This window comes from Homo sapiens, chromosome 14, assembly GCF_000001405.40.
Source record: "Homo sapiens chromosome 14, GRCh38.p14 Primary Assembly".
In the NCBI taxonomy this organism is placed as follows: domain Eukaryota; kingdom Metazoa; phylum Chordata; class Mammalia; order Primates; family Hominidae; genus Homo; species Homo sapiens.
This window is the reverse complement of record NC_000014.9, coordinates 98778033-98850121: the sequence shown is the minus strand read 5'-3', so window position 1 is coordinate 98850121 and position 72089 is coordinate 98778033. Positions and strand designations below refer to the sequence as shown.

At 44.2% G+C, this 72089-nt stretch overlaps 2 long non-coding RNA genes across 2 annotated transcripts, besides 1 other annotated feature; both read left to right on the top strand.

Moving 5' to 3' along the window:
* Positions 1 to 26299: 26299 nt before the first annotated feature.
* On the top strand, positions 26300 to 29935 carry LOC105370658 (uncharacterized). Its single transcript, XR_944197.3, has 4 exons — positions 26300 to 26611; positions 27492 to 27565; positions 28329 to 28403; positions 29529 to 29935. It is a non-coding gene; the product is annotated as an uncharacterized LOC105370658 (long non-coding RNA).
* Positions 29997 to 30594: an enhancer, noted in NCBI's record as "OCT4-NANOG-H3K27ac-H3K4me1 hESC enhancer chr14:99285865-99286462 (GRCh37/hg19 assembly coordinates)". NCBI's record gives its function as "activates a minimal SCP1, AML or CMV promoter by ChIP-STARR-seq in naive H9 embryonic stem cells {active_cell/tissue: H9 hESC(naive)}" and the evidence as "EXISTENCE:reporter gene assay evidence [ECO:0000049][PMID:30033119]".
* On the top strand, positions 51860 to 57836 carry LOC124903403 (uncharacterized). The gene is made up of 3 exons (XR_007064379.1): positions 51860 to 52027; positions 52245 to 52336; positions 56507 to 57836. It is a non-coding gene; the product is annotated as an uncharacterized LOC124903403 (long non-coding RNA).
* Positions 57837 to 72089: the final 14253 nt, after the last annotated feature.

Genomic DNA, 72089 nt, shown 5'->3' with positions numbered 1-72089 from the left:
ATAATTTTAATTTTTTATGAAACTGCCAAACAGTTTTCCAATGTGGTTGTGCCATTTTATATTCCTACTAGCAAGAAATATGGGTTCTGGTTACTCAGTATCCTTGACAACATTTGATGTTATCAGTCTTTTTAATTTCAGCCATTTTGATGAGTGCATAGTTGTATCTCATCATAGTTTTAATTTTTGTGTCTTTTTTTAAGGAATAATAAAAGCTACCGGCTGGGTGCAGTGGCTCACACCTGTAATCCCAGCACTTTGGAATGCTGAGGTGGGAGGATCACGAGGTTAGGAGTTTGAGACCAGCCTGGCCAACATGGTGAAACCCCGTCTCTACTAAAAATACAAAAAAAAAAAAAAAATTAGCTGGGCATGGTGGCAGGCACCTATAATCCCAGCTACTCAGGAGGCTGAGTCAGGAGAATCTCTTGAACCTGGGAAGGTGGAGGTTGCAGTGAGCCAAGATTACGCCACTGCACTCCAGCCTGGGCAACAAGAGCAAGACTCTGTCTAAAAAAAAAAAAAAGAAGAAGAAAAAAGAAAAAACAAAGCTACAGTAATCAAAATGGTATGGTATTGGCAGGATGGTGTAGAAATGAAACAGAATAGAGAGGCCAGAAACAGATGCACACTTACATGGCCAACTGATTTTTAACAGAGGTAGCAAAGCAGCTCGGCAGAGAAAATTCTTTTTAAAAAATGGTACTGGAACAACCAAATATTCATATGAAAAATAACATACCTGTATCCTCATCTTATGTCATATATGAAAAATAATTGAAGAATGATTATATCTCTAAATATAAAAGGTAAAACAATTTTTAAAAAAGCAGAATATTTTTATGACCTTGGGACAGAAAAAAAAGTATAGCTTTAACAGAACACAGAAAATGCTAACTATAGAAGAAAACACTGATAAATTGCATTTCATCAAAATGAAATACTTCTGCTCATCAAGAAAATAAAAAGGCAAGCTATGCACTGGGAGAAAATATTTGCAATACGTATGATAGCTACAAAAGACTGATTACTAGGATATATAAAAATATCCCACAAATCAATAGTAAAAAGACACACAACCCAATGAAAATGCACAAAATATCAAACAGATACTTCACAAAAGAAGACTACTGAATGGCCAATAAGCACATGAAAACATGCTTAGCAGGAACATGCTTGACTTGGAATTTTTTTTTTTTTAAACCTAGAGTTTTTTTTCTTTTTTTTTTTTAACCTAGAGTTTTCTTGGCTTCTTTGACCATGTGGAACTGGTGATGTGCAGTGGTGAAAGTTCAGATACTCGGTTCTGACCACAGGAGTTGAATATCAGCTTTCTTACTGACTAGCTCTATGAGCTTTGGCAGCAACTTCATACTTCATGCCTCCATTTCCCTGGGTCTAAAATAAGGATCATACTAGCTGGTGGGATCAGACAGATTAATATCATAATGTGCTTAGTGCGTGGCATGCAGTGAATGTTACATGGATAACATTGACTATTATTGAACTCCTTTTTGCAGGTCTGACTTTTCTTTATACCCCATAGAAACAGGGGTTCCAGAGAACCCACTTTGGAAAACATCCCTAGTAGGAAAGACAGTTTTGAAGGAACAGAGACTGTGTAAGCCCGGAAGGCAATAGTTCCACCTCTTCCCGTCTCTCCTGCCCCTGGAGACTCTAACATCTTTGACTTCTGGGGGGGTCTCACAGGCAAGAAAAGGTGGAATTAGCACACGCCTGTCTTGTTCAATGCTGTAGCCTCAGAGCCCAGAACAGCACTGGGCATTCAGTATGTATTCAGCAAATGTTAACTGAATAAACAAATACGCAATTTCCCAGTGTGCAGCTCAATCAGTCTCAAAGGCAGGGTCCAGGGGTCCGCCTTTAGACCAACAACTCATAGGGGAAGGGCCAGCATTCCTCAAACTTGTCCTGACTCCACCATCTATCTATGGACTTAAGTGCAGAAGTAATTGCAGGTCTGAAATGGCCAAAGAGTGCCGTCCTAGTAGCTGGGATTAGTGAGGCTTAGCAGTTTCTTCTGTAAATGGCCTCCATGTGGAGAAGGTCACATGTTCCAGAAACCTGGAGTCTGGACACTTGGCTGATCCAATGGAAAGAGAGCCAGAGTCAATATGCAAAGCTCTGGAGACCCAGTTAGCAGAAATGAGGGTCAGAAAAGACTGCACTTGCAAAACTCAGCTCTTGAAAACAGAGTACTTTATCATCTCCCCCCGACAAATCTGCCGTCCTTCTCCGGCACCCTCTCATCCCTTCCTTCTTCCCCTTTTTTCCTCCTTTCTTTTCTTCTCTGCATCTCTCTTTCCTTGACTGCGTACATCTGACTCACCACTGATTCTGCCAAGGGCCACCCCCTGGTCAGATTGCTGTCATTGCAATGGTCTCCAAGGTAACCCATGGAGTGTAGTCTCCAACCCCTCTTCCCACACTAGGCCATCCTCCAAACTGCTTCTGGATTAGGCATACAGAAAATAAATGTTTTATGTCACTCTTCTACTGCGCGACCTCTTGTGGGGAACTGTTTGATGCAGAAGTGATCCACAACTCCTATTTCATGGACTGGCTGCATCAGACTCACCTGGGACATTTATCAGAACTACAACTATCTCTGCCTCATTCCACACACCCTGAAGAAGAATTGCTGTGGGTGGCACCATAGATTTTGATTGACACAGGTTTCCTAGGTGAATTGGAGATGAGGCCATGTTAAAGAAAAACTGGCTTTGAGATTAGTGCCTTTTGACTCCTCTTTGAGTTGCTCTCTTATCTTCCACTTGCCACTCTTCTTGTTGCTCTAGGAATGCCTGAATCAATACCATTCTTGAAATAAACGATATATGTTCTTGCTACTTTGCCTTTGCATATGCATTCCCTTTGCCTGAAATTTTCTCCTCTTCCTATAATCAGCAAATTCCATCTCTTTCACCAATATCCTTGCATTCGTTTTCTATTGCTTCATAAAAAACAACTACAAATTTAGTAGCTTAACACAATTTACTGTGTACAGATAATTTCACAGTTTCAGTGAGTCAGGAGACTAGGCACAGCTTGACTAGGTCCTCTGCCTCGGGTTTCACGAGGCTTCAGTCAAGGAGCTGGGCAAGTTTGGTGCCTCATCTGGAGGCTCAACCCGGGAAGGATCTGCTTCCTATTCACGTGATTGTGCTCTGCTTCCCACTTGTTGCCAACATTTAGTTCCCTACAGCTATGGAACTCAGAGCTTCAGTGTTTTGCTGACTATCAGCTGGGGACTGCCTGTATTAGTCTGTTCTCATGCCTCTATGAAGAAATACCCAACACTGGGTAATTTTTAAAGCAGAAAAGTTTAATTGACTCAATGTTCTGCAGGGCCGGGGAGGCCTCAGGAAGTTTACAATCATGGTGGAAGGTGAAGGGGAAGCAAACACGTCCTTATTTATGTGATGGCAGCAAGGAGAAGTGCAGAGTGAAGGAGGGGAAAAGCCCCTCATAAAACCATCAGGTCTCGTGAGAACTCACTCACTATCACGAAAACAGCATGGAAGTAACCTCCCCCATAATTCCATTACCTCCCACTGGGTCCCTTCGATGACAGGTGGGGATTATGGGAACTACAATTCAAGATGAGATTTGTGTGAGGACACAGCCAAACCATATCACTGTCTTTAGGTTCTAGAGGCTTCCCATAGTTCTTCGTACATGGGGTTTCCCAATATGGCTGTTTGTTTCCTCACAGCCAACAAAAGTGAGAGAGAGACCCCTGCAACAGAGGAGTTACAGTTGTATGTAGCCCAATCCCATAGTCATGTGCACACAGTCACATACGTCCTGTCAGCTTCGCTGTGTTCTATGGCAAGGGAAAGTCACAGGTCCCTGTGACTCTCAAGGGGAAAGGATCAAGCAAGGGTGTGAATGCCATGGGGTGGAGATCCCAAGGACTGCTGCTGTAAGGGTCTGTCAAAGTCCTTCTGGAAACATCCCCATTCTCTCTGAAACCTTCCCAGATGACCTCCAGGACAGAGTTTCCCATCCTTCAGGGCTTCCATGGCAATGTGTTGCTCATCAATGTGAACTGGTTGCTCACAGTTCACATCTGAGAAAGACAGTGGAAGCAGCTTCCGCCCTTTGGATGGTTTCTTCTGTTTCTTTTCTTTTTTGTTTTGTTTTCAATTCTCATATCACAAATTTTTTTGCGTAATTTTAAAGTAAGCCCTTTTGCCAATGAGTGTTCATGGTCATGTTCTGTTACTAATAGTGCATCACCAAAGAGAAATATTTGAAAACAAGAGGTCCTGTCACCATCACACCCCTCTGCTGTCCTTTCCTAGACGTTGGATCCCTGGTGAATCCTAATGCATGAGTTATCTTTGACTCGGGCTCTGTCAGGGGCTGAGATGTCTTGGACAATAGAATAGCAAAGGAAGCACAGACTGAGATGCTTCTGAGTATGAAAGACAAGGTGAAAGTCAAAGAGCCTTACCTTCTCTCCCCCCTTTGTCTTGCTCTGCCTCTCTCACATGTGCCTGAAGCCTGTCTCCCTCTCTTCAAACATTTCTTAATAATCTATAATTTCATGGAAGGGATAAAGGATAAGAAGAACCTAGAAGGTAACTGGATTTACATATGAATGTTGGGTTTTCATTTTAATTTTGACAAAGTGTAAAGGTTGCTAATAAAAGCATCATTACTGCCTCACCGTTTCTTTGATGAACTACAGAACAGATTGCTAAGATATGGAGACAAATCCCAGGGTCACCAGTTTTACCAGGAGCCATCGTTCATCCTTTAACAAGAAACAAAACACCATGACAATTTAGAAAAAAAGGATAAAAGAGAAATGACATAATGACATTATTTTCAAGGCAGTTCTGACCATTGTGAGCACTTCATAGAGGGATTGAACCCACTGTCCGCTTCAGCACAGGTTCTGAGTTTACTGAGAGTCAGGGATGCTGATGTGGCTGGGTCTGCCAGAGACCTCTGAGAACCGGGCTCCTTCTAACCAAGAAGCCTTGGGTCAGTCCTGGAGCTGGGACCAAAGAGCAGGGAAGCTGAGCTGTCCTGACGTTCAAGCTTATATCTTGGTTTTACCCCAGAACTAATACTGAATCAAAAGGACAAGGTGACTGATTAGTTGTGGGTGGAAGGGATCCAGTGCTGTCTCTAGCAGGGGTGAGAAGTGAGAGGGCTGGGTGACATTGATGAGCAAGTGGGTGAGACCCTAGAGCTGGCTTCTGGTGTGTTCATCCCCCCTTGGGTCTGGAGGCAGCATGATGTCATAGGAAGAGCTTGGTCAGTCCTCAATCTGCTGTGTGACCTCAAGCAAGTCACATTTCCTCTTTGAACCCTGGTTTCTAAACTGGATGAGACCAGTGGCTTTGAACATGTGCTCTGTGGCACACCAGAGATGCTGTAGAGGGACTTGGTGGCATCCCCAGTGGGTACCACCCAGCAGGAGTCTCTGTGCACCTTTCTTCAATCAGAGCAGGTCTGCTTTCAACTGTGTGCTATGTGGGATTTTATTTGAAGGAAGGGTTTTATGAATTGAAAGAAATACTGAAAAGCAGTTGTTGGGTGATCTCTGAAGACCTTTCTGGTGCTATGATTTTCTACTATTATTTAATAAGTGGATGTGTGTATCAAGAGGGGAAGCCTTCTGTGCTGTATTTGAGTGAGGTGTTTGTGCATGTGTGTGTGTGTGGTTTTTACAGCTGGAAGTCTATTTTCTCCTGGCTCTTATTAACATTTCAGAGCTGTTTTGTCTTTGTTCTTATCTGATCTTCTAGGGGCAATGGCTCTTAGTTCTTGCTATTGTGCTTACCAGTTTCTGTTTATGTGTATTAATTTAGTTTAATTTTTAAGTTTCTGCTTGGTCTGAGTCTTTTGGTTGTCATAGATGGAGATTCTTAGGGGCGGGAGGTCCAGTTATTGATCAGTAACTTCCATTCTTTCAGTGTTTGGATGCAATTATCTTTTAATTTTTTTTTGTCCTTATCACACTCCTAAAGAGCTGGTAAGTCCTTTAGAAATCATATAGTCTACATTCTTCTCTTTATAAATAGGGAAACTGAGGCACTGAGAGATTAAGGTGACCAGCCACCAAAACCACATACTTTAATACTCTTCTGGTCTAATTGAGGCCTTGGTCTCTCCTTTTATTGGTCTGTGACTCACTGTATGTGTGCAAGCTTAATGTACCCCTGGCAATTTCTTATATAAAGTAAAGAATCTCTTTTTCCTGTAAGGGTCACCCTTTAATTATATATGTTGAAGTTCACCTGCTAATTATCTTGTGAGTCATCCCGGCAGAATAGGAGTAGCTCACAAATGTGTCTGTGAAAATTATTCCTTTTATTAATAAGAGTATGGGGCCAGTAATCAAGATACCTGGGTTTTAGAAAGGCATTTATCTGTTTGATGTCAGAAATGGCTTCTTTTGATTAATGCTAATGTTTTTCCTGATTATGAAAGTAAACAGATATTTATGAGGAGACACTGGAAATATGGCAAAGATCAGAAAGCTTACAATCATACTGCATCCTGCCATTCATTGATTAAAAACTTACCATTTTAGTATATCATGGGAGTCTTTGCTGTGTATATGTGCTATCCTTACACAAAGATTATCAAATTTAGTATGCAATTTTTATTTGCTTACTGTCTCAAGCATTTGCTCCCACCTTTTCCAACTAAATGCCAGCTTTCTAACGGCCATCTGGCCAAGTATGAAGTGGACTTACTGAGAAACAGTGAGCCTCCATCAATACAGTGTGCAAACGGGGGTCACTTTACTCCTAGATAAGGTATTAAGAAAATTCATACAGCAGAGAGAGGGGTGGAGCAGGTCTCAGTGTGTGCCCTGCCGGCCATGACCTTCCCCAAGACTCACACAGCCATCTCCTCTTCAAGAAACTCACACTGGCCGGGTGCGGTGGCTCGCACATGTAATCCCAGCACTTTGGGAGGCCAAGGCAGGTGGATAAAGAGGTCAAGAGTTCGAGACCAGCCTGGCCAGCATGGTGAAACCCCATCTCTACTAAAAATACAAAATATTAGCCAGGCATGGTGGCACGCTCCTGGAGTCCCAGCTACTCGGGAGGCTGAGGCAGGAGAATTGCTTGAACCCAGCAGGCGGAAGTTGCAGTGAGCTAAGATCGCGCCACCACTGCACTCCAGCCTGGGTGACAGAGCGAGACTCCATCTCAAAAAGAAAGAAAGAAAGAAAGTAAGAAAGAAAGAAAGACTGACTCACGCTAAGTCCCCATATCTTCCCAGGGTCTCTCCCATCCAGTACAGGAAGGAATGCTCAATTTCCCATTTCCCAAAGGCAAGAGAGAGGCTGATGGGATCCTGTAGGTATGGACTGAGAAGTGTCCAAAGTTCCTCAAAAGTCATTTATAGACATCCAGCCTTCTTAGAATGGGTTGTGTTGAACGTAACTCTCCAAACCTTAAGGCATTTATTTCATGTTGTGTCCATTGCCACCAAGGTGATGTTCCTGTCTAGGGGATGTTGAGTGCCTCCAAGACTGAGTACACAGTCTCGCAAGAGAAGGAAACCGGCCTTTGTGCAGTGTGCTGGGCATTTTATGCCTGCTTTTCCCTTCCCCAGGGCACCTTTGCAAGATGAATGACAACCTTATGACAGATGAAGTGGCAGAAGCTGAAAGGTTAAGGAATAAACACAGGGGCACCCGGAAGGATCTTGGTGGAGCTGAGATTTGAACCTGCATCTGGGTAACTCCAAAGCCAGGTCTTCGGTCTTTGACAGCCCTGTCACACGGTCTCTGTGCTGGTAGGACCTGAGAAGGTGAATCCCTTGCTTCAGTCTCTCTACGTGTGTCCCACATGGGCTCACATTGAGATGATGGGCCACAGCCTTCAACCTTATTCACAGGTTACTGCTCAGGTCGGTAGCCTTCAGGGACTAGCCTCTTACTGAGTCGGGGGGTGAGGGACAGGAGGTATATTTTCGTGCCTGTCGAGACTTTGCAGGGCAGGGGAAGACAGCTGTAACATCTTAGCCTGCAACTGAATTTGAATTGTATCTGCTGGCCTGGTAACACCATGGCTTGGCAGTTTGGTGTAATAAATTTGGGACACAAATGTCTCAGGTCTGTGGAGTAAGGCATGGTCGCTAGGAAGTTTAGACAAGAAATGTGCAGTTGATGATGTAAGACCCAGTGTCTCGCTCCCATCTTCCTATGCTGGCCGCTGAATACCAGGAGGTGCTTTCATGAGGTGAGCAGCTCCTAGAAGCTGAGTTCTGCATCTCGCTGTTATCATTGGGATCCTGATGGGACTCGCCAGTGACAAAGAGGCTGCCAGCCTCAGCCACCGGCTTCTTGGAGAGGCTCTGGAAACACCTCTCCACTCTCTATGGAACTTGAGCTGTTGGGGTGGGGAGAGCTCTTGGTATGGACTCAGGAAGCTGGAGCTCATGTTTCTGTTCAGTGACTCTCCATCTCTGGGGCTCTGGGCATTTTATTTTACCTCCCTGCACATCAGGTTCCTTGATCTACAGTGGGGCAGATACCCACCATGTAGAGCTGCTGTGAGACTCCCCCCGATAATGGTATGGAGTCCTTTGTAAATCCCAGAGCTTACCACACAAATGTGGTTAATATTACCCCTCCCAATTCTTTTTGCTCTTGCCAGAGGGAAAACATACACACATTCACACACATACATGCATACAAGTATACATATATGTACACACATACATGCATGCACCTGCCCATATATTCACATACACACATGCACACATATACATACATGTACACACATACATACATGCACGTGCCCATATATACACATACACACACGCATACACATACACACACCTCTCACTCTTTCATCTTTATGTCTCCATCTTTCCTGCTTTCAAATCTTAGCTCCTACTGACACTTCTGCTAGAATAATCATCCCCCTTTAAAATGCTGCTAAATTTTCGTTGCTGCTTCCTCCACAAAGCCTGGCTTGGGTTGCTGGCTGCACACAGAAGTGGCTGTGGAGGTGTGGACTGAGATTTGAACTGGGCACCAGGAACCTCTGGCTGTCAGTTCTGCTTCTGCTCACTCTGTGGTCCTGGATGAGCTACATAAGCAGCCAGTGCTTTATTCACACTCAACTCATGTGTTCACACACCCATTTATTCATCCACTTGTCCATTCACTCTGTTCCTCATGGTCTGAACAAGAGGCCTGGGATCAGAGCTTCTTCCAGAGCTGATGGGCACATGGGGGCAGGAAAGCCCCAACACCCATTGCCCTTTAGGGAAGACTGAACACTCTCCTGGGGAACGCTGGAGCCCCGGAGCTCACTCAGTTACCCCAGAACTCCTGTCTCCTCTGTGGTGTGTCTCTACCGCGGGGCCAGGCGCAAAAATCCCCAAATTCCTGGATTTGATCATAATAATCAACTTGGAAATATTTGGCCACCAGGGCTGCTCGGTGTGCTGGGTCTGGAGCAATTGGAGGATGAGATCTTCACATTTACTTGGAGGGGTGTGTGCCTGTGTGTGTTTACTCTTTTCACTGCAAGTAACAAGTTCAATATTAATCTTCACTTCCTGGGAAATAATTAGTGTTAAGTGAACTGTGATTTCTATCTCTAGTTATTTCTCATGTGTTAATTTTAGCAGCAAGGAAAGTGCTCTGTGTTGGCTGGATCCAAGGCTGCAAAGACATATTCCAACTTAGGAAGAAAGGCAGGGAGGGTGGGGGAGAGGCAGACCACCCATTCAACAGGGGATTGAATTCCAGCACGCCAAGAGTCTCCAGCTGTGGGGAAAATTGTCCTTCCTGTCACAGGCCCCTCTAAGAGGGACCAGCCCACCCATGCACTTGCGTGCTGGAGCTCAGAAAAGGAAAAGCTCAGCCTTGGGCATGACCTCTTGTCTCTGGAATCTGCAAACTCCTCTCTGCTCATGCTCCCTGGCTCTGACTTGCTCTCCTGGTTCTCCAGCCCCGTTCCACCCTAAACCTTGGAATTGGACTCTTGTCTCCGGCATCCCAGGCTGGAAACCCATCAGGGGCCCACTCTCCTGTCTCGATGTTAGCACTCTCCTTTCCAACGCACATCTTTGCTTGTCATTCCTCCTTGATCAGTCTCGTGAGAATGGCCAGCCAGGCCAGCTCTTCCTGCCTGAACCCCCAAAGATCCCCGATCCCGTTCCCACTTATGGTTAGCATGATTATTCACTGCTAATTTTCCATGTGCCAAGGGCTTCAGGAGTGCGGTGTCTTAATCCTCGTGATCCCTGTTTTACAGATGGGGAAACCGAGTATCTGAGAGGCTGATTTGCCCAAGTGAGTGGGGAGAACCGGGTTGTAATTTAGATCTCTGTGACTCAAAATCTCATGCTCTTGATCATCATTTCGAATGGGATAAAAATAAAGGCAATTTGGAAGCCCAGCGTAGGCACCTGAAGAACTTGGGGCAGGAGTGGTGATTTGGTGATGTCTCTAAATCTCAAAGTGCAAGCTGGAAAATAAACCAGAACCAATTCCTGGGCAGTCATGTACCTTTCAATCCATTCAAAATGTGCTAAGCTGGGGTGACCTTGGACAAGTTACTTAACTTCCCTAAGTCTCACCATTCTTGTCTGCAAACTGACAATCAAGACAGGTCTCCTCTAATTGAGCTGCTGTGGACATTAAACGACAATAGTCCTGCTCAGAGGAAGCAGCCCTCCAATGACTATTGCTGTTACTAAAAGGCCCTCATTCATTCACCCTCATTCATTCACCCACAAACTGTTGGTGAATATCTACTTTGTGCCAGGGAACATGCAGGTGCTGATTTTACTGCATAAATATTATGGGGTCCCTGACCTCAGGGAACTCTTGCTTTAGTGGGAGATCCTGAAGAAAACATGGGTATGCATAGTTGGGTGTGGCGAGTAATCAGATGGCAATGAGAATGGGGTAAGAGGGGAAGAAGGGGGTAGGTTCAGCTGACTTGGGAGGTCCATCCAGGGAAGTCTTCCTGGAAGAGGTGACACTAGGCCAGTGTCTAGGAGAAATCGCTCAGTTGAAGAAGAGATGGGATAGTGTTCCTGCAAGAAGAAATCGGCCCTGTGAGTGTGTGGAGGTGGGAGACAATATGGCCCCTTGAGTTATGGTGCCCGCTGATGTTAGATGGAAGGAAAGCTCCCGTGAGGGAGAGGAGCAAGAATGCAGCTCTGAGCTCGTGTGCTTCCTCACCACTGCTGAGAAGAGCCTGATGCATGATGCCGGGTGGAGGTTGAGGGGCCCACCCTTGCTCTTGGGTCTCAGCCCTGCAGGAGGGCACATTTGCTACGGTGATTGCACCTTCCTGCTGCCCCTCACTACACCCCCTAGCTTGTGGAAGAAAATCATCCCTCTGACTCATCCCTGACTTACTAATTGGCAGGGCCACTCTGTGTTAATGGCCATTGCTTCCTTTATTTAAAGAAATTATCATGGTGAACTATACAAAACAAAATTTGCCACTGTCACCATTTTTGTTGTACTGTTCAGTAGCATTAAGCACATATACAAAGTTGTGAAGTTATCACCATGACTATCTCCAGAACTGTTTCATCATCTCAGACAGAAGCAGGGCACTCATTAACCACTCGCTCCCCATCCTCCCTCCACCAGACCCTGGTCCCGCCATTCCAGTTTCTGTCTCTATGAATTAACTACTCTGGGAACCTCATATGTGTGGGATCACACAGGATTTGTCCTGGATGACTGTCTTATTTCACTAGCACAATGTTTTCAAGGCTCATCTGCGGTGCCGCATGTGTCAGAATTTTCTTCCTTTATCAGGCTTAATAGTGTTCCATTGTATGGATATACCACATTTTGTTTATCCATTAATCAGTCTATGGACACTTGGGTTATTTCTGCCTTTTGGTGAATAATGCTGCTATAAACACGGAAATACAAATATCTGTTCTTGTTCCTGCTTTGTGTTCTTTTGGGCTTATACCGAGAAGTGGAATTGCAGGGTCATGTGAAGATTCTATGTTTCACTTTGAGACAGCCTGGAGAGGCCGTGTCTTCAAAGGTGTGCTCACCACATTGGGATGGTGCCTGCAAAAGTCATGGCTGGAAATGGCACCGCCAGCTGTCTGACTCTCTCCACTCTCTCTTCTGGCTTCTCAGCACCCGCCATGGGTGGTCAGTCAGGCCACACTCAGATGTGTGGACTCAGACATCCTGTATGTGGGAGAGTAAGAGGTGCATTTAATTGAAGTACATTAAATTCATGATACTCGCATGAATCAGGTGTACTATGAGAAAACTGGTGCTCAGAGAGGTGAAGGAACTTACCTCACATCACACAGCTGGCATGTGACTTCAGAGATTTCAGTCCAGGCTTGCCAGACTCCCAAGTTCCCACTGCTGTCCCCTTACTCCACTGGTTCTACTTCACTTCTCTGGAAAGGCTGCCGCCTCTGTCCAGCACTGGTCCCTTATGTCTCACAATAGGACTGTGAGGCTGCAGAAGGGGATGCCACTGCTATGCCCCATCCATCTCCAAGACCTCAGTGCCCACCCCAGGTCTGCCACAGAGCATGCCCTGAGCCCATGCATGCACAGATGAGGCCGTGGAGACACAGATTCTATTACCAGCCTAGGGAACGAAGTGATGGATTGACTTCCAGCAAGCTTAGACTGTGGAGAAAGAGTGTGAGCCTGGAGTATGATACAGAGATGAAGACCTTAGTCAAGGTGCCAAGAACGGCGAGCTCTAGCTGTGCCTCTGTCACCAGCTGTGTGGACTCCAGCAAGTTTCTTTTCTCTCCATGCCTTAATTTTCTCATCTGCATAATGGGATGAGCTTTGACAACAGCCCCTTGGTCCTAATAAACTGTGTCATGAGCACAGTCCCGGGCCCCACTGCCTACCTCTGCCTGCAGAGACCATTGACATCGCCATCCCTGCCCAGAAAGGTCAGAGGCCCTCAAATCTGGGCTTTGGAATCTGTGTCTGCACAGGGCGGAGCTGTGCATGGCTAGAGGGTCCTCGGACGCTGAGATGTCCATCTTTTTGACCTGATCGGGTTACATATGCTTCCTCCAAAGTCCTCTGTCCTGCGTCCCCCAAGCATTAAGTACAGCCCCTTGCTGTCTCAGAGCCTGGCTTCTCGACACTACTAGAGAGATTGGGTTCTTCCAGAGTCCTTTTTTGGCTGGCTCTGACACGCTCTGGCTCAGCCTTCCAAAGCCAGACCTGAGGGACCGACCAGAGAGTGCAGGCGACAACAGCTTGCTTTTCTGATTGTTGTTGTTGTTTGTATTTTTGTAAAAAAAGAGAGAACGGATTGAGGATGGAGTGTGTGGCTGTGCGGGATGCGACAGAAGTGGCCACTTACTGTCGAATGCTTTGGGCTCGGAAAAACCCAAAGTAGAATCATCCAAGTCTTTGCTTTTAATTTTTCAAAAAGGTGTATGTGAGTGAGTGCAGTGTGTGTGTGAAGTGAGTGCGGTGTGTGTGTGTGTGTGTGTGTGATTGGCAGAGTGATGGCCTCTCAAAGACATCCACGTCCCAATCCCTAGAACCGAGGGCTCTGTCACACGCTGCAAGGCAAAGGGGAATGAAGACTGCGGGTGGGATGAAGGTTTCCCAAGGGCTGACCTTAAAATGGAGACTATCCTGGGTGATCCTGGTGGGCCCAATGTCATCACAAGGGTCCTTAAGACTGAGAGCAGGAGGTGGGGGAGGAGGCCACAGTGCTGCCCCCGGAGGCAGGCCTGCCCTACCTCTGCTGGCTGCGAAGATGGAGGAAGGGGCCCAGAGTTGAGGGACGTGGGCCACCTCCAGAAGCCTGGAAAGGTGAGAAAGGGCTTCTCTACTGGATCCCCCAGAGGGAGGGCGGCTTTGCTAGCACTTGATGTTAGCCCAGAGGGACACATGTTGGATTTGAATGCCCAGAAGAGAAAGGCAATATATTTGTATTAAGTCACTAAATCTGTGGTAATTTGTTATAGCAGGGATAGGAAATTCATATAGTGTTTGTGTGTGAGTGTGAATGGAATGTGTATGTGAGGTGTGTGCATGTGTGTGAATGACTGAGTTGTGGCCTGTGTGTGTCTTGGGGGGGTGAGTGTGAGTGAACAGGTGTGAATGTGTGTGGGTGACTGTGAGTGAGCAGAGGTGTGGGTGAGTGTGAATTAGTGAGTGTATGTGAGCGTGAGTGAGCAGGTATAAGTGTGTGTGGGTGAATGTGAGTGTGACTGTGTGGGTGAGAACAAACGAGTGTGGGTGAGTGTAAGTGAGCAGGTATGAGTGTAAGTATGTGGGTGAGTGTGAGTGAGCAGGTGTGTGAGTGTGTGGGGGGTGTGAGTGAGCAGGTGTGTGTTAGTGAGCAGGTGTGAGCATGAGTGTGTAGGGGTGAATGTGAGTGTGTGGGTGAGTGCAAGTGAGCAAGTGAGTGTGTGGGTGAGTGTGAACGAGTGGGTGTATGTGTGGATAAATGTGTGTATGACTGAGTGTGACTGGGTGTGAGTGTGTGAGCATGTGTGTGAGTGAGCGGGTGTGAGCATGAGTGTGTGTGTGAGTGGGAGTGTGTGTGGGTTTGAGTGAGTTGGCGTGTGTGAGTGAGCAGGTGTGACCGTATGTGTATGCAAGTGAGCAGGAATGAGCATGTGTGGGTGTGAATGAACGTGAGTGTGAGTGAGTGGGTGTGAGCATAACTGTGTGTGAGTGCACGTGAGCAGGTGTGAGTGTGTGAGTGAGCCGGTGTGAGTGAGCCAGTGTGTGTGTGAATGCGACTGAGCAAGTGTGAGCATGAGTGCATGTGTGAGTGAGCATGTGTGAGTCTGTGTGAGCTGGTCTGTGCGTGTGAGTGAGCGGGTGTTAGCATGAGTTTATGTGGGTGTGAGTGAGCTGGTTTGTGTGAGTGCGAGTGAGCACGTGTGACTGTGAGTAAGCGTGTGTGTGTGAGTGTGAGTGAGCATGTGTGAGCCTGTGTGTGGGTGTGTGTGATTCTTTCAGAGGAAATGCCATTGACACGTCCCTGAGCCATTTATCCCCTAAGCATTGCAGGATTGCCTGCTGAGAACTTCTTACTGGTCCTGCTGACTTTGGGGTTGGTCTAACACCTCCCGACTTCTCCCAGCCTTCACACAGTTGCTTTCCCTGGAGAGAACCTGGGCCCAGGAATGAGAAGCAGTCGCATTTTCTTCTCAGAGCTCTGAACATCTGCAGGCGTGAAGCTGCCTCCTTGAACATTAGCAGGTCAGGATCCGATGTGGCATGGACACCTGGGTTCCTGAGGCTTAGCCCAGGTCTTTCTGAGTCTGTGAGCTGGCCCAGGCCCCAGAGGGCTGGTCCAGGTTGGGGACCAGCTGAAGGCTCTGAGTGCCCTGGTAGCCTAGTGACCCAGAAGGCAGGGGTTGCCCACAATTCCCTGGTCATTGCAATCCCCAGGACTGGAGGAGCTTTCGAGGGCATAAGATTTCAGAATTTTACTACCATTAGTCTGGGGCTGGGTCCCAGCTGACACTGAAGGGTACACCTAATACCTTTTCTATGATAGGGCTGACATGTACACAGGCACCTCTCTATTGGCTGCTAAAATACCCAAATTCTTCTCAACAAAATTGGTTGGTAACTAGCCACTCTCTGAGGTCCGTAAGTGCTGCCCTATCCACCCAGCCTCTTCCCTGGGATCCACCATCCAGCAACTGAAGGGCTAATGTTCAGCCTTGCAGGGCATCTCTGGGACCCTGCTTTAGCCCTTCAGTCTCATTTTCTCTGATTACCTGGTTGTCTGCTTTCCCCATGTTAAGTATTTTGGGCATTACTCCTGATTGTCACAACATTTTTGCTGAGTCACAAATACTGCATGTTAGACAGTAGGAAGGCGTGGGAAGGAGGAAAAGAACACAAGCTCTTTTGTCCTAAAAAACTTTGCATGGGCCCATCAGCCTCTCTAAGCCTAATTTTACATACCTTCAAAATGGGCATACTAATGACTAGATTACCAATAGAACCAGACTGGCCCACCCTGTAGAGATTTCTAGCCAGCAATTACTGCCTCACTAGATAGGCATTCAGGCCCTCTTCTGTTCCATGTATCTGTGATAGGCTGGCTACCTTCCAGAGGTCCTGTTTTCTGACTTGCTTATATTGGCCTAGTGTGAACTGGTCTCTGGTGAAACACAGATTTTTTCTGTGAACACTCAAGAGTGGTTCTCCCTGGAACTTCCCAGCTCCTTCTGTCCTCTCATCAAGCACTTGTTTTCAGGCTGGAGAAGCTCTCCACCTGCTGTGATTGACATTCTCTGGGCCCCACTGTGTGATGGTTAGAACTTTCCAGGCTCAAGTTATCAGCTCTTCAGCTCTGCCCATCCCTGGGCTCTGAAAGTCCACCCATTCCCATTCCCATGAATCTCTTCCCACTCCCTGTACCTGACGATGTGGGAGGGTGACTGTCTTGCAGCCGCCAGCCCAGGCGTTAACCTCCCAGGTCTCCACTGCCAGCCTATTTCTTTCTTTCCTTGAGTCCTGTCCACCCAGCTCACAGGGTCTCAAATTCTGTTTCCTCACCAAACTTGGCAGGTCACTTCATAGCCTGCTTCTGCATGCAACCTTGGAATCTCCCCTGTTGCTGTCTATGACCCCCTCACTTTCTCCTGGCTTCTTTGCCCACCTATGGAAGGAGGATGAACTTATTTTCTGAAACCTCACCAGGAGAGATTGGGATCACAAGTGGGTAGAAGCCACAGGGACACCGATTTGTGGTCAAATGGAAGAAATGCTTTCAGAGGTGACTGGGGCTATCCCAAGCTGGAGTGGGCCACCTACCAGCTGGGAATTTGGTTCTTGGCTCTTCGGAGGGTTGAGGTCAAGAAGGACCCAGGTCCAGGGCTGGAGTGTGGGAGTGGAAGGGGCCCATCTTTAGGCAGATTCTTAGTCAAAGTTCCCCTGGTTTGTCTTCCTCCATTATTCTTGGTATTTTTTTGTCTTGAAACTGATCATCAATTCAATTTTCACAACTACCTTTCTGAGTTGGAAAGAACTTTTCCATTTTGCTTGTCAAGAAAGTAAATCTTGGAGAAGTTAAATAATTTAATTTATTTAAATAGACAATTCTTCTAATTTTTAACAACCAAAATTTCAATCCATGTTTTATTTGAATGCAAAGAACATCCACTTTCTGTGATAACACACTAGTTGAATACACTGAATAGAAAATGATATTTTATTTCTTTCTCCTTGAAAAATCATTTTAATACTCAAAAGAATTGAAAACAGGGACTTCAACAGATATTTGTACATCCATGTTTATAGAAGCATTATTCACGATAGCCCATAACAACCCAAGAGTCTATTGATGGATGAATGGCTAAAGAAAATATGGTATATACATATAATGGAATGTTATCTAGCTTTAAAGAGGGAAGAAGTTCTGATACATCCTATGTCATGGGCAAACTTTAAAAACATTGTGCTAAGTGAAATAAGCCAGCCAGAGAAAGACAAATTCTGCTTGATTCCACTTACCCGAGGCATCTAGAGTGGGCAAATTCGTAGAAACAGAAAGTAGCTTGGTGGTTTCCACGGGCTGGGGTGGGGAGGGAATGGAATGGATGGTTATGGTTCAGTGAGGACAGAGTTTTAGTTTGGGAAGATAAAAAGAAGTTCTGGAGATGGATGGTGGTGATGGCTTCCTAAGAATGTGAATGCACTTCATGACACTGAACTGTACATTTAAAAATGGCTAAAATGGCAAATGTTATGTTATGTGTGTTTTACCACTATCATAAAAAAAGCTTTTTAAAAGGAATGTCCAGAGCATAATTTAACATTATACGCTTATGGATCTATCACAGGGCAGGCTGTTAGAACAAACTGCAGAGGCCCTTATCACAGATAAGCAGGCTTGATGTCCCAAGTATCCTTGGAGCAATGGACCACTCAACAGATGATTAAAAAATACAAAACAAACAAACAAAAAAACCCACATGGTATTGATACTTAATATTTGCAGGCAAATGACATCATGAAAAATAAAATAATGTTTTTTCGGAGAAGCCACACTGTGGAAAGTCAGATGCAGGTTGGAGGGCAGATATGGTGGCTTCCTTAATGCCTACACCCCAGGTCAGGTGGATATTAGCACAGCCTTATTTGTAGCTACTGACACAGAGGTCACGGGCTCACTAACACACCAGGGGTCTCAGTGGTGGCCCTTGTCTTTGCACTCCATCCTCACTCCCTGTCTTCACAGTTGAGCCATGTGTGTGGTATGTGAGTGCATGTCCACACACACGTGTGAGCGTACAGCTAAATGCATATGTGTCGTCCGGATGTGCCACCAGGTAACATAGCCTCAGCAGATGATTCTTAGGGGCGAAGATCCCTCCTGGGAGTTTGAAAGACAAGGAGAAAAGTCTCCACCTACATATCTCTCCTCTGCAAGGGATGCCAAGGAGGACTGAGAGGCAGGGTCTGCATTCCCAGCCGGGTTTACCTGGTCGCCCAGGACAACAGACTTGCAGGCAGCCAAAGAGATCGTCAAGCAGCCGAGCGTGACAGTCAACATCAAAGTGGGAATGCCACTCCTTGATCCAGACTTGGCCATACCTGCCAGGGCAGAGTCTCGCATATGACCACCCCGGGAATTCAAAGGCGTTCTTAGAGCAAACGGACACCACACACACACACACACACACACACACACACACACAGCCCGAACGCAAAATCCTCCTCCTACTTTCAAATGAAAATAAAAGTCCAGACATCCTTTCTTCACAATTCTTCACTGACCTAATTATTCAGATCTGTGCTTCCTTTTGGTCTTTTCAAAGAACAAGAAGAATGGTTAATTTCACTTAATGGAATAATTGAATGTCATAATTGTTTTTTACATTTCAGCACAAATGTTTGAGTTAAGCTGCACACACTCTCTCTCCCTGTCTAGAGCTCTTAATAACCAGGCTGCTCAAAGAGGCCTTTCTGTTCCATCTTTTTGTTTCCTAACTGGACTGTCTGGGCCGGCTTCTGGCAGCCGGCATGTTCTGGGAGGGGGTCTGGGGGGAGTGGCAGTTAATGACTGTTTTGGTCTTGGATGTTCTGATCTCTCTCTAATTCATTATTTGTCAGGCATGAGAGGCACCCCGAACAGGATCATGAACAATGCCTTTTTATTCTCACTCTTATTCTCTCTCCTTCCCTCCTTTCCTTTCTTATCCTTCTTCATCTTGGATGAGGGAATAGAATCGTAACACAATGGCAGGTCCAAGAAGTCATCATTTTCAATGAAGTTTGCTGCAGTCTCATTTTATTCTACCAACAGCTAAGCTTATGCTAGTAGATTCATTCATTTGTTCAATCATTCATTGACCATATATGGAGAGATTACTATATGCCAAGACTGTTCCTAGGTGCTGGGGGTCTAGTGAATACAATATTCTGATAGAGACACAGGGTCAAAAATTCAGTAAGCACAAGAAAAGGTAGCTTCCATTGGAGGTACGTTTTGTGAAGATAATAGAACAAAATATGATGTAGCATTACTGGGGAGAGAGGATGGTTGGCTTAGCAAAGGGGTACCAGGAAGACCTCTTTAAGGAGTTGAGAAGAGATGAAGAGAAGTTGTCAAGTGTGGGAAGAGCTGGTGGAGAGGGCACTGCAGGTAACAGGAGCAACTGGTGCAAAGACCTTGAGGTGGGAGGGCCATCAAGGAGGCAAGGGTGACAGGGGAAGGAATCAGCACAGGGTGTAATTAATTGTCATGGATGGGACTGAAGAAGCAATGTGGAGCCAAGGCACACAGGACCTTGCAGGCGACAGTATGGAATTCAGATCTGTTCTCAAGACAGTGGGTCACCATAAGCAAGGAAAATTAGAAATAGTAAATATTGGAAAAAGTCTCTCTTGCTTCTATGTGGAGATGAGAGGAGAAGCAGAAGGATCAGTGGATGAGCTGCTCCAGTCCTCCCAGGGAGCATTGCTGGTGCTTTGCCAGGCGGGGTGGGATGGAGATAGTGATAAACACTCAGTTCCAGAAACACTTTGAAGGTAGATCTGCCGGGACTTAGCGATGGGTCAGAAAAGTGTGTCAGGCTGGGACACGAAAGAGGGGCATCATAGGTTTTGGCCTGAGTAACTGAGCAGCACTATTAATGAAGACTGTGCAAGACATGGTGTATTCATCAGCGGGGACAGGTTGTGCTGCAGTAACAAATAACCCCCCACGTTGCAATACCTTAATACAACAAATATTTGTTTTCATGCTTTTATTCAGTGCAGGTGCAGAGACACCATCTGGCAGCTGTGCCTTCTAGGGCATGTGGCCATGTAAGTGACTGCAGTGTGGAAAGGATGACAGCATGGAGATCCCACAGCCCCTCTTCTATGCTCTGGCTGAGAAGAGACACATGTCACTTTGGTTCTTTGCTCCCTGCCCAGAACCAGTCGCGGGAGACAAACTGTGCACCAAGAAGGGGATATGAGTCAGATATTTGTGAGTACCAGGATATCTACTACTGCAGGGGAGGCACATGTCTGAGTGGGAGATAAGGAGTTTTTCCTTGTATGTGGTAAATATTGAATATCCAAGTGGATAACTGCACTGGGGTATTAGAGCCCAGGACTCAGGGAGAGAAGCTGGGGCTTGATATAGAAATGTACAGTTGCTAGTGAATATCTTTTACTCTGTTTCATGTCCTAATTTTGCATTTTGAATACAGCAATGACAAAAATGCAATTATTCCCTCACCCCAGATTTGCTTAAAGGACACATGATATTCCCATCAATTTCCATTTAAGTACCTAGGAAAGTGCTCCTAGGAACAGCCCACCTGTGCTTGGCCCTGGGCTGTCTTCACAACCATGCATCCAATTAGTCCCATAGCAACCATTTATTCATGCCACAAATATGTCCTGAGCACCTACTATGTTCCAGGTACAGAACAATTTCATGAGTTTGTAAACTTTTCACACACTTGTCTCTGCACATTTGCTAGAGCTGCCGTTTTGTGGTGTGTCTTTGGTATCCCATCTGCCTGGAAAACTCCTATGCACTCCTCAAGGCCCATCTCAATTTCACTGCCATTGTGAAGCATTTGCTCACATCTCACTTGTCTCCCCAGAAAAGTTCTCTGCCCCCTCCTCTGGTGCCCTGCTGTGACATCTCAGTTGTTGCCCTGTTGGTCTCCCCACTAGAACTGAATTACACAGGGGGTGACTTATTCATTTATTCGATAAACACTTAGCAAAGGAAAACTGTGTTTTACCATATAGAGGCCATGGAACAGATCGGCTGTCAGTCTTCTTCATGTTAGCCACACCCAGCTTGGGTTGAGTACGTCAACCCATGGTTGGCCATGATAACGTCCTCCTCTAAGCACTCATGCCCACTCTGTGCCTTGCACGATGCTTTGTATTTTACAAGTAGCTTCTCACTGGCTTCTCTGCCCTCACCTGTACTCCTCTGCCCCAAGTCTGTTAAAAACACAGCAGCCAAATAACCCTTTGAAAAGTGTCTTGAGGTCTAAATTACATTATATCAATCCTTCCAAAGCTCAGATAAAATCATGTCACTGCTCTTGTCAAATTCTCTACATGGCTTCTCATCTCTCTCAGAGTCATTGCCCAGGTCCTTGCAGTGACCTAGCAGTTTCCAGCACTAGGGTAATGCTCCCACTGCTTCTCTGGCCCATCCCCTTGCTCTCTCTACCTAGCCCATGCTGGGCTCCTGGCTTTTCTTCAGACTCCAAATATGCTGTCATCTTAGAGCCTTTGTCCTTACTCTCCCATCTGCCTGGCACCCTCTTCCCCCAAATGCTTGCAGGGCGTGCTCCTTGGCCTCATTCAGCCTCTGTTCATGTGGCCTCAGCTAGGGTCTCCCTCTGCAGAGGGCATGAGTATTCAATAAGATCATACAAGGAAAGCACTCAGCATGGTTCCTGGTACTTAGCAACACATGCCAGCTGCTGCCATGTGAAGATCATGCCATAGGGCATGAAGGGTTGCGGATGGCTGGGTGTCCCAACCTGTTCCCTCTTTCCCTTTGCAACTGAAGACTTAGAGTTTATGATGTGATATGCCAATAAGAGAATGACGTGGGCTGTGGAGATCCAGGTAGAGCTAAATGAAGGCTACAAACACTTCTGTGATGTGTAGAACCCACCAGGCCCACCTCACATCTAGCCTCATGAGAAGATGCCTTCTGAGGGGATTCCTGCATCCTGCCTACAATGCCCCCTTCTCAATTTCTTCTCTTCTCCATTTTGCTAGCGTTGACCATTTCTAACTTCTCATGGAGATACTTGTGCCAGGCCCATCTGCCCATCAGAATATATCTTCCTCGAGGCTGAGATCATGTCTTTACCTTCTGTGTCATGGTACCCAGCACAGGACCTGATACTGAGGACACAGTGAAAGTGTTTGCTCAATGAATTAATGAGGTCTTCTTTACTCTTTCAGTAAATGGATACTATAGCTTGAAAAAGCAGAGATATTTTCCCAGGTTATCAAACTGGGACTCAGGAAGCAGATTCTTTCTCTATTGAAAATCAGAATAAATCCAGCTCCATGGATTTTACCCACTTCCACTTTACTGCCCTTTTCCTTGACAGTGAGTCCCACCTGCCATTCCTCAGCCCTCCCCTGACCCCTCTCTCCATCATCACTTCCCACTTGTGTTCTGTTCGCTCTTCTCCTGGGCTTTCTAAGTTCTTCCTCTTTGTCTTGCATACGTGGCACTGTCGTCCACTCAGTCTGCTGTTGACCTGGGTTTCCAATGGCTGGGGTCCACATATCTGCAGCATTTACAGAAAATTTGTGCACGTCAGATTACATGAAGACAATGGCTCATTCCATTTTCTTGTTTTCACTTGTGCAAATGGTAGGACAATTTTGGGAAATTTAACCCTAAAAGATCATAGAACGTACTGCCCTCATCTGGGGCTGGGTGAGATGTGAGATAGCAGGATGGAGAACTGCTCTTACTCTTGTCTTCCTCTGGGGCCAAAGAGGAGCACCCTTTCTCTCTGACTTTGAGGTGATCCTACACTCCCCATGGAGCCTCCTGGTCAAATCCCATCACTAGAAGGGATGGGGTACATGAGAAAGCCTTTATGTTTCTCAGAGTTTTGTCTGTTTGGGAATTTTTTATGGGAACTGAATGAAGTTGTTTATGAAAATGAAATTTGCAAATGAGAACATGTTCATTCAATAAAGCAACGTATGAATGCCTGCCTACTGTGTGTTTGGCACACAGCAGGTCCTTGGGGAGGCAGAACTTAGTAAGACACAATCCTTGCCATTAGCTCCCCTTCTAGCTTCATGCAAATTACAGGAAGTGGCTTTTGCTAAGCAGAGGTGGCCTTCTGCCAGAACACACAGCTTGGCAAGAGGAGCATAGACTGGATTTTCCTCTGCACTTGGCCTCTTATCCAGATGACCCCAGCAGTTAACAACCTGTATAACCTATGGGGCAGTCCTGCCTGCCATCAGTGAGTGGTGGCAGGTACTGTTTAGAGGAACATCTTAGATTCTATGGGACAAGCAGACAGACTTAGCCAGGTGCCAACTCTGCTGCCTGCTAAGGATATGACTTTGAATGAATACTTGACATTTCTACACCTCACTTTCCTCATCTGTAAAACTGGACTGAAATGAATGACTTCCCCAGGTTATTGCAAGATTTAGATGGGATAAGAAATGTGAAGGCATTTTGATGACTCTGGAATAACAGGTAAATATGGTTGTCAATCTACATTATCGTTATTACCTGTGTTATTGTGTAAATCATGCTGCAAGCAAATGGGCTGTATGGTCCAGCTGGAAATCTAATTGTCACTTGGAGTGCTTTGCTTTGATGATAGTAATTACAGTGGAATTCATTGTGGACTCCAAATTTGCTGTTTGAGCTCCACTTCATATCCCTTCATGTTTTCTGTATATGCACAATGACATAAGGCAAATCATTTTCTGCTTAGCAAAATTTTATCTCGCTTGACAAACATTAGTCGAGGTCCTACTCTGTTATATATTTCACTACATATAAAGGATGCAGATCTGAATAATGTACAGACCTTGCCATCATGGTGATGACAATGTAGTGAAAGAGACCAACATGGACATAGGAAAATTTAGGACAAGTCAGAAAGTGGTGACTGGTACAAAAATGGAACAGATAATGGGGGAAATTCAAGCAAGTGAGGAGATCATTATTTGCAGTACGGAAGTCTTCATGTAGCTGTGTCATTTGATCTGGGTGTTAAAGGGTGGTTACGACTTGGGTATTTGGAGATGGGGGAAAGGTGCTGCTGATAAAAGGACCACTGTGGAGAACACAGAGAGGAAGGAGGAGTAGATTTCAATTTACGGAGATTTGGGATTAAGAAAGAGGGGGACACTTTGAATAAATAGATGGAATAAAGATGGACCACAGAGCCTTTCTTCTATAACATTTAATTAAATGAATAAAAATTAATAAAAAGCAGCCAAGAATGAATAATTGCAATAAAGCAAGGAACTAGACCCAATCTCATGCTATTTACATGCAGAAGTGGAGTCAAAAAAAGAAATGTAAGATTCTGAAATGACTGTCTGCATATTTACTTCAACCCCCCAAATAATAACTATCCCATAAAAAAATGAGTCAACTGAGTCTGGGTGCGGTGGCTCACGCCTGCAATCCCAGCACTTTGGGAGGCCGAGGCGGGCAGATCACGAGGTCAGGAGATCGAGACCATCCTGGCTAACATGGTGAAACCCTGTCTCTACTAAAAATACAAAAATTAGCCAGGCATGGTGGTGGGCCCTGTAGTCCTAGCTACTCAGGAGGCTGAGGCAGGAGAATGGTGTGAACCTGGGAGGTGGAGGTTGCAGTGAGCTGAGATCGCGCCACTGCACTCCAGCCTGGGCGACAGAGCGAGACTCCATCTCTAAAAAAAAAAAAAAAAAAAAAAAAAAAAGTGAGTCAACCAAATTCTCCGATATTTTTTGGCAAAAGCCCCATTTCCTAACTTTGAGATAGGTAGACTGAGGAGATGAATAGGCAGCTTTAGGAAACATCAGGGAAAATTCACTGCATTTTCTCCAGGTAACACCAGTCTATATCAGTCAAGGTAGCAACAGGATAGAGTTGGAGCTAAATTTGCTTATTCCTAATCTCTTTCTGGAGTTATGAAACTTGTTTCCACCTGGAGTGTCTAGCCTTGCCAGGAAAATGAAGTGGATTAATAAAGAGTGGAGGGGCCAGTCATGCACATCTGTTAGGGGCTCAGAGGAAGAAGCAGATCCCGGTTTCACAGCAAGAAGTTTCTTTATTTAAGAAAACAGAAGATTTGGGAAGCGATGCACTTGTTTAGGATAAGTTAGGTGACAAGAAATAATTTGGCCACTCTAGAAATATGCTACATCAAAAGACAATTATAAAAAAATTAAAGACCATTATATATCAAATACAGATGAGGAAGACATAATCCCAGAAACTGAAGAAAATCCTTAGCAACTGCTGCTTTGTGTTATCTAAAATATAATATGATCATAGGTTTAGTAAAATAGGTAGTCAACAAGGTGTTAGTGACATCACAAGATGGAAAGAACATGATAGGATAAAGTTAAGAAAACCACATGATTACTGAAACAACAGCATGCCAGAATCAATAAATAAATCACAACAAAGAAAAGAACTATGTGGTTGAAATACTGAATTAACTGATATTGGGAAAATGCTTGAGAAAATCTAAATGAATGCAGAAAAAAGAGATTGACTCAATCAGAGGAAAGATAATAGACAAAGATAATGTCTTATATGACTGATCTGTGGCCCTAAAATCTAGAAATCAACAAATGGGACAACTGTTCATAGTCCTAATTAGAGGAAAAAATTCTCCTGAAGAGAGGAAAGAAATTTATTCATATTAAAAGACCACACTACGTTTTACAAAAAGTCAATAAAGAACATTTGACACCAAGACATATCCTGTTTAGTTTATTGAACACCAAAAGCATGTGGAATTTTTCAGACATCTGAGTGGGAGAAAAAAATCAAGATTTAGATTTTCCCGCAGCAACATGTCACACCCAAAGACAGGGAGCAGTACATAGAGTTCTAAATGATATGAGGTATGAATCAAGAATCTCATTGCAGGTAAGTTGTATTTCAGGTATAAATGCAACAGGCAGATATTCTGAAACCTGAAAGAAGTTATGCAATAGAGTCCTGTCAGGCCTTAGGAAGAAATAGTGTTCTATGTTAAAGTCCAGCAAATCAGAAGGTGATCAGAAGATGGTTGCACAGCCTTCAGTGTCCCCAGAAGGCTGATATATAAAGTTCTGAGGGAAATAAATGTGACTTCCAGCTCCAGATTTCACAACCAGCCAGATCACTTGAAGGCAGGGGCTAAGTCTGATTTTTCTCCGTAAGTATAATGACACAAATGATCAAAAACAAACAAACAGAAAACATGGACTATCAATCGAACAGTAGAATCTCAAGAAACACAGCATGTTAGTGCCTTTCTTTTTTTTCACCCTCTCAACCCGGCTTTTCCCATAAGTGCCTTTCTTGAAAAAAACAAGAAAGAAATTGACAGCAAATTTCAACTAACCAAGCGATGAATTAAATGAAGAACTCAAGAATGGGGAAGCTGAAGAGAAAGACTGGTGGTAAGCATTGAGACTATAGAGATGTTAGATTAATAGTAAAATCATGTAGGAATTATGGTTATAGATTGGAATGCAAATATTAAAAAACCAACTGATGTAAAAATAATAATATGACTAGCTAGATGAGGGGCTGGGAACATTTTTCTGTAAAGGGCCAGCTAATAAATATTTCAGGCTTTGCAGGCCATGTAGAGTGTGGTCGCATATTTATAAAATTTTATTTATTTATTTACAACCCCATGAAAATTTAAAGAGCTTTCATAGCTCATATGCCATATAAAAACCGGCTGGGGCTGATTTTGGCCCATGGGCTGTAGTTTGCTGACCTCTGACCTAGATCATTGGTCTCTTATCTACCATTAAATCTATGAGTCAACATGGCTTTGCTTTGCATAATGATCCCATTTTCTCCACTCTTGACTATTTGGAAAAGCTCACAATGTGGCTTTAAACAAAGATAAAGAGAGAAAGCCAAGCCGGACCTCACAACTCCAAGTCATGACACAAACCACTCTGCCATTTCACATGCAATTCTAGAGCTGTCCTGTCCAATATGGAAGCCCTTTCCAATATGGCAGCCATTACCATATGTGGCTGGTGAGCACTTGAAATGGGGCTGGTTCAAATGGAGATGTGCTATGAGTGTAAAATAGACACTGAATTTTTAAAACTTAGTATAAATAAAAGAATAGAAGTATCTCATTAATAATGAGTGATTTTTGTATTGATATATGTTGAAATGATAATATTTGGGGTATTTTGAGTTAATTAAAATATATTATTAAAATTAATTGTACTTGTTTGCTTTACTTTTTAAAAAAATGTGGTACTAGAAAATTAAAAATTACATTGTGGCTTACATTATATTTCTATTGGACAGTAGAATTTGAAGCACCTGGCAAGAAGATAAAATAACTTTTCATAAAGATGGAGACTTGCCATGAATGAAACCAGGTGTGTTAGGCAAATGGATTCTTTGTCTTCTGTCCCTTTGTTTTCCCAGTTGAAAGGAGGGTGGCTAGAGTCCCTTAAAAAGAACGTGAGGCTTCTGTTCAAATGGTGGAGGTTTCACCTGTTATCTCCGTGGCCTTAGGAAAGACTGGCATTTTGAGGTTTACTTTCTCATTGAGAAATAGGCAGAAAAGTTTGTGGAGAAGATTTAATACAAATCTCTATATTACAAAACCCTATAAATAGTTGTATAAACGAAAGGGTTCAGTAATACCCGCCTCACCCAGAGGTGGGCTGGTTTCATGAACACCAGGATTTAGAACTCAGCTGAAGGATGAAGCTCTTCGAGGTGGGCGGGTTGTGTCTCCAAATACATCTGCCTTCCCCAGCTCTGTCTTCCTCCCAGTATGTGCCCTACTCTCCCCTACCTTTCTGCACCACTCAGCAGGCTGTGCCACGAGTTCCTTCTGTCATTACTCTTTCTCCTTTCTATGCTGTGCCTGGGCTGAAATAACCCCTTTCTCGCTATCTTCTATTCAGCTCCCAATGAGACTCCGTCAGGCAAGCTTAATCCCTTCTTCTCTGGGCTGCCTGGTCTTCTCACCTCTCCTCCCTTCTCTTCCAGTTTGGCTGTTCCTTGAAGGCGGGGATTATATCTGGTATACCTTAGTAAACCTCACAAACAGCCTGGACTCGGGTCCAGTTGACCCCCGGCGATTGATTGGTAAACAAATGCACGTGCAATGACATTTACTCTCACTTTCAGGCAACTTGTGGAAGAAATCCTTGTAACAAAATCCTCACCTCTGTTGAGAAGTTGCATTGGAAAGACCATTTGGGGGTAGGCATTGATACCCCCAGTTTCTGCATGAGGATGGGGCTGAGAGAAAATGAAAATACTGTCGGTCTTGATTTGAGGCCCCTCAGAAGCAGATGCTGAGACAGAGGATTGTGTGCAAGGACATAGTTTGGAGGGTGGTCCAGGGAGACCTCCTGGAGGTGGCCAAGAACGAGGTCATTTCTGTGCAAGTGTTTCCTGTGGACACACCTAGAGGCTAACCCTGATGGGGCACCCTGGGAGACAGCACAGAGCCTATCTCTGAGCTATCCCACCTAGGTAGGGAAGAAAGCCTGGGGATCTATTCCCCATCGTCCATCCATCATGGTGGAGGCCCAGGGGGAACAGATCTACGTGGAGGGCTAGGTCTCTTAGCATCCAGCTTCTCCCTCCTCCTAGCAGACGAGCACAGCTGCAAGCTGGGCTGGTGTGCACTGCAGGAGAGCAGTGATCATGGGGACACCAATGTGTCTGCTACATCCACACACCCAACATTTTTTTCCTTGTTCATAAAAATGGATTTTGTTTGCAACACCAGTGTGTCAAGGCAACGAATCACATGTGGACTAAGCGAGATATGATCATCCCATCCTGTTAATTTTTGGTCTTCTTTGAAGACAAGCGGTGATTGTGGGACCCAGTTTTGATAATGAGACCAAAAGATAGGGCAGCTCTGGAGGCTTTGGGGAAAACTTCTGCTTTTCTGATCTGACCTATCTAGCACCATGCCCAACCCCTTCTTCTAGAATTTGGTGTCAATATAATTTGTAAAGTCACAGCAGCCTCCTTGGCATCCTGAGTGAAGAATTTTGAGAACCGCCGTCATACCATGCCTACGTTGACCTGCACGCCCTGGTTGTGTGGGGAAAATAATGAGTTAGGTGCATGGGCGCTGGCGCTTAGATTTTCCCTTCCCTGCCAATGAAAGCACTTCCACCTGATGCTCTTGGGGAAAATGGGGGAGGAAACGGGGTGGGGAGGTTGTTTATAGAAGGCCAGGTACTCCAGGATGTGACACTATGGACCGCATGGCTCCCCAAATTTTGGAGAGTAATGTTTTCTATTGCTGCTGTAACAAATTACCATAAACTCAGTGACTTAAAACAACACAAATTTATTCTCTTACAGCCCTGGTGGTCAGAATTCTAAAATCAAGTTGTCAGCAGGGATGGGTCCTTCTGGAGGTTCAGGTGAGAATCCTTTTCCCTGCCTTTTTTAGTTTCTAGAGGCCGCCTGCCTTCCTTGGCTCAAGATCCCCACCTCGCATCACTCGGACCACTGCTTACTTCCATTGTCACAACTCCTACTGTCTGAGCCTGTGTCTTCTTTCATCCCTTATATAACGACACTCATGATTGTGCTGGGTCTACCCAGACCATCAGGATCTTTTTCCTCAAGATCCTTGACTTGATCATATCGGCATAGTTCATTCTACCATAGGAAGTAGCATTCACAGGTTCTAGGGATGAGGACATGGATATGTTTGGGAGGGACATTATTCTACCTATGATAGAAGACACAAGTGGATTATTTTAAAAATAGGGAGCAAGTATTCTTCATGACTGGATACTGGGGCTGGGGGTGGAGGCAGGGGTAGGTATTGCATTTACATGCAGGAGCACCAAGGCAGACAGAAGCAGGAAGTGAGCTGCAGAGACAAGCAGAGCTCATAGGCCCAGGGCTGCGACTCTCGAAATCCTGGGACAAGTTTAAGTGTGAATAGCTGGGGGTGGGGGAGGGGCACAGTGACCACCTGGGTTACATGGATGGAGAACTCAATGAATATACAAATTGGTATCAGTGTTCTCTTCCTGGTGAGGGAAAAACCAAGCTGTCCCCTGCTTCCCTCCTCCAGGGGTTCAGGTGCTGGGCATAGTCTCTTCTGTCCCAGGAGTTTAGATAAGCACTCAGCCTGTGCTTGCACTTGGGGCCGGTCGGGGGGAGCCTCAGGGAGGTGAAGGCCAGGCAGATGTGCACTTCCTGGGCAGCCTCCCCAGACAGCGGGAGGCCTGGGAATTTGGGCCTAGAACAAAGCCTCTCTGCTGGGAGCACAAACAGGCTGCCAAGAATGTCGCTCCACTGGTTCCTGCGCCTGCCCCTCAGAGCCCTGCCCTGGGCAATGTGGAAGAGCATCAACAGAAGGAGAAAATCAATCAAGCCCTGGAAAGCCAACCCCACTGGCACACGCAGCCCTCGTCCTCTCCACTCCTTCACAGCTCCTCAGATAATCTGCCCCATTGGTTTCAGGCCTTTATGCATTTTGTTTGGTTTCTAGAGGTGGGTGGATATTCTGCAGAAGAAAAGGGATTCAGATATACTGGGCGTTCAGCTGAAATAATCCTGTGGAATAACCACTATGACCCTCACTTTTGGAAGGAGGCTCAGAGAGGTTAGGCCACTTGCCCATGGTCACACAGCACACAGGTCATAGAGGAAAGACAATTCTGGTCTCTGTGTGGCCTTCCCCAAACTCCATGCTCTTCTCAGCTGACAGTTGCCTCCTTCCCTCTTTCAACCTGTTAGTGGACATAGACTTGTGGAACAGGCCCATTTCCTCCACCACTAAATAATGGGAAACACAACGGCTTAACTCAAAACAGGGTGGGGGTTGGGAACAAAGCCATGCCAAGATATTTTAAGTCAAACTTCGCGATAAACGGAAATTTGATATTTCTGGATAATTCCCAATGAGCACCCTTCCCCTTTAATTATCTTGTGGTCGCCCTTTCAGAGGTGATTAAAGCTATTCTTTAGTAGATGTGGTTATAGATTGAGTGGGAACCTGGTCTTTCTTGTGGTTTTTATCGTAGCAATTAAATCTGGCCAGCTCATAGAAGCTGTGTGGCAGGAGGGGTTTTATCAAGCAAAATGATTTTCCCCTTCGAGCAATGTTAAATTTAGGAAAAATACAATTAATTATACCAGACAGGTATCTATTATACATTGTGCATGCATTAGAGCTCCTGGGCTCGTTTCACTCAGAGAGGGAGGCTCTCTCCTCCTAGCCTGTGTGTGTCCCAGGCCAAAGCCCTTCACTGAGGGCTGGCGGGAAGCTTCCTGCCCCCTCCCACCCCTCAATTCAACACCCACAACTCTTTGGAAGTAAAAATGAAAGGACTTATGTTTACCAGAACTTTCTCAAATGCTATCAAAGGTGTATTTTGGTGTTTATGTTGATAAATAAGGGTGTTCCCAAATAGCAGAGAAAAAAACCTTTCACCTCTTAGAAGAAGAAAAAGACAAAAAAAAATTCATCTGACCTCTGCCCTCTACTCACTGTGACTCAGGTGGATCCCCCCAAGATCTTCGAGGCTCCTTTTTTCCCCTTCTGCAAAATGAGAGGGTTAGACCAGATAACTTCAAAATCCTGCTCAGCTCAGAGCTAGGAATGTAAACGAAGGCTCAGTGGCACGAAGTCCTGATTCCTCGTTAAAAGACATAATTAATATTTTTTCTCAGGTGCTTGCTTTGTGTTCCTGATGTTGAAAGGGGCTTGGGATTCGTATATGATTATACTGTTTCCTTTTTGCTGGAAGCTTCATTAGCGCTCAGATAAATTTAGGAAGAAGGATTCTTAAACATTATTGATAAGCTTCGCCCATCTGTATTGCCAGTGGGAGCTGGTGTTGAGCATATGCTCTGGAAGTATTTGCTGAGAAACAAAAGGGTGACTTTTGAAGATGTCAGTGATTTGATACCATCTCCTAAACACCAATGAAATGTCAGACATGTCCATTACTCACTCATGCGATGCAGATACATTTTTATAGAATGCACATGTCCAGCTGGTCCATGGACTGGGTTTATGATGCAGCCAGCTTGGGTGCAAGGTCCCAAGTGCTTCCATCTCTTTGTCTGATCCTAGTCCCTTCTCTAACCATCATCTTTCTGTCTCCGTTCCCTTTCCTGATAAACTGGGATAGGTTTACCTGCCAGCTGTCTCACGAGGGTGTTGTGAGGATTAATGAGATAATATTTTTTAAGTGCTCAGAGATCTTCTGATGAAAGAGGCTATAAAAGTACAGAGTGTCACTATTATTATAATTAATGGCATTTCTGAGAGCTTTCAGAGTATACATTGGGTTGCGCCAAAGACAGAGGAGATCCCTGCTTCAGGAGGCAGCCGCCTGTAGGAGAAAACAAGGCGTTAGACTCTGTGTGTGGCCCAGACAGAGGTGACAAGTGGGCTCAGATTCAGCAGTGGGACGGGCGTTGAAAATCTGATTCCACAATAGGGGGTATTGGTGGGGAAAGCGCCTTTGCCGGGAGACAGAGGACTGTCTGCAAAGATGGCTTCCCTTCCAGGGAAGTATGGCCAAGTCGAGGTCAACGTGTGAGCAGATCTCAATGTGGGCACCAAAGCAAGGTGCGTCCCTGGGTGGCTGTTTTTCCTGTTATGCCCTGTACACGAGGGAACCTGCCAAAGAGTCTTGCTCCTCACCACTTTACTCCACAAACAATGACTGTGGTCCTGCCAGGCATCAGGGTTCCAATGAGAAAAGGCATCATCCCTGTTGCAAAGAGCTCAGAATCTGCTGGGGAAGACTGACACATGCTCTAGGCGTGACTGTAGGGAATGGGAGTGCTGTCAAAACAGACGGAAAGCAGGAAAGCCAAGGGCACTGTGGGAGGACAGAAAAGGGTGATTTGACCATACTATGGAAGTCAGAGAAGGAGTCCTAGAGGAAACAGCCCCTGAGCTAACTTCTGCAGGTCCAGGAAGGAAGCTAGAGGGAGGCCAAGAAAGGAGACAGCCCACGCTCGATTGGGGTCGCTGTAAACAGGTGGGCTGTGGGATGAGATGAGGAACCTGAGAGCTGAGCGGGGGCGGCCTGCCAGGAGGAGGGTCTGACGTGAGTTACTGCCACAAGGAGGGGTGAGTAGGGGCCCCAAGGAAATAGCATTTGGGGGACCAGTTCAGGCAGCTGGAGGAGAGGAGGTTTTTTTTTTTCGGTATCTGTACTGCTTGCTCACATGTCTGAGTTGTGGATAAAACTGCAGGGTCTTCCCTGGAAGACTTGATGTATCTTTGGGAAATGAGGGCTAAGTAGAGTGCCAAGCACAGGACCTGCTACATCATTTGTGGGACCCAGTGCACAATGAAAATGCTGAGTCCCTTGTTCAAAAATTAAGAATTTCAAGATGGTGACATCAGAGCATTAAACCAAGATCAGGGTCCTTCTAAGCACAGGGCCCTGTTCAACTGTGCATGTTGAACCCCAGGAAACCACCTCTGACCAACCATGTGGAAGGTGTTCAGTGCCTGGAACAGGACAGCACGGCGCACATGGTGGAAGTATCGGGCCGCTAGGCTGGTCCTCTGGCCATTCTCCTGTGCACATGGACACCATTCTGGTGGCCAGGAAGAGAGCAACAGGTGTTAACATAGAAACGCAGGAAGAAGAAGAAGAAATTCTGGTGGCCCTTCCATATACGTTGGATAGAAGTCACAGAAGGTTTCTTCTGTGTCCAGGGCGGGAGCCTTGCGAGTCAGTTCTTGCCTTGGCACCTGAATGCATATTCTTGCCAGATGTATCAGAGTAAATGGAAGCACTAATTTCTGGAGTTCGTATGCCAGTGATGGTGCCAACACATCGGATCAGCAGGAACTTCCACAGAGAAAACTCTGGCAGATGTATGCGTCTTCCCGGGAGGAGAATTCGAAGTTAATCAATAGAATTCGTATATTAATTCAGAAACACCTTTTGAGCACTGACTTTGCCAGCTTCTTGCCTGGGAACTGGAATGTAGATGGGAGCGAGACACAGTCCCTGCTGTCCTCATGGGGCTTTCATTTTGTGAAACCTGACTAGTAAAGTACCAATTATTGCTAAGGCAAGTAACACAAACTTTCACTGCTCTTTTCTTTATTTAGATGTCTTCATCTACAAAATGCGTTCTATTTCAGTAAACACACAAATATGTGTAAGGTTTCCCATAGTTTGTGTCTTACTTCTGAGCCTACTGAATGTTGTTTTCCCTATAAAATCTTGAGCCTCTCTAGCTGGTCTTTACCTACCAAGAGGATACACAGGAAGATGACATCCTTAGGATGGAAGCAGCCACTCTACTCTGTTGTTTTCCAGAAACGTAGTTTTATATTATATTTAATCATATCCATTAGCATTATTATTGTTGAACTCAATTGGCGTTTGCTTAGATTTTCCTTTTGTGTTTTCCAATCTTGTTCATGGTTCCTTCTTGTATCTCAGACCTCATTGCTGCATCTTTTCCCTTCTCAATTATGTACATCATTTATACGTTTCTTTGGTGAAGTATGTTGGTGGTAAATTCTCACCTTTATTTTTAAGAAATAATTTTGACAGCTTATTACAGTTTTTTAGATCATAAATATCTTGGAAGTTCAAATAAATAGTGTGTATGTGTGTTTGTGTATGCCGGTGTAGGAGTGTGTACATGTGTGCTATAAACCCGAATATGCTCTTTTTCAAGTCATTTGGGTACCACAGCAGTCACGATGACCACTGGAAATGTCATGGGCTCAGTATCAAGAAGACAGAATTTTAATGCCATTTATTAACTTTGCGACTTGGGGAAGACTATGTACTCTCTGTAAGCCTCTGTCTCTGCATTTTTTTTTTTTTTTTTTTGAGATGAAGTCTTACTCTGTAGCCCAGGCTGGAATGCAGTGGCACAATCTTGACTCATTGCAACCTCCGCCTCCCAGGTTCAAGTGATTCTCCTGCCTCAGCCTCCCAAGTATCTGGGATTACAGGTGCCCACCACCACGCCCGGCTAATTTTTGTATTTTTAGTAGAGACAGGGTTTCACCATGCTGGCCAGGCTGGTCTCGAACTCCTGACCTCAAGTGATCTGCCCCACCTCAGTCTCCCAAAGAGCTGAGATTACAGGAGTGAGCCAAGGCGCCCAGCCTGTCTCTGCATCTTTAAATTGGGGAAAACAATGCTTTTTCATGGAGTTTTTGTGGCAAGCAGAAGGAATGTCTCCCAATGCAGCCCTTCAATACATTGATCGCAGCTATTATTAATCTTCTGTGTATTCAGTGTCATCCTTTGAAAAAGTTATGTTTGCCAGGAGCTTTTGGAAAAAAAAATTCACCCTGACGATAGTATCACTATCTCACAGATTCCTTCCCCTGTCTCTTCCCTCCCCTCCTCAATGTTTTCAAATTTAAACCCACCACGTTTTGGGAACATGTCTGGGAAGTCCTTCAGCATGTAGACCAGTGACAGTGTACAAGACAGGGTGCACCCTGGTCAGTGCCAGGCTCAGCCCCCTCTGTCTGCTTCTTCTGTCTGTCAGGTTCAATAATTGGACTGTCACATCACTGCTTTCTTTAGTGCCAAAGCCTTAACTCCACTTCTCCCCAGTGAGGACCTGTGAATCAGGTCAATGGGCTAACCACAGCTTAAGCCGCTATCTTTGAGCCGGGCAAACTCATGGTTCTAGACCTGTCAAAGCCCACCGGTTTCCAGGTTCCCTATGCTGCCCTATTAAAGTAGAAAGTCATAAGCCGGCATTGAGATTTTCAGAAGGGTGGATATGACATCCTTTCCAGTAATTTCCTAATAGAACCACTTTTCAAACAGGTTGTCAGTTATCTAAAGCCTGAGTATATTTTCCTCTAAATGGAATTTAATAAGATGGAAAGCATTAAAATGAGAAAGAGAAAAATATTTGTGCAGTGGAAGGAGTACCATGAACTTTGAAGTCATAAACCTATGTTCGGACTTCTCCATGCTGTCCGTGCTGGGAGAACTACTGCAGCGTGCCATGCAGCCTCGGCGCCTCAGTCTCTTCCTCTGTAAAATGGGATGGCCGCTGCTAACTCGTAAGGCAACTTGGAGCAGATAGCATACGAAGGATCTAGCTTACTGCTAACACTGTGTGTTTTCTGTCTTTCTCTCCCTCCCTGAATCCTTCCCAATTATCATGCCATAGCTGAAAAATACTTTAGATACCATTTAATTAGAGCCCCCTTGTTTTACACATGTGCGAAGCTAACACCAAGTCAGTAGAAGATAGTTGCCAGAGGGTTCCAGTGAGAGGAAGACAGCATTGGAGCTACACCCAGACCCCACTTCGGGGTCCATCTTCAACCACCCATATGGGACTGAAAGTTCCCTCCCTCTTTGCCAGCTTAAGAAGTTTCTGATTGTAATTGAACAATGAATTAAAGAGAAGAAAAAAGAAGACAAATTTGACCCACGGTGGTTATTCCGTACATGTTTGTGGGATGCAAGGAATTCTTCAAAACTAGAGACTCAGATACAAATTCACTTGAGACATTGATGCTAAGAAATGTAATTTCAGGCATGTGTTGACAATTATGCCGTTCTGCCTCCAATCCTCATTACTGAAGGCTTGGGCTGGATTATACCATTTTTGGCAGCTGGGGGAAATGAAGTCAGACAAAGCAAAGGATGTGGTTGGATGAAAAGGCAGGCTCTGGCCTCTAGTTGGTCCAAAACAAAGTTCAAAGTTCTAGATCTTTGAGCCTGGAACTTAGTCCTCAACTCTGCCTTGTTCAATAATTTTATCACCAATGTGAACAACAACAGGGAATAATTTGGGAAGAAGACCAGGCGTGGAGAGAAAGCCCTGTTGCTGGCTGACAAAATCCAGGAAGACCTAGTAGATTCGAGTATCATGGTGACATAAACAAGATGAAAATTCATTAAACATGGAAAAGATATATATATATATATATATATATATATATATATATATATATATATATATATTTTAAATTGAAAACAAACACACCAAGAACAAAAACAAGGGCAGAAAAATTGAAGAGAGGGGTTAGGTTGTGATTTAATAGGTTTAATAAGCAGAAGTCTGAGAGATTATTAGTTGACTGTAAGGTTGATCATAGTCAATACCAGAATATTTCTAATACAACAGAATTGAAATAAAAATAAGTTTGGGTTGCTTTAAGAGAAATTCGCATTTAACAAAGTAAGATGTAATCTCAGCACTTTGGGAGGCGGAGGTGGGCGGATCACGAGGTCAGGAGATCGAGACCATCCTGGCTAACACGGTGAAATCCCGTCTCCACTAAAAATACAAAAAATTAGCCAGGTGCGGTGGCAGGTGCCTGTAGTCCCAGCTACTTGGGAGGCTGAGGCAGGAGAATGGCATGAACCTGGGAGGCGGAGCTTGAAGTGAGCCGAGGTCGCGCCACTGCACTCCAGCCTGGGCGACAGAGCGAGACTCCGTCTCAAACAACAACAACAACAACAAACAACAACAACAACAACAAAAACAAAGTAAGAAATGAAATGAGAACTGTTTATGTTTTTGTAATAAAATCAAGTTTGGTGGATATCATAAACTTCCTGATGTGATGTGAGCAGAAAGGACTTTATCTCTGTGGTATGATTTCCAAAAACTGTCACCCCAGTCCAGTCATGAGAAATCACACAAACCCAGACTAGGGGACATCCTATAGGGTGCCTGATCAGTACTCCTCAAGGATGTTAAGCTACTATACACAGGGAAAGGCTGAGAAACTGTAATAAATCAGGGGACGCTGAGGAGACATGATAACTAAGTGCATTGTGGTGTCCTGGATTAGTAAGATGATATTAATGGGAAAACTGGTGAAATTTAAATAAAGCATGTTTGGTAAATAGTGATGTGGCATTGTTGGTTTCTTACTTCTGGCAAACATATCGCAGCATTGCAAGATGTTAACAACAGAAGAAACTGGGTGAAGGTATATGAGAACCCTCTTCACTATCTTTGCAAACTTTCCATAAATCTGAAGTTTTTTCCAAAATAAAAGAATTTATTAAAAAACACTATGCTGAAGTCACATTGTCTAGCTCATTACCTAATGCCCCTACATAAGCAACATCTGTCATGATTTATTGTTTGGAACATGTTTGCCCCCACTGCTCCCTACATTGAGAGGCTGTTGTTTCTACTAGTCTGACAACTTGCGGTGTTAAATGTTGTATTTCCCTTTTTGCCATTACCACCAGGAAACTCTGGATCCAACTTTGATATTAAATCAACCAAATGAGCTCTCATGATTGCCTTCTTCCCTTTTCTAATTTCTATCATACATTTTCTCTTTATAGACATAAACTTTGTTGAGAACCACTCTTTTGCACTCCCCAATTCCATTTCCTAAGAGAGATGGAGGGCAAACTGGTGACTCATGAAAGAGGAGAGGTGGAGAGAGAGCACCATGTTGTTTGAGGAAGGAGAGCAACATCTGGGTTATCTTGGAGATGACCAGCATGGGCATGGCATTATCTCATGATGAGGACATGGTGGTTAATAGAGAGGTTTAGGCCCTCTCTGTGTGTTCACAGAGCTTAGGGTCAGAACTCAAGTGTGGAAATTACACGAAATGTCACCTTCTGAGATCCAAAGCTGAGCTGCAACGTTGCAGATTCATAGCATGACCTGCTACCTCATGCAAAACACCTGCCAAAGGCTTCACTTTGCTTTGCCTTCCTATCTTTGACTTTGGAATTTGAGTATTTGAAAATACCACAATGTGTCTTTTCAGCCTATTTAGGATTGGGCTTTTTTTTTTTTTTTTTTTTTTTTGGCATTTGCAACCAGAACAATCCTAACTTCATGTATTCATTCTTTCATGTCTTGATCAATTCAGCAAATATTTGTGAAGCTGCTGCTTCCTGCCCAGCACTGTGCTAGGTGGTAACACAATAAGAAAGAGGATGGGATAACAGGGGCTGAGAAATTACGCAGTGTCTGTTTGCTTGCTCTGAAATATTTCTTCTCTTCCATGCCAAAAGGTCTAGATGCACATTTCCTGTATATCCAAAATTTTCAGTAACTTCTCTTGGCTTTAAAACGTGCACCCTGCCTCCTCTTCTACCAGGAATTGTCTTCCTTCTTCATTTTCCTTGAAAAGGATAGGCACTTCTGTGAGCCTTTTCCCCCCCATGGAATGAATAGGTTCAATTCAGTTTAATAAACTCCCTATCTTCAGAGGGCATGAGAGTATATGAGAAGGAACGAGGCACAATTCCTACCCACAGAGGACTCAACAAATGGTAGCTGTGATAGTCGCACACACAGACATCTCCATTGCAACATGATGAACAAAATAAGAGTGGTAGGACCCATTGTAAAGGGAACACCCCGGACCCAGTCATCCCCTCCAGGAAGATTCACTTGGAAGGATTCAGGGAGAAGTGGTTAATGGTACCACCTGCTGCAGGAAGACAGATTTGGAGGCAAAGATAATGACTCTGAAGGTTTTAGGTTGTTGCAGCTATTGTGATAGACTCGAATAGTTCCCCTCATCAGCACAGATTTGGGAAGAGATAGCAGGGAAGTCAGGGGTGCATTCAAGGAGGCGCAGGAGTTGGACCATGTACAGAAACATGTCAGTTTTTCAATTCTTCTATCTTGGAACCCTTAGGAGGTCTTGGCTTTGCAAAACAACATATTACCTCTGAATCTGAATCTCTGAAATGCTGGCAGGGGGGCCAGTCCAGCCGGCACTGTTGCCATATGTGTTTAGAATTTCATGCACAATAATTAATTTCCATTCTGCAAAAATGAATAATTAATATAGCATCCCACGTCAATTGATCCAAACAGAAGTTGACACATATTAAGAGACACACGCTGCTGAGCAAACTTTTTAAACTGAAGCGTTTTATTAACAAAGCAACTTTTAAAAATTCCTTATCTACCAGACAATAGGAACTGAACATATTCCAACAAAGAGGGCAGGCCAAGCAGGGGGTGTCGAGTTGCGATTTCGGGAGGGGGAGGTAACGGGAAGATTACATTCATTTGAAGTTGCCTGTGGGGGAGCCGGTACGGAGGTGAAGGATGCTCCAGGGATAGAAGGAAAATAAAGTGACAGCCTTAAAGAAATTTAAGAGCTAAATATCTTACTTTGATTTTTAATTATGCAGCCATGATGGAGAAATATGGACAGAGTGATAGTAAAATTAGGGAGATGAAAAAACTATTTCAAAAACTGCCCATGACAAATACTAGTTAGGAGATGCAACAGCATCCCGAAGGCTTTATCATCCCTGTCTGATTCAAAGGTGCTCTTAATAAGTCAGTTGAAAATGTTGACAGTGTTACAAGTTTGCGGAGGACAAGAAGCTGAATTGAAAATACCTGGACCATATGACAAGGATCTAAAAGATCTTCTTTGATCAGAACTTTGAGACACCATGGAATATATCATCATATAATTGTTATCATTTTCATGATTGTTAATACTGTTGTTAATTCTAACATCTTCCATTTATTCAGAGCACTCTAGGTCAGACGCTGTGCTGGGCACCTGAAATGCTTTGGTGCTCCTGATGAGAAGAGAGCAGGCACAGCTGCCCCGACTTTCTGGACTAGGAAATAGGAGTTAGCAATAAGGTGCTCCCGGCCCCTTACACAGTGAGGAAGGTTGGAACCTGGACTCGTGCCTGGATCTGTGACTCCAAGTCTTCTGCTTATTTTGTAAAATAGGGCTATCTTCCCTTTAACAGGAGTGGAGACAAGTTCCAGATGTGAGGACTTGCAAAACAAACAAATAAACAATTTCCTTAATTGAGGAAGGGAAAGAAATAGCATAATAAGCATTTGCCCTTGGGACCCTGAAAGTCTTGGCTCTGGGAAGCACTGGCGTTTACAAAATCTCATGTTACCAGCGTGGTTTTCAAGAAGGGTAATGCAGGTTTTGGCCACATGAACGGAAGAATGATTCTTAGAATGAGGGAGGTGCTGGTGTCAGTGTGCCTGACTCAAATCAGTTATGTCCTGAGGGTTGCATTCTGCTTGGGTGATGCATTTCAGCAGCTGTCTAGACCTCCAGGAGGACAGTAGGAAGAGGCCTCCTGGGATGGTTGTGGGACTCGAGGACCATTGAGGGAGCTCTTCGGTTTGCTGAAGATGGGGCTTCTGGAGCTAGAATCATGCCCTCTGTCCCCTGAAAGATCTCCTACTTGGAGATTTTCTGACTCACTCCACAGGCCAGAAGAGGCACCGCTGGGGTGGTAACTCTCAGACTGAGACTAAGTCCCAAGGAGAAAACCCAACCTTGGAGGAATGCAGTGGCAGACGGCCAGGGAGACACATGACATGCCTCCAGGTGCCAGACGCTGGGTTAAGGTGGGGGCAGATGGAAGCGAGGGAGGTACAATCCTTGTTCTTTGGAGAGGAAGAGGGAGGGAGAGAGACAGGGAAGAAGGGAGGGACAGAGGATGGGGATCAGGGAGGAAAGGAGAAGGGGAGAGAAAAGAGAAGAGAGAAGAAAGTGAGAAGTGAAGAGAGGTGCCCGGCCAACCCCAGACTGCCTTAGCCACCCTGGTGAGGCACCAGACTTGTAGGGAGGAAGCTGTCTTGGATGTCCAACCTAGCTGAGCCTTCAGATGACTTCCGCCCTGGCTGTCATTTGTCTGCAGACACGAGAGAGATATGAGGAACCAGGAAAGAGAATAACAAATACTTGGGGCCATATGACAAGGCTCTAAAAGATCTCCTTTGATCAGAATTTTGAGGCACCATGGTTTAAGCCGTAGAATTTGGGGTGGTTTGTTACATAGCGATGGGGAACCAGAGGAGATGTCCACAGCTGCGGCAACGTTTCTGTGTGGCCTTGATTTTCTCTAACAGGCTGGCCTGGGCTTGTTTCATGGTAACCAGGCAGCTTTTTTTGCAAAGCAGAAGTGTGCAGGGCCTCTCAAGGCCTTCTCTGAGAATGGGCACAGTGTTCCTTCCACTGTGACCACACGGCCAGCCCAGAGTCAAGGTGTGGGAAGTAGATTCATTGTCCCTTGATGGAAGGTGTTGTGCTCATAGTGCAAAGGTTGTGGATATGGGGAGGGGAATAATTGGGGGGCATTCTTGGGATGCTCCTGTGAGCTTTCTAGATCTGCTTACGAAAAAGCATTGAGGTGAAGAGTGATGGCAACGTGACCATTTCAAGTGATGATGCTGTGAGCTGAACAAGCATGTCATAGTTATGAGCCAGAAAACACTTTTAAAATCTTTTTTTTCAACCCTCCCATTTTACAAATGAAGACACAGAATATCCAAGAAGCTAAGAGGTTCCAAAGGCCAACGGATCCCAAGGGCCATGGGATCTTTTGTGGGAAGGCATGGACATTGGAGCAGGCTGGCACCAATATCATCTGGCTGGGTAACCTTGGGGACCTCCTGTAAGCTCAGGCTCCTCCCCTATAAACAGGGGCTGTTGGCGCTCTCAGGAATATACAGACAGTTGCCACCTACCAGGTGCCCCCGAACAAGGGGTCACACTGATGATTGTTACTGCAAGTTGTGGCCTAGAACCTGGGTCCCCTGGTTCCTAGTTCAGTCCTCTTCCCGCTTCATCAATGGCCACTCAATAAGCTTCCAGATCCAGATCAACTCATACCCAAAACAGGAAGGAATGTCAGGTCTGGAGAAGCGAGCTGGGATAAGTGAACACCACCGAACGTCTGTGGATGTCCACGCGGTGACCTGCTGGGTGCTAGAAAGAGCCAGTGAAACACACCGGGCATCTTCTCTATGGAAGCCAGTTTTAACTGCTGTGTGTACGTGTATGTGCGCCTGGAAAAATATCATTATCTTTTCATAACAACTCCCACATCATAGTGGCTGACAGAATAGATTTACTGCTTAACGTAAATGTTGAATTTCTACACTAAAGCCATGTGGTCTCAGTTAGAGGAATCACAAACAATTTATTGATTTTTTCTAAAAAAAATGACTGCAGAAAAATTACACCTTGATGATAGGGTGTGGAAGACCTGGAGCAGGACTCTGGTTAAGAACAGAGGAGGAAATATTATGAATCAAAAATTAGTGGATGTCTGTGAAACAAGTATGAATGGAATGTAGAGTAAAAACAACTCTTTGCTTTGTCACAAATATCATATTGAGGTGCCGACTTATTTCTAGAAGATAGAATCTGAGAGGTACAATTGCTGTTTAAAACTGTATTTGCTAAAATAGTGTAGCATCTTAGATAAATATTGAAAAGGCTGTCTGGCTCTGGGGCAGCTCACTGGGCCCAGTCTTCAGGTTCAAGTTGCTCTTGAAACCGAAGCCAGAGAGCAGAGTCAAGGTCAAGTAGATGAGGAGGAAGGAAAGCTCCTTAAATGACCTTGGACAAGTTAATGAACTCTGAGGCTCAGTTTCCCTCTGGAAATGTATTCCAGATTAGAGAGCACTGGTTCCTTCCAGCTGTGGGGAAGGTTTGCATCTATAAATGTAAAGCTCTGCCCATGTACTGGCAAGGTAGCTGCACACACCAAGTGCACACACACACACACACACACACACACACTTACTAAATCAAATACCAAAGACCTAAATTTTATTAAATGCATTTTATGACAATATGAAATGAAGCCAGAGTCCAGCTGAATGAAAGAACTAATGCTGTGTGTGTGTGTGTGTGTGTGCAGACACAGTTTGCACATGGCCACCTACAAGCAAAGGTGGGGTGCAGGGAGAGGGTTATGTCATAACCATATGCTCTTAGCACTATTCTTGACTTGGAAGTCTGTTATTCATTGGGGTTTAAACACATCAGGTTTAATACCTGTAGCTTCTTATTTTGCTTTATTTTAGTAGATTTTTTTTCCTAAATAAAAAAAAAAGTTAGTTAAAGTAAAAGAACTGGAGGGGGCCCAACACTCAGCCCTCCCATTCTTTCTGTGAGTAAGTGGGTACTGGAGCCTTCTGCAAGAGGGCCGGCACTCCAGGTAGGTGCAGTCGATGTGGAAGGCATTGGTCTTGCTGTATTCGTTTTCATCAGAGATTCCCAGCTTACACTCCACAGCTTCATTGCATTAAAATCTATGACTGTTGAAATTTCAGGGAGAAACATTGATCTTTCTTTTGCCCATTAACCCTTCCCCGCACCTTCCGAGAAAATCTGAACCAACCTGTCTACCTTCATTCCAAAGTTCTTTTCTCCCACCAAACACAGCTCCACCTCCTTGCACCCTAACTCTCCAGGGGCCTCCCCATCCTATCTGCAGGGACAGGTCTTGTGGAAAGACAGGACGCTGAGGGTCGCTGAGGGGGCGGGTTCCTGGGGGCCAGGCCAGGGCAGCATGTGGGGCTTTCCTGGAGGGTCCCCAGCAGAGAAGCCCTCTCTCTTCTGTTGGCCCCTTTGTGCAGGGAGCTCTTCCACGGGGGCCACACCAGGATGTGCTGAGCTGCCAATCACACCATCAAGGCACCAAGTCATGCAGGTGCAGATGTGAACTCTTGGGAGGAGAATCCCTGGTAAATTCATTCACCTGACTTTTTTCTTTTTTCTTTTTTTTACCAAGACGGAGTGTTGCTCTGTCACTCAAGCTGGAGTGGAGTAGCACAATCTTGGCTCACTGCAACCTCCGCCTCCCAGGTTCAAGTGATTCTCCTGCCTCAGCCTCCTGAGTAGTTGGGATTACAGGTGCCTGCCAGCATGCATGGCTAATTTTTGTATTTTTAGTAGAGACAGGGTTTCACCACGTTGGCCAGACTGGTTCCGAACTCTTGACCTCGTGATCTGCCTGTCTCAGCCTCCCAAAGTGCTGGAATTACAAGGCTGAGCCACTACGCCTGGCCTTTTCTTTTTTTTTTTTTAATTGTGATAAAATACTCGTAACATGAAACTCATCATTTTAACCATGTTTAAACGTACAATTCAGAATATTGTACAACCACTATCACTATCTACTTCCAAGAATTTTTTTATCATCCAAAGCAGAAACTCTGTCCCCACTGAACAACCCCTCATTTCCCCTCTCACCAGCCCCTGGTACCCACCATTGTACTTCCCATCTCTATGAATCTGACTACTCTAGGGGCCTCCTATAAGTAGAATTGTGCAGAATTTGTCCTTTCATGACTGGCTTCCTTCACTCAGCACAATGGTGTCAAGGAGTGCCTGTGTTGTAGCATGTGTTACAATTTCCTTCCTTTTTAAGGCTGCATAATATTCCATTGTATGTATACCACATTTTGTTTATCCATTTGACTATGAATGGACATATGGGTTGCTTCTGCCTTTTGTTTAGTGTGAACAATGCTGCTATGGACACGGGTGTACAAATCTGCATTCCAGTTCCTGCTTCCGATTCTTCTGGGTATATTCCCAGAAGAGAAATTGCTGGCTCACATGATAATTTCGTGTTTAACTTTCTGAGGAACTGCCATACTGTCAGCTGGCCTTTGAGTTCTGACCTGGGGTCTGCAGATGTGTGGATCTGCACAGGGCAAATCTGAAGGCCCTTCAGAGGCAAAATGGGTTGCAAGAGGCTTCGAGGGGTTGAGCCATCTGTTCTGTCATGGACACTGCTGATTCAGCGCCACTCCCACGCAGACCCCAGTTGCTTGAGCATTTCAGTTTTGTTCTGTGTAAATTTCCTGGAGTACCAGGTATGTGAATTCTTTGCCAGAGCCTTCACAGAGAGATTTTTAGACACGTTACACAGGAGAAGATGAAGCTTGGGGAGCTGCAGAGATGGCCTCCAAGCCACAGACGGCCAAGTCAAATGTCAGCTCCTCCACTCCTGGGTAGGAGCTTGGGCTTATTAGGCAAACTCTCTGGGCCTCAAATGCCTCCATTGTAGAACACAGGCCAGCACACCCTCCGAAGGGTGTGACTTAGGAATGCGAGATGATGTGCTCAAGCACAGCGGTGGGTATGGTCTAAACAGTCACATTTATCAGCCCTGAACTAGCAAATGACACGGCTGGGATTTCCATCCATATCCACCTGATTTTGAATTCCATGCTTCTTCCACTGCAATTCACATAGATCTGGATTCAGTTTTATCTGTAAAAAGAAACCACAAATACCCTCCTCCCAGAGCAGCTGTGAGGAGCCAAGGGGTTGGTTTATGTGAAGAGCTTGCCCATTCTTTGGGACAAATAAGCACTTACCACTTGCCAGGTGCTGGGCTGGGCTGTTCAAACATGATCTCATTGTGTGTATCTCTACCATGGTCCTTCAAAATGGGGATCATGCCACCTTGCAGGAATCATCAGGAGAGAAGGAGAAGTCCACTCAAGGCTTCACAGCTACAAAGTGGTGGAGCTGGGTACAAACTGATGTCCACATGACCCCAAAGCCAGTGCTCATAACACAGGGCTGTTTAGCTTCTTAGATTTCCATCTAGGATCAGCCTCTCAGCCCACTCTTGCTGGGGGTCATTTCTGGGAGATCTAAAGGCATGTTCACCCATCTCCATTCCTCGGGCCAGGCCCTTGGCCTGCAGCAGGAGGGGTGGGCAGTGTCTAGGAGGAGGCAGGCAGAGGCTGCCTGTGTTGGGCTGTGTCTCCCGGCTGACGCCACGGCCAGGGCCGCCACTGTCTCTGACTGGTTTCCTGAGTCTGGATGGGTCTGAGGTTTCCTGTTTCCCTGCAGCTCAGGACTGGCCTAATTGGAAAGACATGTCAGGCTGATGTGTCCAGCATGCTGGAGATGAGAAGGAGGAGGAGAAGGAGGAGGAAGGGGGAAGTTCAGTTTGCTCAGGTCATGTCTGTAGAGGAACTTGGAAGCAGACCCAAGGGGAGGATTGGAGACCATAGACCTCATGGGTGGGAACAAACAAGAGATTCTCTGAGGAGCTTCCCTGGACCACAGAATCCAGACCCTTCTGGGCAAAGCAATTTGGAGGAGGAAACAGAGTCTGCTCTTTGCTGCTCTTCAGCCCTGGGCAGTGTTCCTGGCTCTCTAAGCCTCTTTTTCTCACCATTAGATGGGTGTGGTTCTACTTCACAAAGATGGGAGCCCATGGATGGCCATGTGCTTTGTATAATGACCGACGAGATTCTGAAAACCTGGGACAAACATCTGCAGGTGAACAAATACATGTAACTTTTAGAGCATACCACCTAGCCCCTGAAGAAACTGCGTGAAGTCACAGCACTATGTGAAGTCATAGCACTATGAGAAGTTTGCCAGTTCTCTTCAAAGTGGATAAAGAAGGGAACTCCAGCAAGCAGTGCATATTGGTGAACACTTGTACCCTGTTGGGTTTCACACCAAGGAAACGAGAGGACAGGATAGCTCCCCTTTCTACAGGTTTACTCTCAGATTATTCTTGATCTGGTCAAGAAATCTCTGGATTCAGGTTTAAGCTTCTTGCTCCCAATGTTAATACTGACGGTGGAATAGAAACATTCCCCTCCATCATTTTCTTCTCTAAGCATCTGATGGTCCTCAGTTTTCTCATCTGCAAAATGGCTATCAAGGCATTGCCTTGGGGCTTGAATGGGGTGGGCAGAGTAAGGAGCCTGGCTGAGGGCCAAACCCATGCTCAGTCTCTATTTAATACTGTGGCTGCTGGTCCTCCTCCTCCCTAAATATGTGTGGATGCCTCTGGTCAATTTATCTTCATGACTCTCCAATGCTGCCAGCAGTCCCCCTGCCCCTGCACTGGGGCTTCTTGGTGAGCAGGCGCAGACGTGGAGGCTGGACTTCATGCTGTGAAGGGGACTCCCACATGCCTGTAGAAACCATGGCCACCACAAGTAACATTTCATCCCCCGGCTCGTGGCAGCCGGCCACAGGGACATGCACCAATGCACGAGGCTCAACTCACGCTGGCACATGGGTCTATCTCCCTGCAGGGCTCTGGGAGGGCGGGGAGTCCCATGTCCCTACGCCCACAGTTCTCTGGCCCTGAAGTCCAAGGGGTCCAGACTTGTGCAAAATAAGGACCTGGGATGCTAAAGGCATATTGGTAGGAAGACCTAGCCCTTCCCTTGTTCCTGCAGCCAGCACAATCCATTGTTCAGCCAGGCTGGCCCCCATGGTTCCTCCCACCAGCGATGGCAGGGGGTCAGACAGTGAGAACCTCCCAGCTGGCTCTAGGAAAAATGGCAAAGGAAGCAAAAATTTCTGCAGGATTTCGAAGAAACAGTGTGGCATTGCAAGGGTTTTGCAGTCAGACGTGAGCTTCATTTGAACTCTGACAGCCACTAGCTGTGTGGTCTTGAACAGGTTGGCTCAAGTCTCCAAACTCAATCTTATTCATCTGTAGAAACGGGGATGGTGTCTGCTGTGTGCGTGTGCCTAGGTGTGCCTGTAATGATCAACCATGAAGAGGCTCCAGGTAGAGCCTCTGGCACATGCTAGGTGTTCAATAAAACTAAATTCACGTGGAAAGAGTGAATAAGACTTAGTAGGTGATAGTGCAGCAACAGGGTGACCAAAGTCCATTGTAATTTAATTGTACATTTAAAAATAACTAAAAGAGTGTAATTGGACTGTTTGTAACACAAAGGATAAATGCTTGAGGGGATGGAGACCCCATTTTACTTGATGGGATTATTACTCATTGCATGCCCATATCAAAACATCTCATGCACCCCATAAATAGGTACACCTACTATGCACTCACATAAATAAAAATAAAAATAAAAAAATAAATAAATCCACTCTCCCCTCCTTTCCTCCAGTGCGCTGTTACATGGCTGTCAACCACTTTTCAGCTACTAGCTCTCAAGCACCTACTATGTGCTAGGCATTCCATTCCATTGCAGAAATGTGACTGACAGCAACTTAGACACAGCCACCGTGGCTCTTAGAGTCTTCTGAGGAAGGATATGTAGACAAGCAGTCATGCCCCAGAATGGCCCTGGCCATTGGTGGTGGTAGAGGGGGGTGGGGGAAGTGCAGGTGGTATGGGACATGAGAAGAGTTTCTATCTGCTTCAGTCACTCAATAAGGATTCATTAGAAACCTTGGCTTGCTGTCTGCCAGGCACTTGGTGTACCGAGATGGATAATAAGTGGTTTATGCTCTCGAGGAGCTTATGGTCTAGTGGGGCAGAGGGGTATGCACACAGATAGTTGCAGAGTTTAGAATTAAGATCACTTGAGAGTACAGATACTGGGGCCAAAATATACCTTTTTAAGGCAGCATCCTTTAGGGAGATAAGATGCTTCCACTCTGGACAGCACAGCCTTGACTGTAATGGAGATCTGGGGTAGAACCTTGACTCTAGCCTCAGATGATCAACCTTCACCTTCGTTTCCCTGTTTGTTGAGTAGGGGATAAAGGGATCTAATGAGAGAGTTTAAGTCCACCCCTAGGCTAAGTATTTTAACAATGTTAGCTTATTCGATCTATAGTTAGGTGGGTACCATTCATGTTATACAAAGAAGTAGACACCAAGGAGATAAAGTGACTTGTTCAAGATCTCAAGGCCAGTGTGCAGCAGAATAGGTGTGAAACCTAGACTGATTTGGTCCAAAAATCCCATGCATTTTGTTGTTGTTGCTGTTATCCTTGCACTTTGCCTCCCTGGGTAGGACTAGTTGACACCCACTGTCCTGACTCTCACTTAGAATTTACTCCAAGGCAAGATGCTGTGGACTGTCACAGTGCACCTTCCAATGGCCACTCCATGGAGAAGGGTGACTGTGAATGGGATGCTGTCCAATTGTAGGGCTCTGTGCATCATTTCTCAAGCAGAAGGTGCCAGAATCACCAGACCCAGAGGAGACTGTTTTCCTGACCATATTCGGAGGAAGCCTCTTTGCTCTGTGTTTATCTAATTGATCCCAGGGCTGGGCAGTGGTGAGCCAACGTGAGGCATTTGCTGACTATATGCCATTCTATTTTTTGAGTTGGGATTCACAGGAAAGTGAAGCCACATTTTTTTGCAGCCAAGGGGAGTGGGGCCAGGCATTTGAACAATGGGTTGTCTCCTTGGCCACCAGGCCAGGCATAGTCATATTTGGTTATGTGTGGGGCAGGAAATAATTATTTATCAGTACATTTATTTTCAGGGCTCTGGGTAACAGGCGATTGAATCCAAATATGGCCTGGAGAAAGCTTTAGTTCTGTTATATACTGTCTTCTTCTCCTGGCGCTGATTCTTTTAACTTTTGCAATTGTCCTTTAAACAATTCCAACTACGTTTTTCAGTGAAATTATCCCCATTAAACACACAGACACACTGCTTTTTAAAGAGAGGGTAATAAAGGAAACTTCATGTGGATCAAGCACTGTACAGAGAATTGCCTTTTGGGGCCCTGTGGATTCTGGAATCAGAACTGAGTTGGAACACTGCCTCCATCAACTACTGGCTCTGAAATGTTCAAGAAGTTATTCAATCTCTCCCAGTCTCAGTGTCCTCATCTGTGCAATGGGTATGAGAATTCCTACCCACCATGGTGTTGCAGGGGTAAAATTAGATAATACGTTTCAAAGCACTTTGACACATGTATCTGTCCTGGGTTGAATAGCGTCCCCCCAAATTCATGTCCTTCTCAGAAGCTCAGACTGTTTTGAGGTGGGTTTTGGGGGACCCTTACCATACATAGAGATGGAGGTCATGTGGAGACAGAGGCAGAGCTTAGAGTAATATAGATATAAGCCCAGGAGACACAGGATGCAAGGCCACCGAAACAACCAGGGAGAGGCAGAAAGAACTCTACACCTTGATTTCGGAGTTCTGGCCTCTAGAACTGTGACAGAATAAATCTCTGTCTTTTTTTTTTTTTTTTTTTTTTGAGATGGAGCCTCACTCTGTCACCCAGGCTGGAGTGCAGTGGCATGATTTCGGCTCACTGCAACCTCTGCCTCCCGGATTCAAGCAATTCTCTGCCTTAGCCTCCCAAATAGCTGGGATTACAGGCACCTGCCACCACGCCCGTCTATTTTTTGTATTTTTAGCAGAGACATTTCACCATCTTGGCCAGGCTGGTCCCGAGCTCCTGACCTCGTGATCCACGCACCTAGGCCTTCCAAAGTGCTGGGATTACAGGTGTCAGCCACCATGCCCGGCAATCTCTGCTGTCTTAAGTCATCACCCAGTTTGTGATGACTTTTCTTATGGCAGTCCTAAGAAAGGATCTACTACCCAACAAATATTTTTATGGAAAGCCTAGCACAGAACCTGGCACAGAGGCCCAGAATTTATTATTTGCTTGAACTTGGTGTCTGGAGATGCCTAGACATTGGTCTGGTTCAATAAATATGAGTTCCTTTCTTTCTTCTCTTATTTCTGTTCTCCACTTAGCCCTCTGCAAACAGCTCAGCAGAAAACCTTAGTCAATTTTGCATGCATTCACATAATATGCAAATGCAGGGCACTGGTTTATTTTATACTGAGACCATATATACAAATTCTACTTATATATACAGTTCCATATAAAGTACCATGTCCCCTGTAAATAGACTTTTTGAAGTTTACAGAGATGTTTTGAGCTGTCACACTCTTCCCAGGTGGTGTGTTACCATCAAATATCTGAGTGGGCAAGTGTAATTTATGTAGGCATATATCATGCTTATAAAGGCCAATGCCATTTCTCCAGGCCCCCGTGAACACTTAGGGCTGACAGTGCCTAAATAAACTGGTTTATTTACTGCAGTAGTTACCTGTTTAAGACTGGCCATTACGTTAAGTAACACAGAGTGCCCAGACTAATAAATTTACAGCGTGCCTGTTTGTTTTACTGAAGAATTTATTGCAGCAGTAATAACTGTCAAAGGGTGAGGCTGGTGAAAGGGCCAGAGCTACACAGAGGATCTATCACATGATCAGCTTCCTGACAGCCCTCTGGGGAGCTCTTTTGTCACCAACACAAGCACCTGAGTGGATGCCTTGGATCAACGGACAGGGAACTTGGGAATCAGCTTCTTGGGGCAAGATCACCTCTTCTATTTGACCCATATGGATGTGAGTACCAGGCTTTCTATGTTGTGGGAGTGATTTACAGCAAGGCCCTGGAGATTGACGCTCATGGATTTGATGATGCTTCATGCCAGCCAGAAGAGGGGAATCCCCTGCTTTCAAATCCTGGCTAACTAGATGGTGATCGGGGAAAAACTATTTACAGTATGCAGTCTTATATTTTCTATTCTTAACTCATATGTGCTTTTTGTTTTGAGACCAGCCAGGGGCCTGAGGAATGAAGATTAGATTGGATTGGATAGGATTGGATTAGAAGCCTTGTGGAGTGGCTTGACACATGGGTTTTGGAGGCAGGTAGGTAAATTCTGATCTTAGAGTGGTCATTTATATGTTGTGCAGCAGCGAGTAAATGTATTTAAATTCTCTAAGCCATGCATCTGTCCTCTGAAAAACTGGAATAATTCTCTATTTTACAAGGTTTTTGTGATGACTGGAGGAGATATTATTCACGATGCTGCTCCTATTGCCATTTGATCCACATTTATAGACTCTAGGGTTCAGACAAAAAGAAGACAAGAAACAGGTTTTCTAGTCTGGCCCTTCCCTCTCCCTATTTTGCAGAAGGAGAAACTATGAACATGAGAGGACCATTGACTTTTTCAAGGTCAGCCTGCAAATTTGTGGCAAAGTCTTGGTTAGACACAAGGTCTCCCAAGTCCCAATCCTGCCTTTGAGTCAATCAATCATTCCACAAATGATTATGGAGCACCTCCTATGGGCTCATAACAATGGCAGAAAAGATGGGATATTTGTCGGTCCTGCCAGGTTCAGCCTCAGGCTTCTCCGGCTCTCAGGTGTCAATCAAAGGACCAGGTATTGAGTAGAAAAGCAAGAGAGGTTTGTGAAATGAATAAATGACAGCCCTGCCTAAGAATGTAATGGCACTGTGAAAAACACAAGCAAAGAATTTTGAGGGGGTTTAGAGGAGGGTCTACTAGTCCTCTTGGGTTGGGAAGGCTTTCTAGAGCAGGAAATACCCTCTCTTTGTCCTGATAGACATGAGCAGCCAGCCAGACAGGGAACAGGTTGGCATTTCGAATGGAAAACAGTATAAGGAAAAGCACTTTGAAGATAAAAAAAAATCTGCTTAAAGCGGCAGAAGTGTAGGTTGAGCGTGGTTAGTTGGGTAGATGAACTATGTGTCTGGGAGGTGCATGTCTTGGGCGAGCTTTCCTTACGTCCTCTGTGGTGATCCTATAAGGCTCTGTGAATCAGGCACTGGAGGGGTTATTGTCCCTACTTTTCAGAAAACAGGCTTCAAGTCTGGAGTGACCTGCCCAAGATCACTTAGGTAGCATTCATTCATTCATTCATTCACATAGAACCTACTACAAAATTTATGGGACAAATAAAAATATAGAACCTTTCCTTCAAAATTGTTAAAAATTTCAAGACAGCAACAGCAGAGCATTAATTAGGTGCAGGGCCATTCTGGACTTGGGGCCATGTGCAATGGCACAGATCATGTGCCCATGAAGCCAGCCCTGGTTCCACAGGTATTTATTGTGTGCTTACTATATGCCACCAGCAGTTCAGGCACTGGGTATACAGGAGTGAACAAGCAAGAGGTGCCCCCCTCCTCTCCTGAATTATTTGGGTGTTGGGTGGGGGTGGTTGGAGGGAAGATACAATAAACAAGTAAAGGGATCAATGAATGAGATGATTTCAGGCACTAATGTGTGCTAAGAAGGACCTAAAACTTTCAAGGGTGGGATGGAATAGGTAATCAGGCATTACTGAGTCGGTGAGCTGATGTCTAGGTGATGAGATGTTGTGGAGATCAGGGGAAACCGCACTCCAGCCAAAGAAAAAGCAAAGGATCTAAATGGAGCACAAGCTTGGAGCATTCAGGAGGAGGCACCGATGCCGAAGGGGTTGTAGGAGCAGGGAGGCTGCAGTGTGTGTATCTTGCGGGCCCTGCAGGACGTGGCAGGGGGTGCTGGATGAAAGACACTGGACAGTGCTGCGGAGGGTGACCCGGCAGGAGCATGGAGGCCTCTGGGCCAGGATGGCTCTTCATCAGCCTCTCCTCTCAAGGGTGGGAGCTCTGGGGATCAGATGCCCCTGGCTGGTCACATGGCTCAGTAAAGAATGATGTGAGAGTATTGTTTTCAACTGACAAGTAGAACATTAGATGACCACTTAGGTGGTTGTCATGCAACTCGTGTCCAAGAAATTATAAGAAAATGGGGATGGCATTTGGTGGTAGGGATAAACAATTTTTCTTTTGTTGAAAACTCTGATAATTATGAAAAAATGCAAGCGGTTAAGTGAAAAGAAACTTAAAATTGTCATTTCAAATCACTCAGAAGTAACAATTATCTAACATTTGATAATCATCAGTTGGACACTTTTGTGTATATAATAGGAAACAAGTTAAAATATAGCTAGAAAGAATACATATTGCTAGTACAAATTATATTTCTGGTTTTTATAAAATCAAATGCATATTTTTTGCTTCACTACAAAAACAGCAGCAAGAAACTGAACAACTTGATTTATAGACACATGTTTCTTCATCTAAAAATGAGATTCATTATGGAAAAACTTGAAGAATTTTTAGAAGACTCTCTCAACTTTAAAGAGTACCTACTGATTTTTTCTATAAAAGATGAAAAAATTAGCATGTCTGTGCTTTCTTTTATGCCTTCCTCTAGTCCCTGATTTTTGTCAGTTACATTATTAATTTTACATTTGAATTTTGTGTCATTTTTACAGTTTATATGTTTTTTACATTTATGAGTTTGTTAATTATACTTTTTACAATTGTTTAATGACACCTTTACGTTTGAATGAACTCAATGCCTTTTATTAGTCTTCTTAACATAGCTTCTCTATTCCTGAGCTTGTTTTTTTATTTTAATTTTTTTGAGATGGAGTCTCACTCTGTCACCTAGGCTGGAGTGCAGCGGTGCGATCTGGGCTCACTGTAGCCTCCGCCTCCTGGGTTCAAGCCATTCTCCTGCCTCAGCATCCTGAATAGCTGGGATTACAGGCGAATGCTACCACACCCAACTAATTTTTATATTTTTAGTAGAGATGGGGTTTCACCATATTGGCCAGGCTGGTCTTGAACTCCTGACCCCAAGTGATCTGCCCGCCCCGACTCCCAAAGTGCTGGGATTACAGGCGTGAGCCACTGCACCCAGCCAAGTTTGTTTTTTTATTCCCAGCATTGTTAACTGGGTTTAGAGTCCAGCAGATTTTAAAAGAATGAGTCAGGGCTGCTAGAGTCCTCAAGTACTCCATCCTTTGATACCTTCTATTGTTTTTATGGCTAAAGACTAGCTTGCTCTCTATGCAATTTAGGAGTACATTGTTTTCCCTCAAAACTTTGTTTGGAACAGTCAACTCTCTTCTGACATTGAATAGCTGAGGTTCATTCTGGGTAATTTGATTCTCTTGTTTAGATATCTTCATGATTTGTTTTGTTTCTCTTTGAGGGTCAGTCATAGTACTGGGATTTTATTATTTTTTCCTGAAATATAACATGTTTTTTGTTTTGTAGATTTTAGTGTTTATTTCAGAATTTTTTTAAGATGCCATGGATAATTTGTTTGATTTTTTTTCCTCCAGAAGCACCAATTATACATTTATTGGCTCTTGTTTAGCTCTTTTATATGTTATTATCCTCTATGTAATCATTTTTGTTGCTTTTCTTTTCATTTTACTTTGTGCCATTTCCTGAAGTTTACTCTCCAAGTTTTTTTGGTTCTGAATTGTGTTTATCTTTTTTCTTGTTTCCAAAACTATTTTCATCTCTAATATCATTTTCTTTTACATTTCTTTCTTTTCCAGATTATCAGCTGTTTTTATGTCTGATAACCTCTTCTTTGCACCATTGTATAACTTCCTTGAGTTCAATTCTATAGAGAAAAATCCCCTCAAAGCTACGTATAATTATTTTGTGATCTATTTTTTTATCCTTATGGGTAATTCCTCCTGATATCTATCTATATCTATGTCATCTACATAGATATAAATATATAGATATGGATATGGATATTCAACATGAATATATATGGATATATTCATATACATGGATATATAAATATATATATATGTTCATCTCTCTCTCTCTCTCTCTCTTTTTTTTCTTAGACAGGGTCTCACTCTGTCACCTAGGCTGGAGTGCAGTGGCACAATCACAGCTCACTGCAGCCTTGACTTCCTGGTCTCAAGTGATCCTCCCACCTTAGCTGCCTGAGTAGGTCAGACTACAGGCACTTGCCACCGTATCCAGCTAATTTTGTTTTTTGTAAATATAGGGTTTCACCATCTTTCCCAGGCTGGTCTTGTACTCCTAGGCTTAAGCGATCCACTTGGCTTGGCCTCCCAAAGTGCTGATATTACAGGTGTGAGCCACAGTACCTTGCCCCTACCTATCTCTTTTTTATATCTCTTTTCTTTTCGTTTTTTTTTTTTAGTATCATTAACATGTATTATGTCCAAAATTTGTTTCAGCCTACCTACGGACAAATGGTATGAAGAAGGACGGGGAAAAGTGAGCTGGGGCAGATGGAAGCCTCAAGTCTGACAAAGTGAATCTTTCATCCTCTTCACAATACCTAGGATGTCTTGTATCCTGGGAGATACAAGGCATTTTTTTGTTGTTGCCTCAGTTTTTAATGTTCAAATGCTGCTGTGGCTAAGAGTAAGGCTGCAGATTCTCTGTGCTGCCATCTTGAATTCCCACCTGCTCTCCCTCTTGGGATCCTTTTGACCTCCACAATATTTATCTGCTAAGAGACAATGAGGCCATGAGTCCTGCAGCCCACACTTCTTCAGACAATTTATATTTTTGGATGAGATCTCCAGAAGGGCATTGCTCACCTCTTCTATATTTTGCAAACAATTCTAGAATCTTAATCAAAGAACCATTGGCTACACATTGGCTACACACTGGCTACATTGCTCAAAAAGTTGGCATTTTAGGGACAACGTACTCCGCTTGAGATCCAAGCTGGTGGAGTTTTTCTTTGCTTAGTATCCTCCACCATCTAGGTTTTAAACTAGATGTTGTTTGGCAGGTGTGTCCCATAGCTTTCGGTTTGTGGTGGTGCTTCCCTTGTGTCATCTTCTCTCTTATTCTCATTCCTTTTTAAAAATGTTATTATTTTTGGTAGGTTTAAGAGTTGAGCATCAAGCAAAAATGTACTTTCTTAACCATCTTCAAATGAACAATTCCTGTGACTTTTAGATTAAGAGAGATGATAATCTAGGGCTTCTATATCTCCCGATTTTAATTGTAAGACAGATGCAAATTTAGCTTAAGAATTTAGGCTAAGAGCCAAGGGATCGTAGGATCAATATTTATATGTGGCCCAAATAAGTTTTGTCAGGAGGAATTTGAGCATAACAATGATAATATTGACTATAGCTGCTTGAATGCCTATGATGGTCCAGGAGCTTGGTTGATGCTTTGCTTATTTCAATTCAAATCCAAACAAGAACCTGCAGCCCACACTTCTCCAGACAATTTATATTCTTGGATGGGATCTCCAGAAGGACATTGCCACCTCTTCTATATTTTGCAAACAATTCTAGAATCTTAATCAAAGAACCACTGGCTACACATAGGCCACATTGCTGAGGTGAGGTTTGTTAACCCCATTTTACCAGAGGAAAAAGAGAAAAGTGAGAATATGAAAGATCAGGTGCCTGGATGATAAATCACTGAGCTTGCATTCAAAATCAAGTGACTTTCACTTCCTGATTCCTCCTCCTATTTTTCTCTATAGACAATATGTGAAGTCTAAAAATAAAATTTTAATTCAGTAGAAGTTTCAGCAAACCCTAGTAATTTCTTTTTCCTCATGCCCTTTGCTTTGAGTTTAATCTCTGTGGCTATTTTAGCGGCACCTCATGGGTACTTTTCCCTGGGCTCACTTATTATCAGTGTCCATTCACTAACCAGTGTATAACGGGAACTGTTAAGTGTGCCTGGATGAGAAGGGGGCTTTTTTTGTACTTTTATAGCTATTATTGATGGGTTCAATAATTTGGTCTATTTCCAATCAATATGTTCTATGCTAGGCTGAAGAGAACCAACTTCAAAAACTTTGTAAAGTTGAACTCTGGCCACAGCATCCTTTCACTCACTCAGCAATTGCAAATAACACAATGAGAGTGATTACACACTGTCTTCATCTTCACATTCTCTCACTTCCTCATGGTACATCTCCTAACCCAGTTTCTTTTCTTGCTGTATCTGGTGTCGGCTGAGGGGATAACCTACCACCTGGTTAGGAGAACTGCCCCTCCAGCCCTCCTCTGTGTATTGATCTCCAGCATTCAGTGGGTTCACAGGTGTCTGCCCGCAGAGTCTCTGCTTTGCTTTTGTCATGGAGGCACGGTGAGTGTTGTGACTCTACAGTCCTTTAGTCTTTTGTATTTGCTTAAACATTTAAAAAAGTTTTTTAATAAAAAAATGAATCTAGAGTGATTATTTTCACATCATCATTAGAAACATTTCCATAGGTGACCAAAAGCTTCAGTGATAGAAACTAGTAAGACATTATTAAGAAAATGTGCTTAAATTCAAGTTACATTTGACCATTTTCAAAAACTTGCTTTCCTCCTTCTCCCACCAGAAATATCTACTTCCCCACCTTAAAACGGTACTTTCAGCTTGACCTCCTCTGGTGGTACATAGCTTGGTAGCATTTGGTGCATAGCATTTGCCACTTAATATTGAACTTACCTATGTGTGGTTCTGTCTCTCTAAGGTGTTCCTTGAGTTCCCATCTTCTCTAAGAAGTTTCCACTTGTATCCTCAGTATCCAGTCCAGAAACCAGCAAAAAATTGATTGTCTAGAGAATGTTTCCTGCAGGGCATCATGAAAAAGCTAATATTTATAGAACACTCTTTGAAAAAACGGCTTCATGATTAAAGAGTGGTGGGAGAGGGAACCTGACTGCTTTGTAGCTCCTAAGCCTGCCACACCGTGGGCAGACACCCGTGAACCTACTGAAGGTTGGAGATTAATACACAAGAGGATGGGTGGAGAGGGAGTTCTCCTAACTGCTCCTTGCAGGACCTGACTGTAGCTTCCAGGGTTCCACCCTAGCAGCAGTTCTCTGGGAGGCCAATCTCATTACCAGTGGTTCTCAACATCAAGATGGTGTGTTGCCATATCCAGACCTTGAGTGGACTTTCCAATGATCAAGAAGTCAAGTAACCTCTCTCTTCATGGCTGTTAAAAACTTCGGCCAACATAGCATACTCAGTACAGGATTGGATTGAGGCAATGATACTGTGCTATAAAAGTGAGAGGCCATCATGCATTTATACCCACATCTTGACACATACACGTCCTAACTTTCCATGTTCTTTGCTTCTCTACAGATTTTATAGAAACTTTAAATAAAAATAAGATAATAAAATTCACACCATATAAAATTATACCATGTAACATTTATAGATGCCATTGACATCTTTGTTTTAAAGAATGTAAAAGGGCATTATATATGGGAGTTTTATAAAATTCCAAATTTTCAGCTGACAGGATGTTCCACCCTCAAACTCAACAAATGTCATTTTTTGGCCAAGCATGGTCAAAGAAATAAGAGACACAAGAAGATGTCATTGGTGTTTCAGGGTCTACTCTTTGATAGCTGTGTGGAAGATGAATTGAAAGGTGAGAGAAAGATGGAAGATTCTCGTGATGGGTGTAGAAGTCAGAGTCCCTGCTCACAAACAACCTTCATTCAAGTTCCAGGAACTGTCCTTCTGAGGCTCTCACAGCCATCCTGGGTGTTACCTCTTCTGGTTTTGCCACTGCTTCACAGTGGGACCAGGTGGGAGCAGGAGGCTACGGTTTTTCACACCTAGAAGGGCATCTGAAGAGCAACTGATCTAGCCTCTTTATTTTACAGATGGAAAAACCAAGGCCAAGGGAAGAAAATGGCCTGTCCAAACTTCCTGGGTCAGGCTGGCTTAGTGTGAATAAGGAAACCAGCGTCTGCACCCTCACAGCTGCACTCCCAGCCCCACCAAGGAAACCCATCTTACTGTGGCCTGAGTGGTAGCCATTTGAAGAACCTGACCCTCTGGGACTCAGAATCAACCCCCGTGATGACTTGTTTCATGTCCTAGTTTGGGTAACCATGTTTCTTCTTTGTTCTGGGACGCACACTCATTTTTAGTTTTAGCTGAAGTTTCTGAGAGTTCTTATGGAACTGACCACTACCTAATTCCTTTAGGAATGAGCTCTATTCAACCTTATTATTTAGGACTATTCCTTTGGCAGTGAATTAAACTCAATGGAGATGGGCTTAAACTAGATACAAGGAGACTTGCAGCAGTCCAGAGCTGTAAAGTCCAACGGTGCTTCCAGGGAGCTGCGTAGCATTATTCAGGCTTGGTTTCTTTCTATCTCTCCTCCACGTTGGCTTTCTATTTAGGGACTCTCTCTCCTTCTGGTGCCCCCTAAGCCAACCCCTAGTTTCATCTAGTTGCTGGAACTAACTCAGCAATATCATCAGAAAGAAAGCTTCCTTCCCCCCTCCAAATTCCAGTGCTTTCTCCATTGGACCCGAGTGAGAGTCACACTCATCCCCAGGTATGTGGGAATGGGGTAAGTCAACCTCACCTGAACCATATGGACTGAGAGAGGAAGAGTAAATTTTCCTAAGAGAAGTCATGGATGCTCGTTATCAGAAAAAGGGGAGATAGAGTTTGTGTGGGCAAACCAGCAGATGCTCAAGATGTCTCTCCTGCCCTCTCTCACCCTGGTTTGGCATTCTATCCCTGACTACCCTTGGCCTGGAGTCCGGCCCTGAAGGCTGCCGACAGACCTCTCCAAATATGACTGATCTTAAACACTTTTAAGGATTAGCTGTTCACTTTTTCTCCTTCATATTGGAGTTCTCCACCCTCCCTCTAACAGAGATGGTCCACCTGGGTTATCACCTGCTGTTGCTCTACCTTGTGACTCTTAACCATGAATAATGGACAAGAAAGCCTCCCTGCATGCTCTGCTATCTACAGACAAATGGTATGAAGAAGGACAGGGGCAAAGTGAGCTGGAGCAGATGGAAATCTTCTAGTCTTTATTTCAGAAAATTTTATTTTAAGACAGCATTGAATAGTTTGTTTGGTTATTTTCTCCAGGAACACCAATTATACAGTCATCCAATGGCTCTGTCTGGTCCCATGTCCCATTCCTTCCCCGTTAACCCCAACCTGGGTCAATAAATGGGGACGGATCCAACGGGCATCAGATCACGACCAATGCCCCACAGCAAGTAAATGGCTCCTCTGGGACTTGCAGCCAGTTCTCTAGGCTCACCTGCCCTTTGCACTATTCCAAAGAGCCAACGACACTGGAAAATCAAACAAAGAAATTAACATAAAGAAGCTCCGAGTGTGAATATGTCAGCCAGCCTACAATCAGAAGAGAAGAATCAAAAGCAGAATCAAGGCTGCTATTGGGCGTTGTCGTTATAGATGGGCACCCTCGTACTGCCATCTGAGGAGCAAGTTCTTTGACAGGTGGGGGAAGCACTGACTTCATTAGCTCGTGTGAGAGTGAAGGGGGGAGATGTCCCTGGGAACTTCTGGCAGCCTTGAGGGAAAAGGATGGTGACGTTGTGTTTCATATTGAACTTGGCATACATGGGAGTGATGGGGGTGTTCATAGGAGATCAGATGGCACTTCCAGTTTGTCTGCAAGAGCCTAATTACTGACCTGACACCCGTTTCTTCAAATAGGCCCGGGAAGCAGCTAACTGGTGTATGGAAGCATCTGGTAGTGCAATTACCCTGTCAGCTCTTTATCCACTTGTAGCCCTGTCATTAGACACTTCTTTTCCTTGATATGCTTAAAATGTAGAGTTACCAACCAGAGCAATTTAAAATGATATATAGTTATTTTTTTCTCTCCTCTCCTGTCGAGGGAGAACTTCATAAATGATGTCACAATAAACGGAATGTGAGAGAAACCTCAGAAATGAAATTTGTAAGGATAGAGACGGCGGGAGGAAGAGAAAGATCATGCCAGGGCTCCCGAGTGCTAATGAATTAATGGAGAAGCCAAGTTAATGAGTGCCGAGGAGGAGCTGTTGTCAGAGGTTTCGAGGTAATAGTGAAGAGTTATGGAGCCAGGAGGCAGAGCCTGGAGTGTTCAAAGTGGCCCCCATGGCTCTAGAAAGGGAAGGTAGAAAAATTAGGGAGATAGGTCTCCAGGCTAGGTAAAGAGTCAGGAAGACAAGGAGAATGCTGAGAACGATGGGAGTCCTGCAGCCCTGGAGAGATGTTGAAGGTGGAAGACGGAGAGCCCATGGGGAGCTTGCACACTATTATTTGTATAGGAATAGGGAGAAAGAAATGCAAGTGCAGGAGCAGAGTCTTTCAAGACTGCTCTCAGGTAAGTAAGGAGAGTTTCAACAATGGAGAGTGGGGCTGGGCATGGTGGCTCACACCTGTAATCTCAGTACTTTGGGAGGTTGAGGAGGGCAGATTGCTTGAGCTGAGGAGTTTGAGAACAGCCTGGACAACAGGGAGAAACCCCGTTTCCACAAAAAAAGTACAAAAATTAACAGGGCGTGTTGGTGCACACCTGTAGTCCCAGCTACTCAGGAGGCTGAGGTGGGAGAATCGCTTGATCCCAGGAGGTCAAGGCTACAGTGAGCTGTGATCATACCGCTGAACTCCAGCCTGGGCAACAAAGTAAGACTCTCTGACAAAAAAAAAAAAAAAGAAAAAAAAAAGATGGAGAAGGGGTGATTAAAGATTGTAGGAAAGGTATATGAATTTGGGGACATAAGGTGACTTGCAACTGTGTTTTGACTTAATTTATCCCCTGAGTCTGTATTTGAAAACGGAAGGATTTAAAACTCAGAGAGGTTTAATTATTTGCCCAGGGCTCACACAGCTCCCAGTTGTGGTACAACTCAGATTCTGCTCAACACTTTCAGAATTTGCTATAAAAATGCAGATGCTGTCTTGGGCTCAGAAAACTCACAGCCTCAGCAGGGGAGGCAGATATGCACCCCAAGAACAATATATCATGGGAAAAGTTAAAGTAGAATTTCTTCCAGATTTATATCCAGGCTTCTCTCCCACCAGGCTGCTATTTCCCCTACCAGATGGTTGTGGGCATCAACTAAGACCAAGGATGTGAACAGTTTTGTAAACTCCAGAGGTCTCTAGAAAAATTGCAGCAATTCTCCTTGTGGTTCTCTGAATAGCCTCAAAAGAACAGCAGTGCTGCTCAATTTATTTAGATGAAAACTTAAGGCAAACAGGTAATCCTGGTTGTCCAAGTACCAACGACATCTTTTGCACCTCCAGATTGCCATTGCTTTCCTTGGTGTGTCTCTTGCTTCCATCACTCTTTCTGCAAGAACCCGTTTGGCATCTACTGCATGTGAGGTCCTGTGCTGGTGCTGGGAGCGTGACGTTGAAGAGCAAAGCCAAAGTGGTTTCAAGGAGCTTTCAGCCTGGGAAGAGCAGCTGACACTTATCAACAACCCCTCATGTGGACATTAGTTATGATGCAGAATTGTTTTCTTACCTTGGTGCCTTCCATTGCATTGCCTTCCTCATCTCCTAGATGATGAATTTCTCTTGTAAAGTTCTGTCTTGCCTGTGAAAATAACCCCAATTGCACAAAGTAGGGGAGATCAGCCTAAGCCCTGGGTCCTTGGTGGGTGCTGTGCACACCTCCGTGGAAGCACTCCCACATTCTGTGGCAGTCTTACTGCCCCTTTGTTCAATGGAGTGGCTTGTCCACACTAAGAGGGGAGGTAAGTCTGATTCAGCACTGAAAACCCAGCACCAATAGGGCAAGTGGCATAAGTGAGAATTCAAAAACGATTTATTGATTGTATAAATTAATATCTGATGTTTAAGGGAGTGAATTTTCTTTTTCTGAATTTACTATGTATAACCGACCTGAATGATAACTGTCTTCTCATAAATAATGGATAGCAGTCATTTTAGGGGCTCCACAAATCTCAGAATTGATCACATTGCTCTTTTTCTGTGGCCTCTAGGAAGCTCAGAGCCTACTTTTAGCAAAATATGGAACCATCTGGCTTGCATTTTCAGTTACTTACCTAAGCAATAGTTTTTTTTTCCTTCTTACTATAGGATCACACTGATTTCTTTCCATGCTATTCTATTCTATAGAATAGAATTGAAACCACTTTTGCTATGCTATTCTATTCCATAGCATAAACATGGAAAGAAAGGAGAGTTAATAGACATCTTTTAAAGTGATCTGGTTATTAGAGTCATCTGGGTGGCCGTACTCCTTAAGTTGCTTAGTCATTGACTGCAGAGTCATAGCATATTCATAAATGATAACGTTCCTTCTCTTATTCTCCCTGAGGGTCTCTTAGGCAAAATACGGTATTGTACACAAGCACATTCAGATAAAAAATCCTATAGTTGGTGATAACTTCGAGTGATAGAATCTTAATAAACTTCCTGTGTTTGATTGGGTGAGATAACTAGAGATACATATCATGTGTGATCGCTGCACGACAGAAGATAAGCTGGTCATTATTTTCAGATAAAAATGCCCATCCATCCACAGATTGCAATCAGGGGGCTGCCATGCAGTTCTTGGTCTATTCCAGTTAATTAAATGCTAAATGAAATTCAGAATTCTGGCTTCTAGAGATTCAACAATCTGTTGCCATGTGCTGCAAAGTCACAGAATACAGTCCGAGAGCTTTCCTGAGGGGCTAGTAGTTGCTCAAGAAATACTCATTCCCTTCTGTTGAGATCTCCTCTACAAAGCCAAATGGGGTGATGTCTGAGCCCTCTTCTTCCTCTGACAGATGTGAGTGAAAGGTGTTTGCCAGTGGGGTGGGTGAGGGGTCTGGAAAGAACTCTGCGTCCCATTCTACCTGCTGTGGGGTCATCATTCCTGAGCTCCCATTTTGTGCGCTGAAAACATGAAGCGTATTTAGATGAAAATGAGAGAAAAAGATCTATTATAACAATTCTCTATGTTGGAATACTGTCCTGATTTTTCTGTCTCCAGGAATCAGAATCAGGCAGTCTCTACTGGGCCTTGATACCTACCCCTAACTATATGTAGTTTTCCGCTGAAATGAGCACTAGCCATTATTACTGAGCACCTATCAATGTCAAGTGCTGAGCTAACTATTTCAAACTCAAGTTCATCCTCACAACATCCCTACATGGAAAGTATTATCACCCACATGATTCTGAAGCTCAGAAATGGTAAGCAAGTTGCCTAGGGTCACCCCACTAGCAAGTGGTAGACCTAGGATTCATATGTGTGCCTATTTAATTAATAATATTATTTAAATATTAAATAACAATTAAACCTACCATTGGAATTATTTATTCAATAAATACATCATTGAATATCAACTCCATGCCAGGCACTGTACTAGGGGCTGACGTGAGAACTGTGTATAGTTTGCAGTACTGGCTGCTGTCATATGATCTATAAAAATACTACCAAGTCTTTTTTTCCTCATCAAGGACATGGACCTTCTCTGTGTCCCACTGTGGTGCACTTTTATGACAAGGAGGTCTCTTCTTGCCTGAGCTCTCTTAATGATAGTGAAGAAGGCTAGTTGTTGTTGTTGTTATTCATACTCTTGTTCGAAGCCCAGGTTCTAAGACTGTGTAAACTACATTTAATTTGTCCCCAAGATTGTGTTTTCTCTGAGATGTTCTGCAAATTGCCAACCACTGGCATTCCCAGGAGGGAGGGGAACCTGGAGAAGACTCAACTCTCTACCTCCCTTTTCCTGTCCACTCTGCCAGCCTGTCACTTAGCAGTGTCAATGGCCTCTCATTGAACAGTGCACAGATGACCAGGGGACAGTCCAAATCTCCTCTGGGGATTGCTATCTACCTAGAAGAATAAACCATGTTCTTCATGCTTAAATATGGAGAGATAACCAAACGCCACTAAACATCTGAAGGAAACCAGTGTAACAAAAGAAAGAGATTAAGATCAACATGCAATCTGGAAATAAATCAGAGAAAATTCAGAAGCAATCGCCTCTAGGCTTGAAGTTCTTTGAAATGATATTGCATCAATAAAACAAGAAAAAAATGCCACAGTAAAAGAAAAGAAGAAAGAAAACTCTTTATTAAATGTCAAACCAATAAAATGAAATAGCTGGATAGAAATGGCAGAAGTTAAAGTCAAAGACAACTCCTAAATAAATAAGAATATTGATAGGAATTATAAGAGCTGTAGAGCATTAATCCAAGAGTCCCAGTGAATGAGTTTCCTACTGTACCTGTGACAAAGTACACAAATAGTGGCTTCACGTGACACAGATTTATTATCTTACAGTCCTGTGGATTAGAACTCCAACTTGTGCCTCACTGGACTAAAAGTCAGGTGTTGCTGGGCTGCATTTTTCCTGGAAGATCTAGGGGAGAATCCGTTTTCTTACCTTCTTCAGTTTCTAGAGGCTACCTATAATTCTTGGCTTGTGGCCCCTTCTTCCATCTTCAAGGCCAGCAACAGCAGTTTGAGTCCTCATATTTCCATCCTGTGACTTCCTCTCCTGACTCCCCCATTCGCTCTTCAGGATCTCATGACTCCATTGGGCCCACCTGGGTAATTCAGGACACTCTTCCTACATTAAGGAGAGCTGATTAGCAACCTCAATTCCATTTGCAACCCGAACTCCCCTTTGCCACACAACCTAGCACATGCACAGGTTCTGGGAATTAGAGCGTGAACATCTTTGGATGACCATTATTCTGCCAACGACAGCCATATATGAGTTACTGAAAGCAAAGAAAAAAATGAGTCAGAAATGGTCACACAGATAGATTTTTTTTCCGCAACGCTGAAAAGATATGTCAGTAATTGGATTGAATGAGTTTTCCCAGAGGGAGGAGAATGAATGAAGAATGATCTATTCCTAGACATGCCAATGTGACATTTGAAACCCTGAGGATAAAACACATATCTTAAATGTTTTCAGAGAGAGAGAGAGAAAGGAGTAGGAGAGAGAAGGGAGAGTGAGAGAATTGGAGAGGGAGAGGGCAAAGAGGCAGAAGTGTCTGGGATAGGGTGTAGCCAATAGGGTTATGCATAGGGAGAAGCTGTGAGCTTTGGAAGAAGGAAGGGACAATGGTTTACTAATCTCCAGATCCCTAATGTCTACATGGCCTAATACTCAGTAGAAGCCAGGTTTCCTAGATTGTTAAATAAACAACAACTGAGCTCTTAATTGTTAGCTATTATTAATTGCTTAACTCTGCTATGCCAGGGTCAATATCTGATGCATCATCAAGCTTCAGAGGATAAGCTGACGAAATTCAGTAAGAATCGGTGGCAGCGAATCAACGAGGTGCTTTGGGAGTTTTTCAGATTCTCTTATTCAAAAAGTCATTCTGGATTTGTCACCTGGAGGAGAGTCTTATAGCACTTACCATCCGAGAGTTTACTGATGTCAATCACTGCTGGGGAAGCATTAAGGTGCTAGAATGTTCCAGAAGCATCCATACTGCTTGGCACTATTTGGACAAAGATTACAGCAAGAGAAAGACAAAGAGTGCTTCAGCATAAAGCCTGTCCATGTCATATTATTAAATCACACTAAACTCATGGAAGAAGCAGAGATGTTTGGCATGGTTGAATTTCTGAGCTAACTAGTACATTGGTTTTATTTTCCAGACAGATTTATTCATTTCTCCTTGGCTTTTTCCACAGGACACATATTTATAGTCACCCACAAGTGCCAATGAATGCAGCGGGCTGCCATGACTCCAGCGTGGCTCCTTCCTGCCATCAGTCAGTGCAATCCTGCTGGTGCACGCTCTCACCTCTGGTGCCTGCACACACTGGTTCCTGTCTAGGCTGCTGGTTCCCTCCTGTCCATGTCTGGTCATCTTCGAGACTCACCTAAGCTCCCTGAAAGCCTTTTCTGCCCCTGGGCCTTAACCCAGCCAGGGTCCGCTGCTTCTTTGGGCTCCTAGAATTTACCTCTGACCACAGAACTCCTAGAAACACTTATATCAGGATTGAAGATCAGGGAAAGATTCTCTTCTCCTGAGGAACTGTCCGAGGTCTTCCATTGTGATAACACAAGTGATGGATTCCTCATGTTCTCCTCTTTGTGTTAGCTGCTAGGAGCTTAAGGCATAGAAATTATCTTAACTCTTATACCACAAATAACGGCATGCTCCCTTTTTCATGTTACTCTTTTCAATTTCCTTTTATTTTCATTTCATGCCATCACTATAGTTGTTGTAAACTGCCTTACATCCTCTCTAACAACATGTAGGGTCTAGGTAAATAAGTGTAGGTAAATATATAGATGAGCAAATTGGAAGAGATGGGTCACAATTATATGTTCCCCCAGGGCCTGAACTTCTGGTGATGATGATGATGATGATGATGATAGCAGTAACTCATAGCATGTGGGACCTTTGATAACAGCCCTGTGTGCACCCTCTATTTATTCTGCAAGGTGAAAAGGAAAGAGGTTGAGCAACCAGTTTGTCATAGTAACCATAGCCACTCTGGGTCTAATGCTGCTCTGGGTATAATGCTCTGGGTCTAATGCAGCTCTGGGTATAATGCTCTGGGTCTAATGCAGCTCTGATTGTGTTTCCATGAAAGCCCTCTAGTTCTGGAGCTGCTACTGTGCTCTCATCTAGTAATAGACTGTAGCCGTAGATTCTGAGTCCAGATTTAACTTGTATTTTTATTTTGAACAATTGATGATTGGAAAAATGAGTGTATTAGTCAGGGTTCCCTAGCAGGGCAGAACTAATAGGAGATATATATATATATATATATATATATATATGATAGGATATATATTATATAATAGGATATTATAAAATATACATATATATCATATAATAGGATATTATATAATATACATATATATCCTATTATATCCCCTATTTTATATGATGGGATATATATATGTATCCTATTATATCCTCTATTTTATATGATAGGATATATATTTATATCCTATTATATCCCCTATTATATATTCTATCCCCTATTTTATAGATAGATAGATATAAAAAGGGGAGTTTATTAACTATCCCTTTATAATAGGATATATATATATATATGAGTTTATTAAGTATTAACTTACATGATCACAAGGTCACGAGGTCCCACAATAGGCTGTCTGCAAGCTTGAGAAGCAAGGAGAGCAGTGTGAGCCTCAAAACTGAAGAACTTGGAATCTGATGTTTGAGGGCAGGAAGTGTCCAGCATGGGAGAAAGATGCAGGCAGGGAGGCTAGACCAGTCTCACCTTTTCATGTTTTTCTGCCTGCTTTATATTTGCTGGCAGCTGATTAGATTGGGCCCACCAGATTGAGGGTGGGCCTGCCTTCCCCAGCCCACTGACTCAAATGTTAACCTCCTTTGGCAACACCCTCACAGACAACACCCAGGATCAATACTTTGCATTCTTCAATCCAACCAAGTTGACACTCAGTATTAACTATCACAATGGGTCTATATTCTTTGAAGGCACGATTTAGAAAGTAAAAAGAAAACAAAGGTAAATGTCCATTTAGCCAGGAATGTTTGTTTTCTACCATTTTATAGATGAGTAATTAGAGATGCAGAGAGTTAATGATGCATTCAAAGCCACAAGGCAAATCAATGAGAGCCACAATTTGAACTCATGCTGGTGGCTATGGGAGTCTCTGTCCACTGCACTGTGTCCTTGACGACGGACTGTACCAGGTATCTGCAGCTCCTTGATGCTTCCCACATCTGCTCCCCACATCATCTGGGCTTCCACTGCTGGAGGGTGTAAGCTGCTTTCTCAGGACCCAGGGGTTCAGGCCCATTACCTGGGCTCTAAGCATTTTCTCCAGAGTGTCAAGCTGGGAAAGCAGCCTGACTTGTGAACATTCCATATCAGGACACAAGAAAAGCAGAGGCCTGCGCTTTGTTTCTGCATTTGCTTTAAGCCATATAATATCTCAGTTGGAATAACAAGGCAGAAGTCATGTTGCAAGGACATGATGTCCACACCTACTAAGAGAGATGAGATCCACCCTGCTAGTAATCCATCCCAGGCTCCTTGTTAGTGATTTAACTCACTCTTCAGTTGGCACTTTTCAGTCTTTCTATGATCTCACCTTAAATTACCTTTTCAGTGGCATTTCCACAGGTGCCTACTAGCCCCTGACAGTCTTGTCAAACTGGATAATTAATGCATTTGTATATGCCCTGAATGCATTTGTAGTTTTGTACATATTAAGTGCTCTGTAAGAGTATACTGATCATGCCAAATGCAACTAAATTATAATCTAGTAGAGCATACCTAATTGTGTGCTTTCCCAATGTTTGGCACCACTCAAATCTCTATTGTTCACCCACAGTGAAGGAAATCAAGAGTGGTGGCCTACATTTGACTGAAATATATCTAATATTTTAAAATATAAGATTAGAGTGCCACAGAAGTACCTCAAAGACAGCAGAGCTTCTGCTCCAAAGAGATGGCTCTTTGTGACATGCTTTGAGGCTCTTCATCATAGTCTAGTTACAGACAAATCAAGGAGTAGGGCTGGCTGATTCTCCCTGGGATTCCCATGTTAGTTTTGACTCAGGGACTGTTTCTTGGAATTCACACCAAGATGTTTGTCCTATAGAATGTGACTGCATTTTATCTTTTTAAATTTAACTTGTATTTATTAAATGGTCACTAAGTGCACTGAAATACAGAACCAGAAAACATGCCTCCATATGGTTGCTGCAATAAATGCAAATAGCTCATCTTTTTAAATGCAAAGTAAATTGTGCCAGTGACCAGAAGGAGCATGGGTTCTTTGTATAGCGAGAAGACCTGTGCAGATGGCTTTGAGGGCCCTAGGAGGGACATTTCCTGAGATCTGAGATAAGGCAATAGGCAAATGGAACTAGGTCAAGGTTGGCCCTGGGGAGCTTCAGGTGGCTTACACGCCAGCTCTGGGTGGCTTTTGGGGTTCTTTATGGTTGCAACGTGGAAGGTGGTGTATGGAGGGTTATGTGGGACTGTCATTGAAAATGCAGCATGCAAGAGTGATGGCCTGCACTAGGACAGAGGCAGTGAAAGAAGGACAAGAAGCACTGTCTCTACCACATTATGGTTGTAGAATCCACAGGACTTGGTGATAAAATTGTATGCACTCTGGTAGAAAGGAATTTTATGCAAGGTGGTAGAAAGGAGGAGGTCAAGGTCACCTACAAGATTTCTGGGCCAAGGAAGTGAATGATGGTGGTGCTAAAACAATAAGATGAAATAAAATAGAATAACATAACTAATGTTCGTTGTACTTAAGTTATGTGCCAAGTGTTATCTTGGGTGTTCTACATGCCCAAACTCATTTAATTCTGATAAAAACATACATGGTAGGAACTGGTATAATCCCCATTTGAAAATGAGGAAACTGAGTCATGGAGCACTGAAATCACTTGCCTAAGTTGAAGACCCAGAATTTGAATTTTCACCTTGATATTTCAATGTGTGTGTCCACACCCTTAATACTGCCTTGCGGTATAACCAAACACGCCAATGAAAGGTGCACAAAAGAAAAATTACACGCTGGATAATAATTACTTGGCCAAAAGATTCTTTGCTTTACAAAATGATTCACTTCATGTTTCTATTGAACTATCTTAGTGAACTTACCATAGGATTTGTTAAATAGTTCCCTTGCCACACATGCACACACAAAAAGGCACACACACGCAAGCTATTGAGGAAGAGATCTGTGGCATGAAAGAAGGCCTATTACCGTTAGATTTCATTGTTATGTTGGGAGTGACAGCATCTGTCTGTCCCCAGTCAATGTCTCTAGCAGTAGGCAGTCCAACACCCCTACCCAAAAATACCCTCAGGGGTACCCCAAACAAAGTCTGGGATCCTCTAGAGATCTTCCTAGTTTGCTTTTTGCTTCCTTCCCTGCCAGGGCATTCAGCTCGATCTTAAGCTATTAGTTCATCAGATTTTTCTATACTTGCCATTGCCTCTTGGACTTTTGACACTTCTATGTGCCAAGAATTAGGCCAAGCCCTTTATATGCATTTTAATGCTTAATTTTAAAAAATTTTTATAGATTATTG